At 33.3% G+C, this 72,089-nt stretch overlaps 3 protein-coding genes, 1 long non-coding RNA gene and 3 other non-coding genes across 13 annotated transcripts; 5 read left to right on the top strand and 2 right to left on the bottom strand.

Moving 5' to 3' along the window:
* Nucleotides 1-3,138: 3,138 nt before the first annotated feature.
* On the bottom strand, nucleotides 3,139-6,390 carry LOC131618447 (uncharacterized). 7 transcript variants are annotated; one of them, XR_009288854.1, is made up of 6 exons: nucleotides 6,077-6,390; nucleotides 5,538-5,669; nucleotides 4,916-5,372; nucleotides 4,722-4,825; nucleotides 4,043-4,091; nucleotides 3,139-3,555 (listed from the first exon to the last, which is right to left on the bottom strand). XR_009288854.1 is itself a non-coding variant. In XM_058889671.1 (2 exons), the coding sequence occupies exons 1-2, from the start codon at nucleotides 6,211-6,213 to the stop codon at nucleotides 5,504-5,506; spliced, it is 303 nt and encodes a 100-aa protein (XP_058745654.1). In that variant the 5' UTR covers nucleotides 6,214-6,390; the 3' UTR covers nucleotides 5,379-5,503. The 7 variants fall into 7 exon arrangements, 1 of the variants encoding a protein (XP_058745654.1); XR_009288856.1 differs by lacking the exon at nucleotides 4,043-4,091; XR_009288858.1 differs by lacking the exon at nucleotides 4,043-4,091 and having other exon boundaries at nucleotides 4,991-5,372.
* Nucleotides 6,391-17,001: 10,611 nt separating this feature from the next.
* Nucleotides 17,002-17,791, top strand: LOC131618437 (zinc finger BED domain-containing protein DAYSLEEPER-like). Its single transcript, XM_058889659.1, has 3 exons — nucleotides 17,002-17,197; nucleotides 17,267-17,669; nucleotides 17,773-17,791. The coding sequence occupies exons 1-3, from the start codon at nucleotides 17,002-17,004 to the stop codon at nucleotides 17,789-17,791; spliced, it is 618 nt and encodes a 205-aa protein (XP_058745642.1).
* Nucleotides 17,792-24,072: 6,281 nt separating this feature from the next.
* Nucleotides 24,073-24,267, top strand: LOC131645285 (U2 spliceosomal RNA). The gene has a single exon (XR_009296918.1). It is a non-coding gene; the product is annotated as a U2 spliceosomal RNA (small nuclear RNA).
* Nucleotides 24,268-37,217: 12,950 nt separating this feature from the next.
* Nucleotides 37,218-37,884, top strand: LOC131618429 (uncharacterized). The gene is made up of 4 exons (XR_009288843.1): nucleotides 37,218-37,308; nucleotides 37,389-37,441; nucleotides 37,527-37,611; nucleotides 37,707-37,884. It is a non-coding gene; the product is annotated as an uncharacterized LOC131618429 (long non-coding RNA).
* Nucleotides 37,885-42,754: 4,870 nt separating this feature from the next.
* Nucleotides 42,755-50,511, top strand: LOC131655956 (uncharacterized). The gene is made up of 3 exons (XM_058925757.1): nucleotides 42,755-42,817; nucleotides 49,996-50,081; nucleotides 50,175-50,511. Exons 1-3 carry the CDS (start codon nucleotides 42,755-42,757, stop codon nucleotides 50,509-50,511), a joined length of 486 nt encoding a protein of 161 aa, XP_058781740.1.
* On the top strand, nucleotides 43,128-43,322 carry LOC131645284 (U2 spliceosomal RNA). The gene has a single exon (XR_009296917.1). It is a non-coding gene; the product is annotated as a U2 spliceosomal RNA (small nuclear RNA).
* A 4,278-nt stretch (nucleotides 50,512-54,789) lies between the features above and the next one.
* LOC131645283 (U2 spliceosomal RNA) lies at nucleotides 54,790-54,984 on the bottom strand. The gene has a single exon (XR_009296916.1). It is a non-coding gene; the product is annotated as a U2 spliceosomal RNA (small nuclear RNA).
* Between the last annotated feature and the right edge of the window lie 17,105 nt (nucleotides 54,985-72,089).

Here is a 72,089-nt window from a genome sequence, read left to right as displayed (position 1 = left end):
TTATACTACCTACTTTTTTAAAAATATTTTAAACCATAATCCAAATTTTAATAAATACAACATTAAACGTAATTCTTTTATACCATTATCTTTTTAGACTTTTTAAGTAAAATTATGTTTCTACTGATTTTCAAATAACTTTAATTTTAGATATTTATTTGTCTCATTTATTAAACTTTATAAATCCTTCTATCAATTCTAATTTTTATTTTCACAGTTGTTTTTTTACAAATTATGTGATTAATAGTTTTTCTTAACCATATAAATTTTTAAAAATTTATACAATGATCCCGTAGTCTATTTTTTTCTTCTTTTTTTAATAATTTTTTATTTTTTTAATTTGTTTAAATTTTCATAATAAATTCGTGACATATCCGCGGTCGACACTAGAATCCGTGCAGACGCACGGGTTTTCCACTAGTTTGGATTGAAAATTCGTGTAACGCTTAATAGTTTATTTATGCAATAATAATTATTGATTGGAATGTGTTTGAGGCGGGTGTTCAAGCATTATTTTGAGGAATTGGAAGAGGAATCTCTTAGGGAATTGGAAGAGGTATCTATGAATTTAATTTTTTATTATTTGTATTAATTTATTTAGGTAAAATGTTGAATTACTTTTTATTAGTTGCATTAATTCATTTGGGTTAAATGTTGAATTATTTATTTGACTGGCCGTATGAACTTGATTCTCATTTGAAATATCATAAAATAAATATATTTCTGCAACTGTTAGTTTATTCAATGCATTATGGCTTATATAAACCGCATAAGACACTTGTGTTATATCTATATGTTTTTAGAATTTATGTATACTTTTATTCTCTAATTCAATTATTTAAATTGTGTATAGAACCTCTCCTTTATTCATTTTCTTATGACATCCTTCAATTGCAATCATGGCAAGAACCTTCTTTTTTTTTCCGGCGCAACATTATCTATAACGGTAAACCATTAAATGACCTTTCGTTAACAACTTTCCTAGACAATTATTTACAATTTATTGCAAGGGGTCTAGAATTGAAGATGATGATTCTGCAACTATTTTTTGGTAATGTGAGTTTCATGAAGATACAATTCACGAGATGTTACACTCCAGTTCCACAAAGTTATATTTGTAAAGAGATGTTAATAAAAATATGACACCACAATGAATATATTTCTCAGGAATTATGAACATGGTGGAAATCCTTTGTGGTTGTCTTAATTTTCAATGGTTAGTGTTTGTCATATATTTGGAGAGTTATCAATATTTTAGTATTTCCACTTTTAATATAGATTCTTGTCTGTTGTGCAATTCAAATTTTGATGGTTGATTGAATACATTCTCATATGATGATTGAATTGAAGACATTTTCATATGATGATTGAATAATAATTTTGTTGCTAATTAAATTTTGTTGCTAACCAAATTTTGTTGATATATTGAATACCTTCGGGAATGGTACTGAATTTTTTGAACTACATTCTCATATGTAGATTAAATACTAAAGAGTGAACCACATTTTTTAACTAGATTTTCATTAAACTTAGGAACACATAATCTCACTAATTTATTACTAATATATATCTTCAAATGTATCTTTCAAGAAATTTTATTACTTAAATTTACATCTTTTATTTTATCTCATAAGTTATTTATAAAAATTAAAGAGAGAATATATAGATTAATATTCCACCAAAAAATTAGATTAATATTTAACATTAAAATACCAAATAAAAGTATTACATTTTAATAGTATGTGTTGGTCCGCTTTGGATTACTTGGAATGAGTTTTTTACTTCATTTCTTCTTATAATTTTCTATGGCTAGGTGTATGTCATGTCCAATCCAATCATGCAGCTGTGTAGAAATTTTAACAATACAATACTAACACTTAATTCATTAAATTTAATGACTGTCATTGGCATTAGATTGTGATTTGTTTGTGACCATGCAAGTGTGATCATTTTCTGTAGGCTCACTTCTTGATGCAGAGCATATTATATCTTTGCCACATAAATAAATGGAGTTGAAAAAAGTGGAATTTTCACGGGAGGAACGTGATTTCTATTCCAAGCTAGAGGCTTATTCAAGTGCCCAGTTTCAAGTACAGTCTATCTTTAACTATTTAAAACTAGACATAATTTCAACTAAGCTACCTTCAGTTTTTTATTTGGTTGGTCTCTTATTAAGATTTAAGAATTGTTTAACATACTTATAAAGTTTAATGCATAAAACTTTGCTTTTGTTAATTAGATGGAATATTGAATCTTACAATTCACTTGCATTTGTTCTCAACATCATAATACATTTGGATTCCTCACATCAAATTATGGTAGAAAAATATAAACTATATTGTTACTTTTTTATTTGATCTTATATTAATATTGTTCTTCTTCATGTAGGAAAACTTCACCAAACTCCCATATGTCTTTCACTAATAGTTTTATAAAAGGATTATTAGACTATATATATTATGTTTAATATTGTAAGTATGACTAACCTATTTTTCGAGTATTAAGAGGATTGCCATCTTGGTTAAAACTTTATAGTTTTATAAGTTGTTCAAAGTATGTATGAAACTCATATTTTATATACCAGTCAAACAAGAAATTGTTCTAAATAGCATTTTCAAGCTACATGATGTTGTCAAGATTGGTTTATCTTATGCTTTATGATGTTGAAAACAGAGTGAAGACATCAATTATTTAACTGATCTACAATTCACACATGGACTATACTTAATGTGCTTTGGTTCAATAGTTTTGTATTCACAATTTCAAAGAACAATTAATTAACTATAAGTTGATTAGTTATTTCACTACTAGAAATACTCAAATTTCCTGTGGATTTACCTGCGGATTTTAGCTAAATTTCCGCAGGAAACACGTTTCCTGCAGATTTTCCTGCGGTTTTATGTCCCCAGCTAAAACCTTCGTGGGTAATATTTTCGGCAGCAAGTTCCGCAGGTAAATCCGCAGGAAATTTTCAGCAAGTAAATCCGCAGGAAATTTCCGCAGGTAAATCCACAGGAAACTAAAATCTGCAGGTAAATCCGCAGGTAATTTCTATCTCAAATTAAAAAAAATTTATGAACTTTTGAAACATTATAAAAATCTAAAATATTTTTATAATGTGACTATATAACCATAATATAAAAATAAAATTATAATTTAAAATATTTTGAATTATAATGCAAATTTATAGAACAAGTTACTATAAAATCTGCTACAAAGTTAAATCAGAGGACGCCTCAGCAGTTTTATTCATCATTTCAATCTCACGATTTCTCTCCCTATCTGTTTGAAACATTGCCATATTAACAAATAACTCTAGGTTGTATTCCATCACTTGCCATGTTAACGCTAGTTTTTCATTTTTCCTTGACTTCATTCCAACCTTCAATGTATTTCCTATTAAATCAATGGGAAGTGGCTGCAGCGGAACCTGAACCATTGGTGGTTCATTGTTATCTTTGTTCTCTATTACTTCATCATCAACAATACCACTTGATTCTCCAGCATTTTCTTGTTCAAAATCACTTTCTTCCACATAACTACTCAAAATTTGTCCTACATAAAAACCAGTGTTTAATTTTTTTTCCAGACCAACATAGAATGAAATCACCAAATAAATGATGCATTGAGTCATAAACACTTCAATATCATCATATAATAATAAGAGTGTTAGACACAGTATTTTAACAGTCATAATAATAATGATATTCAGAAAAGTAAATACACACATACATTTAATAAAAGCAATGAGTTTTCTCTAATATTAATTTTGTAACAGACAGAATATGGTTCAATTCAAGAAATCAAGAACAACAGCAGAAACCACTATACTAGCTACTACTGTAACATTCTTTTTCCATCTAAATGAGAAACAGTTTCGTTTAATGGAAAGAAAAGTGTAGAAGGTTGAAAAGATTCAAGAAGTGAACAAGAAAAGGGTATGAATGAATATGTCGCATAAATTGACTTCCTAGACAAGGGACATATGGCCGAATGAAGAATCAATAATAGTAAAATAGAATAATTGGTATCACATTGAAACCTGTTGTATTTGGCAGTGGCACACCTCCCCTCAATTGTTTTCAGGCCATCTGCAGGCAATAACATCATAAGACATGGTAGATGTTAAATTCTAGTTAGAGGGAGAATACCACACCCAAAGCCATTATTATAATGATTGTTACTAGTATGCGGTTATTCGTTTCATTCTCTCTATTCGATTTCAACCCAGTAACACCAGTTATACAAAAATGTATATTTTTTTTGTAGCTGTGGTTATACAATAATTAACCAAATTATATTATTTTTACCATCTCACTATCCAATTTCTACAACAAATATTCAATAAATAAAATTAAAAAAAAGAAAAGAAAAAAAAAGTATAAACGCATGTATATACCAATGAACAAAACCACTCAATTGTTAAACCCTTACTAGTTCTACTGCATGAATCTCCACATCAAAAACTACATAAATAAAAACCAACTCAGATCCATAATATCAATGAAATTTCAACATAAACTCATTCTATCAATTCACTTTAACATGCGTTTATACTAACTCATTCAATCAATCCATAATTTTATTTTTGTCATTCAAACAAGTCAATTGACAAAAATAAAATTATTGTTAGCCTTGAGACACAACAAATACAAGCACTGATGCTGAATATAAAGTGTACCACCCCAGGTATCTCAAGAACTTCTAGTTTAGGAACATACCTAGTCGGCTTGTCAAGTTCCAAATCAAACTCTCCAGTTTCCTACAGCATCAAAAATCCACAAAACCCCAAATGAATTAAACTCCAAAAGCCAAAACCTCGGCCCTGTTGGGACAAAGAATTTAAAATTCAGTGCTTACAACATAGTAACAAACACTTATCATATAAGTGCTTATATATAATCAATTTTTATACCAAAAAGTCAAATAGTCTTCACATAGAGATTCTCATAGTGATCCTTATGAAAAGAAGTATCCGAATAACGGTTACCAATCCAAAGATTAACAGCTTCAGGCTCCGAACCAAACGCTTCGGTAGCCCAACCAATATGATCATCACAGTCTTTAGCAAGAGAAGAATACAGAACGAAAACAATGATTCTGCTGCTACGCGTACGCAACACATTTCGACGAGTCAGAGGAATTGATGAGGCGAAGTGCGTCTGGGAACGAGACACTTTTGTTCTGCTGTAACTGTGGCAGAGACCAAGCTGTACCTTTTCCAAATCTCCTGGCTACAAAATTCAAAAGAAACGAAGCCTAACACCTCTTGAAATTTCTGAGCTCATGAAGTTATGTTAACAATTTTACCACCTTTGGAAATTTCAACTCTTTTCTCCAACTCTTCAAGCTGATCTTTAACATCTTCTAATCTGTCACCAAGCCAACAACTATTTATGTTTGTATTGGGAAAACTGACTAGAGTTTGCTCCCAAAAATATGTAGATACAGAATAACCATAAAAGTTTATCAAAACCAAATTTCACAAAAAATGGGATAAGCGCTAAGCACAAGTGTTACAAAAGTGTGAGGCATACCTATTGATGAAAACCAATATCTTGAGTGAGTATAGTTGGAGGGATACAAAAATGCTACTACTGCAATAGCTAAAGGAAGCATTAACTGGAACGTCAATCAGAGCCGAATATCCCCGTAAACTCTGCAACCAACTAAAACATATCATGATTCAGCATAAAAGTTAGCTGCAACTTCAACACTTCAAAGTATATAAAATTTAGGAGAGAATAAGCATGAGACTATTATTTAGAGGAGGAAAAAAGAGTACCAACCGTTCATAAAATTAAGCTAACAATAAGCAGTTATTGCAATTTTTAAAACCTTGATAAACAACATGAACACTAGTCAAAAGAAGCCATTCTTCACACCAAAAACATAGGATTACTAGTTTCAATTCCTTCATAAACACTAAAGAAAATAGAGTCTTCAGAATATCCAAAAAATAAAAAACATCAAATCACTACTAGAGCCATTGAAATTCTTTCACATTCATCTAATCTCAGATCACCAAAAACGAATCAAAATAACTGAAATCATACAGATCGAAGAGCATAAATACCTGAGATTATGAGGTTGATCTGGAAACGCTGAGGAAGAAGAAGATCCTGGATCTATGGAAGACATCTGAAGTACATCACGATCGTTACCCAACACGAGACGATACTTGCGGCCAATCAGAGAACCAAAAACTGTCATCTCCGCCGCCACTGCCTTCAATTTCACTACCTCCGATTTTGCGGCTGAATAGGAAGCTCTTGAATTGGAGAGTAAGAACCTTTGAACGATTTGGTGTCACAGCGAGCGGCTCTGTAACAGTGAAGATAGCTTAGGGTTTCCGAGGAAAAAGCTAACGGTGGAGAGAGAGAGAGAGAGAGAGAGAGAGAGAGAGAGAGAGAGAGAGAGAGAGAGAGAGAGAGAGAGAGCCTCGGTTAATTTTTCACAATTTCTTATTAATATCAAAAATCAAAAATAAATTTAAGAACTAAATACAGAATTAGCAGATAAGTGATTAAAATTGTTTTGAGAAACTTTCTATAAATATGGTAGTATCAATTTTGTTTTTGGTATGAACAAGACTCAGCCTAGCAGTCATTATTCTAGAGATGATTTTGTAAACAGTGGTGCACAAAGATATAGGTCTGAAATCCCTAATGCACTTAGCTGACTTACTTTTTGGGAGCAGGGAGACTAAGGTACAATTAAAGGCCTTATATAAATTACCTCTTTCAAAAAATTCCTTAACAGCAGCAATGACATCCCCTTTGATAATGTCCCAACTTGCTTTAAAGAATTTGGCTGTGTAACCATCCAGGCTAGGAGTAGAGTTATCATCAATTCCCTTTAGGGCAGCATAAATTTCTTCATCAGAGATAGGTTGCACCAGGCTGTATTTTTGCATACCTTGAAGTTGAGCACATTTCCTCAATGCTTCCAGATTGACCTGATCAAGATTCTGTTCCCTGTGACCCATAAGGCCACCATAGAAGTTCAAGATTTCTCCTTCTATGTCCTCTTGAGAGGTCAGCAAATGGCCATTTTCAGTCTCCAACATATTCAGGGATTTAGATGCTTGCTTAGCTTTCACAGTTGCATGAAAGTAGGAGTTGTTGCCATCACCATCTTTTAGCCACTTAATCTTAGCTCTTTGGTGCAGAATATGCCCTTCAATCTCATTCCATTTAAGCAAATTCTCAATACAGAGCTTAACCCTAGCAATCTTCTCTTGATTCATTCTATCAGCAGATAGATCACATTGAGCCTGAGTCAGATCTTCTCTAGCTTGCACAACATGTTGCCTGGCCATGAGCAGAGTCTTATTCATCTTATATAGATCAGATTGCAGTCTCCTAAGCTTATGCCAAAGGACATAGCTAGGTCTCCCTGCAATAGGAACTTCCCAGTTAACTTGAACAGTTTGCTGGTAATTATCACACTCAGTGATGCAGTTAAGTAACCTGAATCTCTTATGCCTCCTGAGATTTAGGTGCTGATCATACATGTATAGAAGAGAGTGATCAGAGACATTAGGGGGCAGAATCCTGAGAGAGCTTATTATTATTATTATTATTATTATTATTATTATTGAATTATTGAATTATAATACTATAAAAATAAAAAATAATTTAACTATTTATTCCAAAATATTATAATACAAATAATTAATTAATATTAGAAATTTTAAAAGATTGACACGTCAGCATTAGTGTTATATTAGAATGACACATCATTTTTAGGTCTAGGGTTGTTGCAAAAGTTGTCATCATGACAACCTTGCATTTAGATTAAGTAGATAATATTAATAGGATTGATATATGAATCATTTTTGTCTTTCATTATATATTTTTTGTATTAAGTTCATAACTTTTTCTTTCCATTAATATTAAAATTTCAATTTTATAAATTATTTTTTTCAAAAACAAAATCACCAACTAAATGCCATAAGCAAGATTATCACAGTACCAAAACTTAAATAACCAAACAACAGTTTGAACGTATCTAAAATTTTAAAAATTGGTGGAAAGGTCATAGAAAAATGGCAAAATACCCTTTTTCATCCTTTAACTTTATCTCGGGGTTCATTTTAGTCCTTTAATTTTTAAAAAGGCCATTTTAATCCCTTAACTCTGCAAACTGGACCTCGTTAGTCCTTTCCGTCCAAATGCCAATAACGGCGTTAACTTTTGCTGATGTGGCTGGTGACATGTAACATTCAACTTTTGTGACCGATTTAGCGACGGAAAAACCAATCACTAAAGGATAATTTCTGAATTTTAATACATTCTTCATCTTCTTCAAAAGTAATTTTTCACTTTTTATTTTTTTTTTGGTGCACGTGTAGCTGGTGAGTTAAAAAAATTGTTGTTGCAATGAAACAATCCCCAAAACATGTTTATATTGCATCTACCTAAACAATAAACTTTCAAAACAAAAAAGCTTCTTCTTCTATTTTTCCCAGAACAATCTTTTTCTTCATATCTTACCACAACCCTATTGAAACTAAAACTGACCTACCATTTAAAATTGATTCAAAAGTTGAATCACTTCATAAAAAATGAAACTTTAACATTCATTTCAACTTTGTAACACTTAGAAATTGAAGATACAATCAAATCCATAGAAACCCAATAATTAAAATTAAAAAACTCATAAATCCAGATGCTTAATGGTTGCACCTTCATGACTGCACCTTCAAAATGGCATGTAAACTATCAAGAACCAATTTTTATAAATACCCAAAACAAAAGTAGAGGAGTGACATCAAGGACAAAGCGTAAATTAACAAACCCCATTCTTGAGATCCGATTCTCTGTTTTCTCTTTCTCGGGCCACCACACCTTTCATTTTTATTCAAAACAGATCTGTTTTTTTTGTTGGATTTGGAGAAGAAGATGAAGGGAAATAATCGAAACCCATAAATTAGTTTTTGTTGGGTTTGCACCTTTTATTTTTCTTTTGTTTTTATGTTTGAATCTGAGAGAGATGAAAATAAGAGTTCATGTTGTTTTTGCGTTAAGAGAGGAAAAAGTTTTTCTTTCTGTTTCATGAAAAAATAGATGAAATGAAAAGTTGTTGTGGTTTTATGTTATGAAAGAGATGGTGATGATTATCCAATGAAGTAAAATTGTGGTTTACTTGAAAATAAAATAAAGTTTCATCTTTTCAATGTTGAAGAATGAGATGAATTTCTAAAGAAAAACCTGGGTTTAGGATGAATGCAGAGAGAGAAATGATAGGTGTGAAGGATTTTCCGTCGCTAAAATTGGTTTATGCCACGTGTCTTTCCACATCAGTGACACGTAGATTTATTAACTCACTTTGACTAACGGAATGAACGGAAAGGACTAACGTGGTCCAGTTTGCAGAGTTAAGGGATCAAAATGGTCTTTTTAAAAATTGAAGGACCGAAATGGACCCCGAGATAAAGTTTAAGGACGAAAAAGGGTATTTTGCCTAGAAAAATCTACATAGCATTTATGAAATTACATAATTTTTTATTACAAACTTATTTCAATTTAAGATATTATCCTAATGGTAGATTTTTTGGCCAAATAAAGATACATAGTATGTTTCATTCCTACTATAAAAAAAATTCTAATATTATATAAAAGTGTTTAAATAGGTGGTAGTTTATATGTGTAATAATTAACTATAATTTTAATTTGTAGTAAAATAATGATAGTTAATCTTACCTTTGTTTTTAGGCTCTGTTTGGTAAGACCTGTTTTCGAGCTTATAGCTTATGTCTTATGTCTTATAAGCTCATATGATAATTTAGACCCGTTGGGTAACGGTCTTTTCATCACGAGCTTATAGCTTATTTTACTAACTTATAGTTTATTTTTCAGACGCTATTTCAAATAGCGTTTTAGCTTATGTCTTATAGCTTATTACTTTTTCTTCCTTTTTTATCCTTATTATTTTAATTAAAATCCATTTTTAACCCTTATAATTTATTTTAATTTAAAATAAAATAATTATATATTAAATATCTTTTATGTCATTTTACATTTATAAGTTAATTAAACCGTTAATTTTACCAAACACTTCAATGAGCTTATAAGCTATCAGTCTCAACCATCCGCTATAAGCTATAAGTCATCAGTCATCAGCCATCAGTCATAAGCTATAAGCTACCAGCTAACTAATCAGTCAATCGCTATTTTTATCAAACAGACCCTTAGTGTTGGTCCAATATGAGATAGAGAGTAAGTTCAATTTCTAGGTAGAAATTTTATCAGATTTTTTTTTAAATTTTAGAGAAAAAGGATTGACAATGTAAAATTATCAATCACGACCATGTATCATGCTAAATCAATCTTTAATTTTTAAATATTTTATAAGACATGGTTAAATGATATATTGTGCATAACCATTTAACTCAAAATTTTACTATGCGTTTTTTTAATTTTATTTTTCATACCTCTTATTATAATACAAAACAAAGAATTATATTAATTTAAAAAAAAACTACTATTATTTTTAAAAGATACTTAAATTAATATATATATTTGGCAGGAAACATAGTTGTCATTGGTTATTGAGGTAATATTTTTGAAATATGAGTTACTAATGTAATTTTCAAAAAAAATTAGTTATTATAAAAAAATCTTCGATATCCATTCTCAAAATTTTTGATACCTTTTATTAATTTAATTTTTTAAATTAAAAAATTAAGATGAAAATTTAACAATAACACAATTCACATTAAAACATTAATTAATATAAAATATTAAATAATTAACCATTAAATATAATGATTAATTTTTAAAAAATTTTAGACAAAAATTAATATTATTTTAAGAAAATAGTTAAATTTGCAGCAAATTCCGCAGGAAACTTTCCTGCGGAATTACCTGCGGATTTTGTAAAAAAGTTTGGTTTTAAAATAATAAGAATCCGCAGCAAAATACGCAGGAAACTTTTCTGCGGATTTACCTGCGGATTTTGCATTATAGTTTCATTTTCTGTTTGAAATATATTAACCGCAGAAAAATCCGCAGGTATTCCTGCGAAATTTTCTGCCATTTCTGAATCCGCAGGAAAATTTAGTTTATTTAAGAATGTCCCAGGGAATCCGCAGGTAAACCTGCAGAATATTTTCCGCAGGAAATTCCGCAGATAATACGTGTATTTCTATTAGTGTTTGAGCTTTATTTAGTAAATACTATTCAAAATAACTAGACCAACAAAACTCACTTCCATTTGACTAATTCTCATGATTTATTAACTTTGCCTCCTATAATATTTGAAAACAATTTATACGGAATTCATTTAATGTGATCATTGTGTATTACTTTGATAAAAAAAAATATTATTGTGTATTATACAATTAAATTTATCATTTCATACTTATAAGTACTTTTAATAAATTATATTTCAACTAAAATTAATAGACTCGTGCAGACGCACATATCTTTTACTGGTATATCTTTTACTAGTTTGTGAAGAAAACGGAAAATGAAAACATAATTGGAATTTTATTTAAAATAGTAGGTTCTACTTTAGACATTATTTAAATTCTTATTAAGGAGAGCTATACTTTAAATTTGGGAAAAAATTAATTTAATTTTAAAGAGGATTGCATAAAATTTAAGTTATAACTTTACGTTCAGAATATTTAAAATTTTAAAAAATATTATGTGTTTTCATTTATAAAATGTATTTTATTTTCAAAAATTTTAATATTTAAACAAATATGTTTGTTTTATTTCTTATTTTCATATTTTAATACAAATATTTTAAATACATTTGATTTGACAAATTTTTGTCATGACGAGTTTTTTTAATTATTATTTATAAAATGTTTTTAGATATAATTTAGATTATTTAATAGGTAAAATAAATAAAACCTTTTTTTTCTACTAATACGTGGTTAGGCATGGTAAGGAGTAGGTCGACGAAAGTTTTTACATCCCCAAATCCAAACTCGTATCTTCAAACAACCTCGTTCTTTGTTTTAAATCTCAATGAAGATGGAGAATTAAAATCCAAATTCATTTCAAACGGGTTCGAATTGAGTTCGGGTACTCCCGCCCCACCACCATCCATTTAGTAAAGTCAAATTTTTCGAATAAAAATATTTATTTTTTCCAAAATCAAATTGCCTAGTAAAATAAAATAATTTCATTCAAACATTTCAAATATTTTAAAGAATAAATACAAATCAAATATTAAAACATTGACCACATATTTAATATTCTAAATTATCAAAACTAAATATAAAAAGTAAATAATGAAATAAACTACACAGATTCAGGGGCGGGTTCGGGGTGAATGCTAGTGTCTCTATTACCCGATCCATCCCCATATTTTATAATATAGGAAAATCCAAATCTGAACCCAACTAAAGCGGATTTTCCCTGTCAAATTTGGGACGGATTCGGGTAAATGCCCACAGATATGGGTAATGTTGCCATGCATATACGTGGTATAAAATTTTTGTTTCTACCTACAAACCTTACTTCAATTGAGAATTATCATAATGAATGGGAATAATGTGCTATGAAATGGATCACACTCTATCTAATAATGAACTAGATCATTATCATGTAACTAGCATGAGAGTAAACCACACTATGGATCCGCTTTAGAGACATTAAATAAAGATTGATACATCAATCAGAGTAATATGATGAAGGTTACATCATAATTAGTTTATTAACGTCTAGTAAAAGAGCTGTCTGTTATGGTTTGGGGTTTATACAACCTTGTTTATTCCTTCACTACATAAGCTAACTTATGACTTTAGTCCACATAGACTAGTCTTAATCCTAAAAACGTCATACCCATAATGTTTACTTTCTTGATCTTTGGATTGTTTGAAAGTACATTATCTCCTCTGTTGGAGCTATTGATTAATTGTCATCGTGTCCAATCACTCTCAGAATATAGATCTTAGGTATGATAAGGATCACAAGGGATTTCGAGTATAACAGGAAGCTCAAACTACTTATAGATTTCATGATCCAGTTGTCGCGGCGGGAAAAATTGAGATTAAGTTATTAATTAACTTAAATAAAAAAGTAAGAGTCGTCATCAAACTTTATTATTTCTAAAGGAAAGGAAAAATATCGATAAAACCCAACTCGAAAATAATACAAAAGAGAGATCTGAATACAGGGGTTGGTTATGCAAAGGGGAATGTATTATCACTCATCACATCTATGGTACTCCATAGGAACCTCTTAAAAATCTAAGTTATGACAAAAAACGGGTTGTTTATAAAAAGATTGGAGTGATTAGAAAAAAATTATTTTATTAGTTTTGGCTCGCCAAGACTTCAAGAGTCATGTGCCGACGTATCCTCCATGTGCAATGAAGAAGTCAGAGCCTTGTAATTCGTGGTAAAATAACCACGAAAGTTTGTTGGTTGATTTTAAATTGAAAAGACATTTAATCGTATTTGAGTGGAAAATATAACTTGCTACCCACGAGTATGAGGAAGTGAGCATTTGTATCATCTTGATATGGAGAACCTTTACTTGGACTTTTTCACAAGTACATCTCTACATTCAAGTGGACAATGTCAATCACTTTGCAACATCTTGTAGAAGCATAGTAATTTGCATCACTTCAAGAGTAAACTAATATCCAATTTTTAAAAAAAGATTTTAAAAGAAAAGTGCACAAAGGCACAAAAAGAAATTTGATGAGATTTGTCTTTTTTACTTCAACATACGAACCATACTTGAATCCAATTTAAAAACATGTACCAAACTTGAACTTCTCTTGATCAAATAAAGTTGAATGAAGTTTGATATGAATATGACCTAAGATTATAGGTCATGCCTTGAAGTAAAAGCTCTTGTGGACCACTTGTTGACCAAACTTTGACTTTATGGACCAAAACCCTAATTTAGAAACTAAGCTTGATCTTTTGATATCACAAACCAAGTAACTTTGAATCTCCAATCATTCTTGATCATTGAGTAATATCTTATTGGACATTAAACACTCTATATGTTAGGTCTTGCTCATACAAAACCTTATATGCTTCACAATGCCATGTCTTTAATGACCATAACGAATTTCAAGTATGTCTTTCAAGTGTGTGTGTGTATCTGAACTGACCATATCAAACCTCAGACATATCTGGACCAACCACATTAACCCTGGCCAACCACCAAGAATAAGTATCACTCCTTCTAGAATATTCTCAGTACACAAAGATTATTGTCTTAATATTCATAAGAGATCTCAACTACAAATGCATCCAACGGTTTTCCGCAAATCACAACTAACAAATACTAATACGTTATTTTCCTTTCTATCTATATATATAGTAAATACTAAATCAAAGTGACATGTTTCAAATACAGTTTTATTTCACTCTTATTTCTCATATACTGACTTGAGCATTGAAGTGCTAACCTTGCAGGTACCCCCGCTCCACCGCATCAGAAGCTAAAATCCACCATCACCGTCATTCACCTTCTCATTTTTGGTTCTAGAAAGGAACAGTGACGTCGTTTGTGTGAATCGACTTCTGATCCCTATAATTTCCACGAATTCAAGTTCTCTCTCAAACGAAACGAACCATGGCATCTTGATTCATTAAGGCGTAATCTTGATCCTAATCTCCTCAAATTTCTAAATCTTCAGTTCTTATAATATTTGGTGATGGTTAGATCTAAAGCTACCAGATTCAATGATGCGCATAAAGTTATTGTTGCTACTCTAGCAACAAGCAATCCACCATATTTTCCTCTACTGTTAAACGCCATAGGTATTAAAACAATTCTTCTGTTGCATCTAGATTTGATTCTAACTTTGCAATTGGGCAAATCTATTCAAGTAAATTCGATAGAGATTCTTATTCTACTTTTGATTACATAATTTGAATCTTTGCCTGGGCTCCACACTCTTCAAGGAAACCTCGGTATGCAAGGTGCTAACGAACTATTGGATAACATGTTAAACATCATTCGACAACAAAATTCACACACCTTTAAAGTAAGGCTTAAGTACCTAGAAGAAATCCTTCACAACACTCACTCACACGAAAATACAGTTCAAGTAGTTGCTTCAAGAAAAACTCGTGTTGACATCCCGGGACCATCAAGGATAAAGAGAGACAAGGCTCATTATTTGAAGGATCAGCGTAAAAGCATGAAGCACCAGAATCCTCCTCCTAACCCCATTGGAGATCAGGGTAGTCATGCTTCTTGCCTAACTCAAGCATAAACTCACTCGTCAAAAGTACAATCAAAACTCTTGTTGTCAGTAAGAATCTCGGAGAGCAAAATCCCGAAGTCTTTGGAGAAAAGTTGGGCGATTATGACACAAAAGGAGGTCCCGACGAACATGTGTAACTCGTGAATGACCGAGTGAGATACTTCAATGCTGATTTATGTGTCAAAGTGCAAACTATTTACGTTGACCCTTGTTGGCCCAACTTGATTATCGTTCAGTGGCATGCCTGACAGAAGTATCAATTCTTGTGCGGAGTTTTGAGAAAGGTTTTTGGCGTAATTTAGAACTCAAAAGAGACGGCATATAACTGAAGCTTCCCTAAGAGTGATCATGCAGGGTAAGAAAGAAAGCTTGTGGTTGTATATAGACTGATTCAAGCAAGTCTTTATAGAGGTAGAAGGGACTTATGAAGGTTTGTAGTGTCAGATCTTTGAGAATGGTCTGTTAATAGACCATATTTTTAGATAGAAGTTAAGTAAATGGATATGGGTGCGGGCACGGACACGGACACGGACACTCTAGTACCCAGCCCGCCCCAGCCCGCAAGTATATATATTTATAATTTTATTCAATATTATAATTATAATCATATATTAAAATGTAAACTATTGTTATAAATATTAAAACCTAAACCTAAAAGTTTCTTTAAGACATATATTTTTTTCTACGGAATCCTGCCGACTCAATATTGTCGTCATATTTTCAATCACTGTCTGCCTACTAACACAAGTAACAAGCTTTTGATTTGGGTCTTTATCATGATATATATCTTTTTACTGTTGTAGTTGTTTTGCTTTTCTTTTGATAATATACAATTGTTTTATTTCCTTTACTTTGAGAATCTATAGTTTCTTTCACTTACCGTCAATTCATGCACCACTAGTCTGCTACTAATTTATAGTAGCAATGCTTATTCTTGTTTCTTTATGTGAAATAATATATCCATGTGAAATAATATATCCATGTGCCTTACTGTAAAAAAAAAACAATTCACTTTATAGGATATATTTAAGAATGTCAAACTAGTTGAAAGCTAACAAGAAATGGCTTATTTTAGTAATTGTTTTCAATAATTTTTTACAAACTACATAAGATGCCAAAACACACATATACACCATTTTAATTTCTTGTTTAGAACATGGTTCACTTTAATTTCTAGTATGCATTATTTTAATTTTAATTTTAATGTGTATTAGTATTCAGTTTGTTATTATTTTTTGGCTTAAATACACTTTTCATCCCTGTAAGTTAGCGTGTTTTTGATTTTCGTCCCTGTAAGTTGTTTTTTTTGGGTTTTAGTCCTTATATTTCAGTTTCGCGTTCGTTTTAGTCCCTAAAATCAAAATCCGTAGGAAATTTCACAAGAAAATCCGCAGGTAACCTGCAGATTTTCCTGCGGATTTTGGCTTTAGGGACTAAACCTCAAGCAAAAAGTAAGTTATAGGGACTAAAACCCAAAACAATAACTTACAGGGACGAAAATCAAAAACACGCTAACTTACAGGGATGAAAAGTATATTTAAGCCTTATTTTTTTAAGAAAAAAACTATTTAAATTGCACAGCAAGAATTTGTCTATTTAATAAGTTATTTTCAAAAAAAAAATTATAGGTAAACTACATTTTTTAGTTTTGCTCTTAATAAATATATTTTTGTTTATATGTGAGCCAAAACATAATATCAATTACTAATAATGGTTTATTTTTAGATGGAAAATTCTTTGGATATCATCCAATCAAGAGAATTTGAAAATAGATCTTCCATACAACCTGAAAACACTCCTATTAATAGTATGGGCAATTCTGAAAAAGATCAATCTCAACCCGCATCTGATAGTGTTCTTTCTATTACTGGTGATGTTGATGCTTATGAATTGACAAAAGATGGTAAAAGAAAATTGACGTCGTTTGTTTGGAACCACTTCAAAAGAAAAATAATTAATGGAGAAGAAAAAGCTGTTTGTAATTATTGCAACAAAGCTTCGACGGGTAGAAGAAATGATGGAACTAAGCATTTGAGTAGACATTTTAATTCTTGTAAAAGAAGGCCATACAAAGATATTAGACAACCTATCTTGGTGAGAGAACAAAAAAAGGTAGATGGGTCATCTAGTTATCTAAGTAACTACCATTTTTATCCTGAGAAATCAAGAAAAGATCTTGCTTCTATGATAATAATTCATGAGTATCCACTTTCAATAGTTGATCATTTGGGGTTTAAAGCATATTCAGAGGGTCTTCAACCTTTGTTCAAAGTTCCTAGTCGAAACACGATTAAAAGTGATATTATCAAAATATATGAAATTGAAAAGTTCAAAACTATGGGACTTTTAGACAAGATTGAGAGTAAAATTGCTTTAACATCAGATATGTGGACTGCTAGTAACCAAAAGAAAGGGTATATGACCATTACAGCTCACTACATTGATGATGACTGGGTTATGCAAAGTCGTATTTTAAGGTATGATATTTATAAGATTTTTGTTAACTTTACCTTACATGTAGAATTTTAGATTGAATTAATATCTAACAAATTATATTGCATAATAGGTTTGTGTATGTAGAATGTCCACATACAACTGAAACTATTTCAAACAAGTTTTTTGAATGTGTAATGGCTTGGAATATTGATAGAAAGTTGTCAACCATCACTTTGGATAATTGTAACACTAATGACTGTGTTGTTGGTATGTTGCTAAACAAGCTTGATAGTTATACTCTTATGCTTGATGGTCAGTTATTTCATATGAGATGTTGCGCCCATATTTTAAATTTAATTGCTCAAGATGGTTTAAGTGTTCTTGGAGATGGCATAGAGAAGGTTAGAAATAGTGTGGCTTTTTGGACAGCCACGCCTAAGAGAGAACAAAATTTTAGAGAAGCAGCATGCCAAATCAAAGTTTCAATCACAAAGAAATTAATTCTTGATTGCAAAACTAGGTGGAATTCTACTTATCACATGCTTGTTGTTGCATTGGCTTATAAAGATGTTTTTATTCGTTTGAAAACAAGAGAGAATTTGTATAGAACTTTGCCTACAACAAGTGAGTGGGAAACTGCAAAAGAAATTTGTAACAGATTAGAAGTCTTTAATCGTGTAACTGAGATGTTTTTCTGGTACAAAATATCCCACAACAAACATATTTTTTCCTTTAGTTTGTGAAATAAAACTATCTTTGAAGAAGTGGGAGACTTGCTCTATTGAGGCAATTAAAAATATGCCTTCAAAAATGATAGGTAAGTTTAATAAATATTGGTTGGTTATTCATGGAATTATGGGCATTGCAATTATTTTGGATCCAAGATATAAAATGAAGTTATTAGAGTACTTCTTTCCTTTACTTTATGGAAGTACATCTTCAACTGAAATTAACAACATCAAACAGTTATGCTGCTCATTGTTTAAAGAATATCAAGCCAAAATCAACAGGATGGTTGAAACTTCAACAGAAAAGTCAAATGACAATGATTCATATTTAGATAATATTTCTAATAACAATTATCTTAGTGGTTATGACTCATTTGTCAACGATACTAGTGATATACAATTAAAGTCTGAATTAGATATCTACTTGGAAGAGAAGGTATTGCCTAGGAGTGTTACATTTGATATACTTGGATGGTGGAAAATAAATGGGATTAAGTATCCAACTTTGAAAAAAATTGCTAAGGATATTCTGGCCATCCCAATTTCAACGGTTACTTCAGAATCTGCTTTTAGCACAGGTGTCAGGTTATTGTGTCCTCATCGTTCTAAGCTTCATGAAGATACTTTGGAAGCACTTATGTGTTCACAAAGTTGGATGAAGAATGAAAAGAAAGGTAAAAAAATTTACATTTATATATTTCTTCAATGAAACTTTTATTTAGTTTTTTTTTTGTTTGTTTCAGCTTCTATTGGTATGATTGGACCAAAGCAATATTTGCATGTGAAAGACAAGCGATTGCATTCTTTTCAAGATTCTGATTCTGAAGAAGAGGTAAAATAATTATATATATATATATATATATATATATATATATATATATATTATGACTATAATGTTTCATTATTAACTACAACCTTTTCATATAAAGTATTTTATTTTTTCAGGATATGGAGAATACAAGTCAAAGAGTCACAAATTAATGAATATATTTTGTTTTTTATTATATAATTCTATTACGTTTCATATTTGCAGCATACACTTTTATTTATATATTTGGCATGAGTTTTATTGTTCTAAATATTATGGTTTGTAATATTTTATGAGTTGATTTGAAGGATTTTGAATCACAATTAAATTTAGTTGTAATGTTTTTATTTATTTATATATTGTTTTTTTGTTCAAGTGCGGGTAATGGGTACGGGTACGGGCACTAAGATGCCCAAAGGGCATGGGGACGGACTTTAAAATTGTTGCCCATGAGGGTATGAACTCGGGTACGGACGCTTTTTAAAAATGTGGGTATGGGGACGGGCACTATAGTACCCTGTCCAAAGTGTACCCATTGCCATCCCTAACTAGGAAGGAGTCTTATCGGCGTCGAGATGATTCTAATTGGGTAATATTGGAAAAGTACGACAGGTACATTCCCATTGAAAAATGTTATCACTTTCACAAAAGCCGAAACCATAAAACTAATGATTGCATCCAATTGAAAAATGCCATCAAAAAACTGATAAAGAGGGGTTGACTAGTTGAATATGTCAAGGGGGCAGGCGGGATAGAAAGGAGTCGACTAAAGGTAAATCTCCCTCGAAGATCGCGACGGTGGGGCAAATGGAGAAAGCAAAGGAGGCAAGTAAAGGCAAACACCCAAAAAATCATCGTCATAATTAGAGGAGCATATTAGTCAAACCTCCAATCCGAAGATACTACGAAGAGGAAGTTCGCATAGATGATGGTTGTCTATCATAAGGAAGAAAGCACGTTGGTAAAAATCCCCGACCGTCCTATGTTAGGATTTCAGGACTCAGAGAAAGTCGGAGGCATTTCCAACATTTTTTTACCTTGTGATCATTACTACAAGGTGTGTGAGTGTTGCAAGTATGTGCTTACATGGCTAATCAATTCCATTTGTGGGCATGTGCCCCCACTTAACTTTTATTTCTATGTAATACTCCTACTCCTGTATGTTTCAATTTGAAGTTATATGCAACCCGTATAGAGTAATAAAGCAAAACATATATGAGTGTAATAAAGCAAAACTGTAACATATATGCACCATTAAAGTCACATGCATATCTCCAACTTTTTTTGTTTTTATTCATTTAACTATTCGACTAAACATACCACTAATAAGTAATAACATACATTTTTCTAGTTTATTTTTTAAAGCATATATGTACAACTTTTTGCACCTAAATTTTGCATATTTATGTATTATTTTTAAATATTAAGTACATTATTCTAATTATTAAATTATTTTAAAATTTTATTTTATTTTTTTAATTTGAAAATAAAAAATAAAAAATTTATAAATGATATTGCCCCCACTACTCTAATTTTCTAGCTCCGTCCGACATCTTCACTTCATCAATTTGAAATTGAAATTTAGTCTCACCAGCAAGCAGGGGCGGAGGGAGAGTATATTCAGGGGATGCAAATGAATCCCCTCAACTTTTCATTTTGAGGCTAATAATATGTGCTTTTTAATTTTTGAACCCCCTGACATTTGTTGATTGCACCTCACTTGAACCATGCACCTCTCTTGAACCAATTTCATATAATATTCTGCCCATTATGGGCTCCACCATATTTTCTCTCACAAAACCGGTCCCTGATTTACAAATAGAACACAATCTTTAACAATTAAGATAGAAAACAGAATGATAATTGTTTGCTTATAATTTTAAATATACACATGCATCACGAATTAAATATTCAGTAATGAACTTTTTTTTTACTAAATGTATAATAAAATAATTATAAACTATGTAACTTTTTATTTATAATAATTATAAATTATATATAAACTATGAATTATATACGGATCATCGTGTTAACCAGTGCTCCGGAGCACAGGTTAAGAATTTTAAATAAAGAAAATATTATATATTTAATACATTGAATACTTATAATATTTTTTTTAAAAAGTTGATTATTCATGTTTTCATTAAATATATATATATTTTTAAAAAAATATTTTTCCAATCTTTTAAATAGTGTTCAACTTAGTTTTTTAATCTCTTAACCAGTATTTCGGAGACATTCGTTAGCATTTTCCATTATATATATATATATATATATATATATATATATATATATGTATTTGTATATAAAAATATAATAATAATTTTTATTTATTTATATTAATAAAAAATATTATTTACAATATTTTGCACCCCCTGAGCCAGGGTCTTGGCTCCGCCACCGCCAGCAAGTGCATTTCCACATCCTACCATTTGGATTGACACTGATTTCTTCTTAACCCATATTGGACCATGAGAAAGGATACAAATACATCAAACATATATTCTTTTGATGATCATACTTCACTGTTTCTTAATAATATAGTTGAAATCCAATATGTTATAGTGTTGTTCTTTGATTACACTGATTAATATTTTTACAGAAGTCATAGTTAAACACACCTAAGCATCAATGCTTGAAGAAACCATTGTATTCAGTCAGGGAGAAAAAACTATACCACTAATGTACTTTTGATGACCCTTCAATAATGATGTAAGCTAAAAGACAAAGTGGTTTAAATTATTTTATATATGTTTATTGAAGGATCATTTTAAATGATTATTGAAGAGATTTAAAACATAGTTTAACGTTTGGATATGAAAATGACAAGTCGTTAACACTACCATCATGAGCATCAATATGTATCAATGAAACAAAGACACCATTGAACATGAATTACAAATAAATAGATTCATATAATAACATAGTGAAAATTCTAGTAATTTTTGTAATACATTAAATTTTTGTTAAGAGTATTCATTGAAGACACATGCATGGTCTATATGCAATTATAAAGTCAAATAATTCAAAATAAACCAAAAATTTGACCGAACAATTAGAAATGTTCCATATTTTGAAACTTTGATATCTATCGGCCTCTCTTTCAAACTTGCTTCATAAAGTGAAACTTCACCATTTGCATTACCAACAGTTTCAATAAAATTATCTAGATCAGTTGAAAGATTAATTAATTAAGTCTCTGCGAAATAAAGTTCAAGCCATTGAATTAGCATCGACTGCTTCTTAAAGCTCTTGTCGTGTAAAACTATCTTACATCGACACAGTGTATTTGTAATAAACTTTATGCGGCAAAGTTTTCCAAGGATCAGAGTTTAAAAAATTTCACCCCATTTTGTTTTCACCTCGATTAAGTATTCAACCGATGTGAAAATTCGTTATGAATTGTAGCGATTTAAAACTAAAAGATAGTTCAATTTTTTAAGAAAATAATATTTTATATCTTTAGTTAGTGGATAGTAAAAAATTGAAACTAAATTTGCAATATTATTTTGTTTAGTTGTCCCTTGGATTCAATATTATTATTTATGATTCTCTTATGTTAATAAATAGAATTGTATTAGCATAAATTAGTAAAATGTTAAACTAATAATAAGTTATATTAAATGAAAATGAATAGCATTGAGAATTAAATTTGAAATGAGTTGTCGAATAAATATTTGTTGGGAGAGAGGCATTGACATATATATTGTTTTACCAAGGAGACAAAGCTTTGAATAAAAGGACATGGATGGTTTAAAATTGAAGACTTAAACTAAAGTTAGTGTACCGTATACACATGTTTCTTCTTCATTTCGTTTGTCCAATCACTCCTCACACCATATATATATATATAGAAAGACATAGATGGTTTAAAAAAAGAAGGGTTTGGAAAAACAAGTATGATAAAGAATGTGGAAGCAAGCAAGTATATAAGTTGAAGAGTGATGTAGTCAAGTGTAATTGTTGTTAGCTTCCTGAATGATAAAGAATGGTGCTGCATTAGAAAGAAAACATATGTAGGAGACATTAGTTGCTGCATAAGAATGAAGAAAGTTGAACTGTTGTTGCATGGTGCATATATAAGATGAAGAATGTTGAATTGTTGTTACATGCATGGTGCATATATAAGATGAAGAATGTTGAATTGTTGTTACATGCATGGTGCATATATAAGATGAAGAATGTTGAATTGTTGTTACATGCATGGTGCATATATAAGATGAAGAATGTTGAATTGTTGTTACATGCATGGTGCATATATAAGATGAAGAATGTTGAATTGTTGTTACATGCATGGTGCATATATAAGATGAAGAATGTTGAATTGTTGTTACATGCATGGTGCATATATAAGATGAAGAATGTTGTTTTATTCTACCATATAATAAATAACATGTGAGAGAAGATAATATTAAGTAAATTTGAAATACAGGAGGAGTTATAACATAATATGTGGGAGAGTAAATAAAGAAAGCATAAAGGCATAAATAAAATCCAAGCAGTAAAGTAAAGATAGAATAAGGTTATTTTGATGCATGGTTATAGGAGGAAGAAATGAAGCAGGGGATGATGTTAGAGGAATTGAAAGAAAGAAAAAGGTGAGTTAGTTTGAGGAATAAGAGAAGTGTTGGTAATATACTTGGGACTTCCTCAATGATAATGAAGCACAGTTAGATTGATGAGGAAGAAGTGAAGCACGGTAAAGATTGCTGAAGCAGTAACAAATTCAAAGAAAAAGGTGAAGAGAAGTGTGTTGTTGTCGTAATAAGAGAAAAGGAACAAGTGATTTACAAAATGGAAGGAAGCCAGGCAAGTTTTGTGCAGTGCTGTAAGTCCCACATCTGGCAAGCCAGAATGAAACAGAGTAAACGTGTAATATAAAAAAAAAAGCCAGAGAGAGGAATAAGCATACCTTTCTCGGCCTTTTGGCTAAGATCAAGTGTAGTATCTGTTCTTATCAGTTTAATATCTGATATGTGGGTCAATGGTCCACACGATATTAAATTTATTTCTTGAGGGGGAGAGTCCACCACAATAGCTTGCTATTGGGCCTCTCGCGTGTCGCTCTTGCGTTGCACTATAGCAATTGCTGGCGCACCCCACCAATTCAAGTTCAATAATTTCTTATATTACAATTATTTGTTGGTTTGTTAATTTCTCCCTCTGTTCCATTTTATTCTCTTGATTATACAAAAATTATATTCTCATTAACCAACTCGTTATTCACTTACTAAATGCAAATTACACAATTATGATAATTTCATTGAATGTGTTCGATGTGGGACTTTAATACTAAGGTAGTTCCTTGCAAAATCTAATTACACAATTCTGATTTTTTCATTGAAAGTGTTCGATGTGGACTCTAATACTAGGGTTGTTCTTTGTGTAGGTATATCTCCCTCCTACAAGAGCTCTGATGGATGTTTGGTGGTATTGGAACAAGATCTTATAAGATATAACTTTAAAGCACTAATGATAGCCCTCTTTCTTTCTTGTTCACATTTTACATCATCTCTAAATATTTATCAACTTTAAAGCACTAATGATATTTCTCTTTCTTTCTTGTTCACATTTTACATTATCTCTAAATATTCTCTTTCTTTCTTTCTTGTTCACATTTTACATTATCTCTAAATATTTATCAACTTTAAAGCACTAATGATAGCTTTTCCAATATAAATTTCTTTAGTTTTTTCGAATATTTATTTTGAACTTTAACTATACCAAAGATTATAATCGAAAACTGCCAAAGATCGAGTTTGGACGACAAATACACAACTCACATTTCCTATTGTGTTCATGACAATGATGTAATAAACTTTTCACATAAATTCTTTAATTTTTTTTCCGCTTGTTAAATGGGCAATTTAGATATTTTCCTATAACACTTGACATGCTTTCAAACTCTTATAGTAATGGTAGTGCTCTGCTGCCAATTGAAGTATAATTATAGTCACATGAAAACTTATGGTTTTCCATTTTTTTTGTAAATAATATTTTAAGGAACAAGTTTCATGTCTCTCGGAACTTCCTTATCTTCAAATATGCAAACATAAAAAATCCAATCAACAATGATCTCATTAAATAATATTGTGGAAAATCATTAATCATAAATGAGCAATATAAATTGTTACTTTTGTAGAAAATGATATTGACTTTCTAGTTTCCCTAAAATCTTATGTTCTCTCTATTTTTCATTGTCAGGCTTTAGAACAAACACCTTTTTCCCGTCATGTGTCGTGAACAACCACTACCTAGGTAACCATGACTATGGTTTTAACCCTTTTTCTAAGCATATTTACAATATCGACAATTTTATCTTTAGGTACCCATATGTTTTAGGTTGTCTGAAGTTATTTTTGGGAGGTTTGATATCTTTCCGTGTTTTTAGCATACGCCAAGAGTTATGATTATGGTATATTTTTAGATAATAAAGTCGTAGAGCACTAAAATCATGAGATTTTGTGATTGGCTCACCAACGTATCTTTTGTCACTCCCGTTGTTCCCAGTAACCCCCAAAAATCATGGAATTCATCTTGAATTTGTCTATGTTCTTAGTTAAAAATTCTTGAAATGCATCTTCGTTCTTATCATAATTACGTTCACATAGACCTACATGAATGTGATGCTTGTTTTTTTATTTTTTAAAATAACATTCTCCTTGGCCAAGCTTTCATGAAGTTATAATAAATATTATAGATATTTTTAAGACCTTTATATTTATTAAACATTTTCTTTATTTTTCAATTAGTTTGTTTAAAGACTTAATATTCATCACTTGACGAATGCGAGAATATCTCATTGTCATAATTATTGTTTTTTGAGTCATCAAGACAGACGCTAGAGAATATTTTATTATAAATATATTCCTTCTTTTTCTATAAATGGCTCGAGATCCACAACCTCTTTCTATATCCCTTATCTCTATCTTTTTATCTCAGAATTTAGTTTAAACATTTTTTCAAATTCTTTATATTATTTATTTCAATTTCGTATGGTCTCAACTTAATCCCCGTCCCCTTTTTCTTGCATCTGAGCACTACCTCTAAAGGTTTGAAAACCTAACAAGTGTTACGGGAAAATATTCAAAGTGCCCCTTTACAAATCGTCACCATTTTCACATCCAAGATTGATAGTTAGAGAGATGGCATATTTTGCTTCAAATAATGAGAAATCGGTATTTTGTCGCCGTTGTGAAAGTTAGAGAGCCATAAAGGTGATTTTTACAATCCTTAACTCCTTTCGGTGTTTGTAATTAGATATCTTAAAACAAGTATAATTTCCTTGAAAGAAACACTTTTAAACAAACATGAGTGGAAATCTGTAAAACAAGAAGAAAAGAAAAAGTTGAGAGTGTAATTTGAACATGGCTAACATTACCCAAAACTTTGTTAATATAACAAAAGTAAGTACTTGTTTGTATGGTCTCCACATCGAGTGGTGTGATTATCAAAATACATTCAATAATTTATATGATTCTAAGTAAAGTTGTTTGAACAGTTTGATTGTTTGGTAATTAAGTTAAAAATAACAGCAAATAAAGATAACATTTAACAGATGAAATTGAGATTGTTATGGTTAGATTTCATTATCCTATTTTCAGGCATTTTGTTTATCATTTGTGTATATTATTATCCATCAATTAATATAAACACCATCACTATACAACTGTTGTTTATGTTTAAACAACAACGTGAAATGAGTAATATTACCTAACTGGCGATTTTTCAGTCTATTAACCAATACGGCCACATTAAGATTCGAAAGTATAAGTGAATGTTAAACCTATATTCGTGTCCAAAGTTTAGAATCTAACAGATGGAAATCTTTGATCTAGTAGAGAAAAGTATTTCTCAATATCGTTTCAAAATAATTATAAAAATTTATAAGTAGCTAATTCACAACAAGCATTAAGAACGAAGATAATCATCAATAAATGTGACACCTTTTTTTAAAATATAAAATAAATTGCATTTCACCTCGATATGACATCTGACAGAGGGGAAAAGTTGAACTAATCAAGGGCTTGACTCTCACCGCCATTAATTTTGTGTTTTATTTAATCTAAAAGTGGCAACTTCATTTTTTAATATTTAAATAAAAAATAAATTACGTTTCACCTTGATTGGATATCCAACCGAGGGGAAGGGGTGGCAAAGCGGGTGGCCCACCTCGCCCCATCATATGCCTGCCAAACAAAAAAAAAAGGGAAATGGGCATAAAAACCTAGCCTGCCGTGCCAAGGTGGCGGGCGGCAGGTTTGTCCGCCTATTTTTTTCATTTTTTAATAGATTAATCGACTTTTTATTTTTTTTACATTTTAATTAGATTTTTCAGATAGTTTTTAGAACAATTTTTTATAAATCATTTTTTAAACAAATTTTACTTAAAAATATTACATATATTCATAAATGAATATAAAATAAAACCATCAAGAATTAGAATAAGTATAATTAACTAAAAAAGAGCGGATTTTAACGGAGCGGCGGACTTTGGCGGGGCAGGCTATGGTCGGCGGCAGGTTTTGGCGGGGCGAACTTAGGTGAACGATGGGCCTAAAATCTTAATCCGCCATTTTTTGGCGGGTGAGCGGGCCGGCCCGACGGGCCACGACCCATTTTGCTACCCCTACCAAGGAGAAAATGGGCACTTATTATGGGTTCGACAACTAACCTCGACAATTATGTGCTTTAGAACAAACACCTTTTTTCCGTCATGTGTCGTGAACAACCACTACCTAGGTAACCATGACTATGGTTTTAACCCTTTTTCTAAGCATATTTACAATATCGACAATTTTATCTTTAGGTACCCATATGTTTTAGGTTGTCTGAAGTTATTTTTGGGAGGTTTGTTATCTTTCCGTGTTTTTAGCATACGCCAAGAGTTATAATTATGGTATATTTTTAGATAATAAAGTCGTAGAGCACTAAAATCATGAGATTTTGTGATTGGCTCACCAACGTATCTTTTGTCACTCCCGTTGTTCCCACTAACCCCCAAAAATCATGGAATTCATCTTGAATTTGTCTATGTTCTTAGTTAAAAATTCTTGAAATGCATCTTCGTTCTTATCATAATTACGTTCACATAGCCCTACATGAATATGATGCTTGTTTTTTTATTTTTTAAAATAACAAAAGTAAGTACTTGTTTGTATGGTCTCCACATCGAGTGGTGTGATTATCAAAATACATTCTATAATTTATATGATTCTAAGTAAAGTTGTTTGAACAGTTTGATTGTTTCGTAATTAAGTTGAAAATAACAACAAATAAAGATAACATTTAACAGATGAAATTGAGATTGTTATGGTTAGATTTCATTATCCTATTTTCGGGCATTTTGTTTATCATTTATGTATATTATTATCCATCAATTAATATAAACACCATCACTCTACAACTGTAGTTTATGTCTAAACAACAACGTGAAATGAGTAATATTACCTAATTGACGATTTTTCAGTCTATTAACCAATACGACCACATTAAGATTCAAAAGTATAAGTGAATGTTAAACCTATATTCGTGTCCAAAGTTTAGAATCTAACCGATGGAAATCTTTGATCTAGTAGAGAAAAGTATTTCTCAATATCGTTTCAAAATAATTACAACAAGTTATAAGTAGCTAATTCACAACAAGCATTAAGAACGAAGATAATCATCAATAAATGTGACACTTTTTTTTAAATATAAAATAAATTGCATTTCACCTCGATATGACATCTGACAGAGGGGAAAATTGGAACTAATAAAGGGCTTGACTCTCACCGCCATTAATTGTGTTTTATTTATTCTAAAAGTGGCAACTTCATTTTTAATATTTAAATAAAAAATAAATTACGTTTCACCTTGATTGGATATCCAACCGAGGGGAAGGGGTGGCAAAGCGGGCGGCCCGCCCCGCCCCATTATATGTCTGCCAAATAAAAGTAAAGCGGGGCGGGCTAGCCCGATAAATTGAAATGGGCATAAAAACCTAGTCCGCCATGCCAAGGTGGCGGGCGGACGGAAGGTTTCTCCGTCTATATTTTATTTTTTTAATAGTTTAATCGACTTTTTTTTTTTAATTTTAATTAGATTTTTCACATAGTTTTTAGAATAATTTTTTATAAAACAATTTTTAAACAAATTTTACTCAAATATTGCATATATTCACCGATAAATGTATTAAATAAAACCCTAAAGAATTAGAATTAGTAGAACTAACTAAAAAAGAGCGGATTTTGATGGAGTAGCGGACTTTGGCGGGTCGGGCTATGGCAGGCGGCAAGTTTTGGCCGGGCGAGCTTAGGTGAACGACGAGCCTAAAATCTCAACCCAACCCGCCATTTTTTGGCGGGTGAGAGGGTCGGCCCGACCGTCCACGACCCGTTTTGCCAAAAGCATCCTAACCCAGCATATTATGTGGTATTTTAAAATGGAAATTATTATGAGGGGGAAGGAGATGACTTGCACAGAAGAAACAGAAGAAAAGCGAAATTGCAATTTTGAGCAAATATGTATCGCACAAAATAATGAGTGTGCTGCGATTTAGAGCATATAAAAACAATTCAACATTTGCAATATTGTATAGCTTCAGGCATTGTGCTTTTGTGTTGTAATATGTCTCAATAGAGGGGAGTGTATATTGATTTAGAAGGAGATTAATAGTTCCCACACCATAACGAAAATTCTCTGGTGGAACGTTCAACCGTTTGGATGAGACCTACATGGTTGTACTTGTCGGGGGACAATTTTGTACGCCAAAAAAGGATATATCAATGAAGTATAGGACGGGGAAACCATATTGTTGACTCTACGTATCTGAGGGCTTCCCTAATTAAGATGTCAATGTTTCTTCTGAGTAGAGCATCCAAATCTTTTTCCTCGACTTTTGTCACGAAAGTGCCCAGTTTGGTGGTGTGGAATTTTTTGGGCCCGATCTGAACCTCTTTCAGATCTTCAATAGGTGTGAGCGAGATCCTATCCTTCCCAAACTCTTTCGAGGGGTCCAAATCTAAAAAGTTAGCCTCTATTATGGATCTTCCTCTGATTTCTCCGTAGGCTTAGTGGGCGAGTCTTCTACCAGCATGACTTGGCCTACTTATCTCCTACATGAGGAGCTAGATTCCCCTTCCTTGAAATACCCTCCAACTATAGTTACATCTAAGCATGTTCTGTGTGTTCTAGTTATTTAGTATTATTGATGAGTTATCCAAATACTCATGTATTCATTATGGAGTTATGTGTGTTCTATTTATTTATTAATATTGATGATTATCTTATTTTTTAATGCTTGTGATGAATTAACTACTTTTTTTTACAGGATGAAATTAGCTACGCATAAATTTTTATAATGGTTTTGAAATGATATTGAAAATACCTTTCTTAATTGGATCAAAGATTTTCATTTGTTAGATGCTAAACTCTGGACACAGACTTAGGTTTAAAATTCACATATACTTTTGAATCTTAATATTGTTGTATTGGTTAATCGGCTAAGAAATCATCTTTTAGGCAATACGACCGATTTCACACTGTTGTTTAGGCAAAAAGAACATACACAAAGAAATAGTTGATTATATTAATTGATGGATAAGAATACACATAATTGATCAAGAAAATGTCTGAGGATAGGATAATGAAATCTAACCCCAACAATCTCGATTCCATCTGTTAAATGTTATTTTCGTTCGCTGTTATTATTAACTTAGTTACCAAATAATCAAACTTTTCAAACAAGAGAAATGGTAGATAATTAAAATGACAACCATAACTAGAATCATGCCAATAATGCTGCTAGTGGCATGCCCTGCCACAATAGTCCCATAAGGATGACTCACAGAGTGGCATGCAAGCTAAAAGGAGATATGGTTTACTAAAAAATTTGTATGCTAATCCTTTTGCATTTCTGGACCACGAGGATCCATACACACATCTCATCAAATTCTATGAATTTTTTCGAAACTCTTGGAACGGTTGAAAAAGAAAAGGAAACGGGTATTCATGCGGTCATTTCCTCACTCATTGATTGAAAAAGCCAAAGAATGGATCTTGGATCGATCCATGTAGGTAATGAACAATTGTAATATTGTCGAGGAAAAATTCTTAACAGGTTTTTCCCACACAATAAGTTTATGGAAGAAAATACTACCATTGTCGTGTTATCTCAAGGATCAACAGAGACATTTGAGTTGAATGCAAATGATGCAATTTTGGCTCAAAACAAGTTATTAACCCAAACCTTGGATGAACTTGCAAAGAAATTTTCAAAACTCTCTCCAAAACTCTAAGAAATGCACAAAATTCTAAAACATCAACAAATTTCTTATTGTAAATTGTGCAACAAAGATCACCCAACATGCTTCTTCCCACCATCAAATGAAGAAGTCAAATTCGTAGGGAATAAACAAAGGCAATGGAAATAGCATAATAACAACTTTCAAAGAGGAAATAACTATAACCAAGTTTGGAGACCAATGTTCGACCTATCAAATAGATAACAACCATATCAAAGTTACAATAGGCTCCTTAATAACAAGGCATAACATCAAAGTTGGAGGAAACCCTATACCAATTGATGTCGTTGTCCATGGGGAATCAGAAATATACAAAATCTTCAATTGAAAATCTTGAAACACAAATTGGTTAGACTGCCCACCAGATAGCAGATCAATAGTCTGAAGCATTCAATGTAAATACTCAGACAAACCCAAAGGAACATTGCATCGCAATCACAACCATAAGCAGAAAAGTTAGTGACATTGAGGAAACAAAATAAATTATTCTTGAAAGCATAAAAGAAGAAACATAAGGACAACCAGAATAAGGAAATAAGCTTGAAGATCAAGCAATAAACGAGGACCAACTTATTCAAAATCTACCTCATCTCCAAGACCCAAGTCTAAGCAAAAACGAAAAGGGAATGCTAAAGATTAGTTAACATTTTAAAGACATTTTAGGTAAATACAACATTATCTGAAGCCTTGAAGAAAATTCCTACCTTTTCTAAGAAGGCGTTGACAAAGAACATGTATACTGGTGGAACCAGGATATAATCCCATACCACAAAAAGAAGAATATCTTGGTGGATATACATTACCTATCAAAATAGGTGATGTAAAAATTTGAAAATGAACTCATTGATCTGGGTGCTAGTATAAACTTGATACCTTTATCAATATTAAGAAGATTGGTGGTCTTAACTTGACAGCAACAGAGATGATCGTACAGCTAGCAGATAAGTCTGTCAAAAGTCCAAAATGAATAGAAAAAAATATTCAGATCAAAATGGATAAGTTACGCTACCGGTGAATTCATCTTGACACAAGCTGCAGTGCAATCATACAACAAACACTTCCACAAAACGAAAAAGATCCTGGAAGAGTTACGCTACCGGTGACTATTGGAAATGTAAATGTTGGAAAAGCTTTAATCGATCTTGGCTCAAGTATCAATCTTATTCCACTCTCCGTGATAAAAAGAATTGGTGACTTGGATATTAAGAATACAAGGATGACGTTGCAGCTAGCCGACAAATCAGTTACAAATCCATGCGGTATTGCCGAAGATGTTCTGGTCAAGGTAGACAAATTTCTTTTTCTGATTGATTTTGTTGTCATGGACATTGAAGAGGATGATGACGTGCCACTGATTTTGGGGCGTCCTTCATGAAAACTTCCTGTATGATGATCGATATTGATGACGGTTTAGTGAAAGTGCGTGTTCAAGATGAAGAAGTCAGCTTCAATCTCTTTGACGCAATGAAACATTCTAAAGACAAGAGAGCTTATTTTAGAATTGACACAATTGATGAGGAAATTATGAAAGTACAAGAACAAGCACACTTAACAACACCATTGGAGAAAGCCCTCATGGATGTTTGTGAAATCCTCAATCCTAAAGAAGAAAAAAATCCAGCAATGCTTAACCAATCTGGAATCAACCAGGGAAATACCACCAAAAGAAGAAAAAATTGAAAATTTGGAAGAGGATGCCGTGAGAAAAGACACCAAAGTGGAATTAAAGTTATTGGAGGACCATTTGAAATATGTGTTGCTCGACGAGGAAGGTTCAAAACCAATGATAATCAGCAAATTTCTGACCATCCCGGAAGAAAAGAGTTGGTTCAAGTCCTAAAGAAAAATCAGAACGCAATTGGTTGGGTGATGTTTGACTTGAATGGAATCAGTCCGTCGTATTGTATGCATAGCATTATGATGGAAGAAAATTTCAAACCAATTGCCCAACCACAACGACGTTTAAATCCAACAATGAAAGAGGTTGTATGCAAAGAGGTTGTCAAGCTTCTCGAGGCAGGTATGATTTATCCAATTTTTGATAATGCTTGGATATATCCTGTGCAGGTCGTACCAAAGAAAAGAGGTATAACGCTAATAACCAATGAAAAAAATGAGTTGATTCTAACTCGAACGGTGACTGGATGGCGTATGTGCATTGATTACCGTAGACTCAATCAAGCAACAAGGAAAAATCATTTCCCGCTCCTATTTATGGATCAAATGTTGGAGAGATTATCCGGACATCAATTCTATTGTTTCTTAGATGGTTACTCTGGATACAATCAGATCACTGTGAATCCCGAAGACCATGAGAAAACAGCCTTTACCTGTCCATTCGGTGTTTTCGCATACCGAATAGTGCCTTTCGGATTGTGCAATGCATGAGCAACATTTCAAAGATGTATGCAAGCCATTTTTCCAAATTTGATTGAAAAATGCACTGAGGTATTCATGGACGACTTCTCGGTATTTGGAGAATCATTTGACTTGTGCTTGGAAAATTTGGACACCGTACTGAAACGGTGTGTCAAAACGAAACTTGTGTTGAACTGGGAAAAATGCAATTTCATGGTAACCGAAGGCATAGTTCTTGGCCATGAAATTTCAGCGAAAGGAATTGAAGTAGATAAGGCTAAGGTAGATGTCATCAAAAAGATGCCACCACCAACAAACGTCAAGGGTATCCGAAGCTTTCTTGGTCATGTCGAGTTTTACCGGCGTTTCATCAAAGATTTTTCAAAGATCGCAAAGTCATTAAGAAATCTTCTCAACAAGGATAGTTCATTTACCTTTGATAAAGATTATTTAATTGCTTTCGAAAATTTAACAAGAAAAATGGAGCACAACATCCTAAATCACTGCACCCGATTGGAAAATAAATTTTGAACTCATGTGCGATGCAAGTAATTACGCGGTTGGAGTTGTTTTAGGACAGAGAAAAACCAGAATTTTTCATGCTATACACTATGCGAGCAAAGTGCTAAATGATGCACAAATTAACTACGCAACCATTGAAAAAGAGTTGCTCGCAATAGTTTACGCATTGGAAAATTTTTGGTCGTATCTCATAGGATCCAAGATTGTATGTTATACTGATTATGCAACCACCAAGTATTTAATCAATAAAGAGGATTCAAAACCAAGGATGATCTGTTGGATGCTCCTCTTACAAGAGTTTGATTTATAAATCCATGACAAGAAAGGAACCGAAAATCTAGTCGCGAATCCTCTATCAAGATTGGTGAATCCAAAAATCACAAAAGTAGAAAGGGAAGTTCTTGAATAATTCCTTAATGAAAAAATGCTCATGATTGAGGAAAGGACATGGTTTGCGGATCTTGCAAATTTTGAAGCATCCAGACTTATCCCCGAAGATCTCAATTGGCAACAAAGAAGAAATTTTTGCATGATGCTACTCAATATGTATGGGATGATCCTTATTTATTTAAAATTGGAGCAGATAGATTATTTAGAAGATGTGTAACCAAAGAGGAAGCAAGGAGCATCACATGGCATTGCCATAATTCACCTTATGTCGGTCAATATAATGGAGAACGAACAGCCGCCAAAGTATTACAATCTGAATTCTATTGGCCCATTCTATTTAGGGGGGGCAAAGCGGGCGGCCCGCCCCGCCCTGCGCCGTCATCTGCCCGCCAAAAAAAAGAGCGGGGCGGGCAAGCCTGCAAATTGAAATGGGCATAAAAACCTAACCTGCTATAAATTATAAGAGATACATAGGAGAGAGAATCGGAGAATCGAGCCGGATTCACATCAACGATCGAGGAATCGTCATTGATGTTCATTCATCTCCACTTCTTCCTTTTTTTGCAAGTTACCATGAGAATGGATAACTGAACTCTCTCTTGCTAGGGATTGGAATACTCTACTGAAATAGTATGTATGTTTACCGATTATCTTTCTAATATAAGCATGTTATTATGATTATCGATTTTATCTTGATTTTAATTTATAGATTTTATGAATTGGAATGTTAATGAAAATTGCATTCAAATTCCTAATTTAAAGATAATCAATCACTCAAATACTAACGGCTAGACATAGAATTAGGTTTGATATCCATATTGAATACTTGAATTTCATCACCGTCAGGTTGTTTAATCGATTGAGACATCATCAATTAAATAGACTGACGAAATTCGTAAAACTTTATATAGACATACACGTTACTTTTGAAAAGTATATGGAGATCTGAATAATAACATGGTTATACACAATTAATCGGTATGGTACATACAAAAACAGTAGAGGAAAACCAATCCCTGCAAGATTTTCCTAATTCTAAAACCTTCATTTGCATTATTACGCTTAAATTTCATTTCATTCAAGTACCATTTCATCAAACCAATTCTGTTTTTAGAAATCATAACCTGAAAAGATTTCAATCATCGAATCGGTGATAATATCACTCCAGTCTCTATGGATACGATATAAAAATTCTTTCTTTTGATTTAGTCAACATCACTACACCAAGCTAAAATCCTCCCTTTTTTTCCTCAGTTAGACTTACAGTCAAGGTGAAAAAACCCCCACTTTCTTCTTGGTTAGTTCTATTATCCCAAGTGATAGGTGTTAGGGGAAGGGTTTTTACCTCGATTGGTAGTTCTAACAGAGGGAAAATCTTTTGTTTTTTTAAAAGATAAATTTTTTTAATTGTACATAATTTTTTATTTAACCTGTATTTTTTTAAACAAAATCTAAAATTTACATTTTGTAAAACACAACTAAATGGCACTTTTGTGGAATAAAACTATAAATACTTTATGTACCAAAATGACACATATTTTGTACCAAAACTATACATTATTTACATTAAAATTAAAATGGAAGAAATATTCTTTTTTACAACAAAACTAAAACATATACAAATGGTTAACCAACAAGGCAACAACCAACAAAAATCAATGTACTTCTGAATCAATACACTCATGGAAGCAAGTTGTCCAACATGAATAGATGTCCTTTAAGTCTTCTTTTATGAATGGTGTCAGGTCTTTAAACACCATTAATTTGAGAAATATATGAAAACAATTAGGATAACACAATAACAACAATATAAAACCTTCAATAAAAATAACAACATTAAACGTTCAATGTCAACAACAACATTAAACCTTTTACTAACGAAAATAATAACTTTGCTTAAAATAACAACAACTTTAAACCTTTTGCTAACACAACAACAACAACAAAAAATCAACTAAATTGTTAAACAGTCAATCTCAACAACAACATAACAACATCAACAATACCACCAGCAACAGCAACATCACCACCACCAACAACAATAACAATAACAATAACAACAATATCATTAACAACAACAACATTAAACATTTTACTTAACACAACATCATCAATAACAACAACTAACATAAATAGTTACATGCATGGATAAAATGATTGCATGCTTTCATGAATCAACAATATTTACAAAGACCATGTTCAACATGTGTTTCAACACATAATATCCACAATCGTATCCTCTTGGTTGTATCCTCGTCTATAAATAAATTTTCTATTGTGATTAATTCACATGAAAGTACAAGTTATTATAGATACAAGGGTTAAATGCAATTCACCCCCCTGCCATTAGGGCGAGATTCGGTTTTGCCCCCCTGAAGTTTTTTTTTTACGAAAGCCCCCTTATAAAAGTTATAAGCAAGTTTTACCACACCCTTTTACTTCAAATGCTGACTGGATTTTGACCAATTGGCTTATGTGGCATTAGCATTGATTTTGTAGGACCCGGAACCTGATCACATGGGGCCTAATAGACTTCGCCCACGATTTGATTATGTAGATCCATCCAAATTTCACGAAACTCGATACCATGGTCTAAATTTTACTTCCTTTTTCTTTCCTACTTATCAATTGTTTGGTAGTATATTCTTGATAACACTTTTTGATATATAGGTTTTGCTGGGGCTGGCAGCAGGCAGTACCCACATGACTATTATAGTTCTCATGTGAGTGAATATTTTTGAGCTTATTTTTATCTCTCACATTATATAATTTTATTATTAATGATGTGTTATGATATTCATGTTACAGCATGGCAGAGGTCCATACTCATCTTTCTATGGGGGCGATGGCCAACATGAAGACAGGTACTATTATTAGCGCGAAGAACCTTTTGGTGAGGATCTTTTTCATGAATTTAAATTTATATTTAAATTTGCTGCAGTATATTATTTTTTTCTTAATGTTTTGTTGCACTTCAATCATGTTTAGGTGGATCTGGAACAGACAGATCAGCGTCTTCAATTATGAGCATGCGGCCTCTCGATTATACAATTTTAAAGTTGCATTTTTAATTTTATATGCATTTCTACCTTATTCCTAGTCCATCTGTTTTGTTTCTATTTATCTATTAGATCATATAGGTGGTATAGACTAAGGTATTTAACTGTGTGGGATAGGTTGTCTCTCGGGTCTTGGGAGAGAAGTATATTTACAAGATTTATATGGATTGGACTAGATTTCCTCACGGACTTAGGTATGATATGATCTGGGACTTGATTATGAGGATGCTTTATTAATGTACAATATACTTTATGATCAATGGAGTACAATTTTGATGATTGGAAACTGGAGAGTTTATAGGACTACCATAAGCAAAATCTTTCAGGTGATAGATTTATTTTTGAAGTGATAGGTAAGGTGTGATAATTGAATATTCATATGGTGAGGCTCTTGCAGTTCTTATGAAGGTTCTGGAGAATTTGCTTACAACTCTTGCCATACCATATATTTGGAGTCCTTTTGATTGGGTAGGATCCTTTTGAATAGTTTTTGCCCATACCCAAGCATCCTTTTTTATGGAAAACTTTATTTATTGAATTTCTGTCAGATAAGGTTGGCCTTCAATGGAATGATGTTCATGGATGCTGTTTTAGTTATGGAGAAAACAATATACTTGATTGATTTAGTTCCATATAACGCCAAGTAATGGTTAATTTGTGTTTACCTGAGGAAATCTTTTTTTTTTTACTCTGATATAACCATTGGCATTGATTAAAAATGAAATCACTTGGTGTGGAGTGAGAACGTCTGTTGGTGTAGGCATCTAAGGGTGTATGGACCTTACTGTTTTAATTGTCATTGGAATTGCCACATAAGCCAATTGGCCAAAATCCAGTCAGCATTTGAAGTAAAAGGGTGTGGTAAAACTTGCTTATAACTTTTATAAGGGGGCTTTCGTAAAAAAAAAACTTCAGGGGGGCAAAACCGAATCTCGCCCTAATGGCAGGGGGTGAATTGTATTTAACCCTAGATACAAATGAGTGTCACAAACAATACCACATACTTTAGTATTATAAATATATATTACTGAAATTCTGTTCCTTAGGGGATAGATGTGTAACACAATGTCCTGGCAGCTGGCTCGATATGTTAAACAAGAATCACCATAATTAACATGGTCTAAATAGTATAAGATGATGAAACATATATAAAAGCAATAAATAACACAACTAATTGGTAACCAAGTTTGATGCAAACAACACCTACATCTGGAGGATTGGCTTCCAACCAAGAAAGGAAATTCACTTATTAGTAGTTTAGTACAATTTATTTTATAAGCAACAATAAACCCTATGTTGATCAATGTCTCTTCCTAAAACTACTCAATGATTTTCTATTTAGGACTCCCCTAAATATGAGACACCCTTTCACTCTCTTTTTTCTCAAACACTAACCCCTTAGTATTTTCAATCACTAAACCCTAGTGATTAACTTTAGTTAACAATATGAATGATGTGGAATTTACAACTATGCCAAGTTACTGAAACATAGTGTGGTGTAAATAAAGTAATAAGGACTCTTGTAAACCTAAAATCTTCAATGTGAATGCTTGCTTTCCAATGTAGGTTTTGAGCTCCTTATTCATAATGATTATGGGTTTTTCTTCACACACACACACACACACACACACACACACATATATATATATATATATATATATATATATATATATATATATATATATATATAATTTGAATTCGTCCAAAAATAATGCAGAATTTGTTGGATATTATTTGTTCCATAAGTCTCTCCAACAAGACATAATTTTTTATAATTCAAATTCAAATTCAAATTTAAATATCCATTTAAATCTAAATTTATCTTCCTCTAACTGTCAAGCAAATCACCAAATCATATTTCTAAATCAATAGCAATAAAATCTGATCCAATATTTGACCATAAACTCTTGCAAAATACAACAACATTAACCTGTTGCGCAAGGCCCAAATATCGTATTAGCATGCTAAGACATCGTGTCCATCATGTGCTCCTTATGCACCTCTATACAGCTTAAGCAAGCTAGATTAATCTTGAACACTGTGAACACTTCACCATGTTATTATTTTGCAAAATACAGCCAATCGAAAGAGCCAATCCAAAAGGAACTACAATTACTAAGTCACATAAAATATTTACTTGTTAGTTTTATCATATCCCTTCATAATGATCATAACAATATGCACATCATCTAAATCATTTTTTCATATGAGGTAAGCACATGTGTTCCAAACAAATGGGTCTCAAAAATATCAAGAGTTAAATCTTGATTTTCATCACTAGTAGGAATGTGTTTTCCTTGTATAACAATTGATGATCTATTGTTAGAAGGATCAGTGACATGAAACACTTGTTTTGCTTGGTATGCCATGATCTATCTTTTGAAGGTTAACTCATGTGAGTCCTAATTCATCGACTTGTACACCAATGTTACTATCAATCCACTTGTATTTAAATAATGTCACTTTAAATATAACATAATAAATCATCCAGATCTATTCAATGGCACCAAAGTATGTTCTAGATTCCATTACATGATTCTTATCTTTGGAATTAGAGAAGTACACTTATTCAACCTCAACCATAACCCCACTATTTTTCATGGTACTACTATCATTCTTGATTTTATAGAGAATGGAAATTTACTAATGTCGTATGCAGTCCAAGTTATTACATTAAATTTAGGCATATGTGATATCCATTTAACTGCCTCATATGCACTCCTATCTTTAGAAACCCTTTTATTAAACCAATGTATGAAACTCTTGTTATGCTCTATCATCAACCTTTTTTCATTCATCCAAATAAAATTTTCTTGATACGCCTTTTGTGAGAGTATAAGTTAGGTTGAACTTCATCAACAACATTCAATATATACAAATGTTCTTAAAGAACTACATCATGGGCTATTGACTTAACAGTTAAATCTCAAGTGCTTCTACCTTCTTATCTTCCATCATGACGAGACTGGAGAATTTCTCTAGAGTCTGCTCTGTAAGTATTATAGGAAATATAAGTCGGAGGGTGAATTGAATTTGATGGATTTTTCTTTTTTTATACAAAGTTTCTTTTCTTTTACTTTTGCCGGAAATGAATGGTTGTGTTTATCTTGAAATTGAATGTAAATGATAGAAAATAAGCCAAAAACGAAGGTCTTTATAGCACCGTCAAGACTCGAGGTATAAAGATAAATCGTAGCCGACAAAATTTGTGAAAGAATTCCGTTGGGATGGGCTCGATCTGATAAAAATTGAAAAAGTTATGCCATTTTGAATCTCGTCAGACAGTGCCCAAAAACATATTTCGATTGTAAAATCAGAATGCTTTTGCAATATTCTGAAATTTCAGGTGCATGTTTGCCTTAGGCTCCAACATACGAAATGTCGGGGGCAGCAAGACGGAATTCCTGAGTAAAATTATTGAAACTGAATAGCATAAATTCAGTTCTAAATGCTATTCATTTTAAATTAATATAACTTATTATTAGTTTAAGATTTACTAATTTATTAACATTGTCCTGAATAAAATTATTGAAACTGAATAGCATAAATTTTACTAATTTATGCTAATACAATTCTATTTGCATTACCAACAGTTTCAATAAAATTATCTAGATCAATTGAAAGACTAATTAATTAATTTTCTGCGAAATAAAGTTCAAGCCATTGTATTAGCATCGACTGCTTCTTAAAGCTCTTGTCGTGTAAAACTATCTTACATCGACACAGTGTATTTGTAATAAACTTTATGCGGCAAAGTTTTCCAAGGATCAGAGTTTAAAAAATTTCACCCCATTTTGTTTTCACCTCGATTAAGTATTCAACCGATGTGAAAATTCGTTATGAATTGTAGCGATTTAAAACTAAAAGATAGTTCAATTTTTTAAGAAAATAATATTTTATATCTTTAGTTAGTGGATAGTAAAAAATTGAAACTAAATTTGCAATATTATTTTGTTTAGTTGTCCCTTGGATTCAATATTATTATTTATGATTCTCTTATGTTAATAAATAGAATTGTATTAGCATAAATTAGTAAAATGTTAAACTAATAATAAGTTATATTAAATGAAAATGAATAGCATTGAGAATTAAATTTGAAATGAGTTGTCGAATAAATATTTGTTGGGAGAGAGGCATTGACATATATATTGTTTTACCAAGGAGACAAAGCTTTGAATAAAAGGACATGGATGGTTTAAAATTGAAGACTTAAACTAAAGTTAGTGTACCGTATACACATGTTTCTTCTTCATTTCGTTTGTCCAATCACTCCTCACACCATATATATATATATAGAAAGACATAGATGGTTTAAAAAAAGAAGGGTTTGGAAAAACAAGTATGATAAAGAATGTGGAAGCAAGCAAGTATATAAGTTGAAGAGTGATGTAGTCAAGTGTAATTGTTGTTAGCTTCCTGAATGATAAAGAATGGTGCTGCATTAGAAAGAAAACATATGTAGGAGACATTAGTTGCTGCATAAGAATGAAGAAAGTTGAACTGTTGTTGCATGGTGCATATATAAGATGAAGAATGTTGAATTGTTGTTACATGCATGGTGCATATATAAGATGAAGAATGTTGAATTGTTGTTACATGCATGGTGCATATATAAGATGAAGAATGTTGAATTGTTGTTACATGCATGGTGCATATATAAGATGAAGAATGTTGAATTGTTGTTACATGCATGGTGCATATATAAGATGAAGAATGTTGAATTGTTGTTACATGCATGGTGCATATATAAGATGAAGAATGTTGAATTGTTGTTACATGCATGGTGCATATATAAGATGAAGAATGTTGTTTTATTCTACCATATAATAAATAACATGTGAGAGAAGATAATATTAAGTAAATTTGAAATACAGGAGGAGTTATAACATAATATGTGGGAGAGTAAATAAAGAAAGCATAAAGGCATAAATAAAATCCAAGCAGTAAAGTAAAGATAGAATAAGGTTATTTTGATGCATGGTTATAGGAGGAAGAAATGAAGCAGGGGATGATGTTAGAGGAATTGAAAGAAAGAAAAAGGTGAGTTAGTTTGAGGAATAAGAGAAGTGTTGGTAATATACTTGGGACTTCCTCAATGATAATGAAGCACAGTTAGATTGATGAGGAAGAAGTGAAGCACGGTAAAGATTGCTGAAGCAGTAACAAATTCAAAGAAAAAGGTGAAGAGAAGTGTGTTGTTGTCGTAATAAGAGAAAAGGAACAAGTGATTTACAAAATGGAAGGAAGCCAGGCAAGTTTTGTGCAGTGCTGTAAGTCCCACATCTGGCAAGCCAGAATGAAACAGAGTAAACGTGTAATATAAAAAAAAAAGCCAGAGAGAGGAATAAGCATACCTTTCTCGGCCTTTTGGCTAAGATCAAGTGTAGTATCTGTTCTTATCAGTTTAATATCTGATATGTGGGTCAATGGTCCACACGATATTAAATTTATTTCTTGAGGGGGAGAGTCCACCACAATAGCTTGCTATTGGGCCTCTCGCGTGTCGCTCTTGCGTTGCACTATAGCAATTGCTGGCGCACCCCACCAATTCAAGTTCAATAATTTCTTATATTACAATTATTTGTTGGTTTGTTAATTTCTCCCTCTGTTCCATTTTATTCTCTTGATTATACAAAAATTATATTCTCATTAACCAACTCGTTATTCACTTACTAAATGCAAATTACACAATTATGATAATTTCATTGAATGTGTTCGATGTGGGACTTTAATACTAAGGTAGTTCCTTGCAAAATCTAATTACACAATTCTGATTTTTTCATTGAAAGTGTTCGATGTGGACTCTAATACTAGGGTTGTTCTTTGTGTAGGTATATCTCCCTCCTACAAGAGCTCTGATGGATGTTTGGTGGTATTGGAACAAGATCTTATAAGATATAACTTTAAAGCACTAATGATAGCCCTCTTTCTTTCTTGTTCACATTTTACATCATCTCTAAATATTTATCAACTTTAAAGCACTAATGATATTTCTCTTTCTTTCTTGTTCACATTTTACATTATCTCTAAATATTCTCTTTCTTTCTTTCTTGTTCACATTTTACATTATCTCTAAATATTTATCAACTTTAAAGCACTAATGATAGCTTTTCCAATATAAATTTCTTTAGTTTTTTCGAATATTTATTTTGAACTTTAACTATACCAAAGATTATAATCGAAAACTGCCAAAGATCGAGTTTGGACGACAAATACACAACTCACATTTCCTATTGTGTTCATGACAATGATGTAATAAACTTTTCACATAAATTCTTTAATTTTTTTTCCGCTTGTTAAATGGGCAATTTAGATATTTTCCTATAACACTTGACATGCTTTCAAACTCTTATAGTAATGGTAGTGCTCTGCTGCCAATTGAAGTATAATTATAGTCACATGAAAACTTATGGTTTTCCATTTTTTTTGTAAATAATATTTTAAGGAACAAGTTTCATGTCTCTCGGAACTTCCTTATCTTCAAATATGCAAACATAAAAAATCCAATCAACAATGATCTCATTAAATAATATTGTGGAAAATCAATAATCATAAATGAGCAATATAAATTGTTACTTTTGTAGAAAATGATATTGACTTTCTAGTTTCCCTAAAATCTTATGTTCTCTCTATTCTTCATTGTCAGGCTTTAGAACAAACTCCTTTTTCCCGTCATGTGTCGTGAACAACCACTACCTAGGTAACCATGACTATGGTTTTAACCCTTTTTCTAAGCATATTTACAATATCGACAATTTTACCTTTAGGTACCCATATGTTTTAGGTTGTCTGAAGTTATTTTTGGGAGGTTTGATATCTTTCCGTGTTTTTAGCATACGCCAAGAGTTATGATTATGGTATATTTTTAGATAATAAAGTCGTAGAGCACTAAAATCATGAGATTTTGTGATTGGCTCACCAACGTATCTTTTGTCACTCCCGTTGTTCCCAGTAACCCCCAAAAATCATGGAATTCATCTTGAATTTGTCTATGTTCTTAGTTAAAAATTCTTGAAATGCATCTTCGTTCTTATCATAATTACGTTCACATAGACCTACATGAATGTAATCAAGGGCTTGACTCTCACCGCCATTAATTTTGTGTTTTATTTAATCTAAAAGTGGCAACTTCATTTTTTAATATTTAAATAAAAAATAAATTACGTTTCACCTTGATTGGATATCCAACCGAGGGGAAGGGGTGGCAAAGCGGGTGGCCCACCTCGCCCCATCATATGCCTGCCAAACAAACAAAAAAAGGGGCGGGCAAGCCCGCCAAATTGAAATGGGCATAAAAACCTAGCCTGCCGTGCCAAGGTGGCGGGCGGCAGTTTTGTCCGCCTATTTTTTTCATTTTTTAATAGATTAATCGACTTTTTATTTTTTTTACATTTTAATTAGATTTTTCAGATAGTTTTTAGAACAATTTTTTATAAATCATTTTTTAAACAAATTTTACTTAAAAATATTACATATATTCATAAATGAATATAAAATAAAACCATCAAGAATTAGAATAAGTATAATTAACTAAAAAAGAGCGGATTTTGACGGAGCGGCGGACTTTGGCGGGGCAGGCTATGGTCGGCGACAGGTTTTGGCGGGGCGAACTTAGGTGAACGATGGGCCTAAAATCTTAATCCGCCATTTTTTGGCAGGTGAACGGGCCGGCCCGACGGACCACGACCCATTTTGTCACCCCTACCAAGGAGAAAATGGGCACTTATTATGGGTTCAACAACTAACCTCGACAATTATGTGCTTTAGAACAAACACCTTTTTTCCGTCATGTGTCGTGAACAACCACTACCTAGGTAACCATGACTATGGTTTTAACCCTTTTTCTAAGCATATTTACAATATCGACAATTTTATCTTTAGGTACCCATATGTTTTAGGTTGTCTGAAGTTATTTTTGGGAGGTTTGTTATCTTTCCGTGTTTTTAGCATACGCCAAGAGTTATAATTATGGTATATTTTTAGATAATAAAGTCGTAGAGCACTAAAATCATGAGATTTTGTGATTGGCTCACCAACGTATCTTTTGTCACTCCCGTTGTTCCCACTAACCCCCAAAAATCATGGAATTCATCTTGAATTTGTCTATGTTCTTAGTTAAAAATTCTTGAAATGCATCTTCGTTCTTATCATAATTACGTTCACATAGCCCTACATGAATGTGATGCTTGTTTTTTTATTTTTTAAAATAACAAAAGTAAGTACTTGTTTGTATGGTCTCCACATCGAGTGGTGTGATTATCAAAATACATTCTATAATTTATATGATTCTAAGTAAAGTTGTTTGAACAGTTTGATTGTTTCGTAATTAAGTTGAAAATAACAACAAATAAAGATAACATTTAACAGATGAAATTGAGATTGTTATGGTTAGATTTCATTATCCTATTTTCGGGCATTTTGTTTATCATTTGTGTATATTATTATCCATCAATTAATATAAACACCATCACTCTACAACTGTTGTTTATGTCTAAACAACAACGTGAAATGAGTAATATTACCTAACTGACGATTTTTCAGTCTATAACCAATACGACCACATTAAGATTCAAAAGTATAAGTGCATGTTAAACCTATATTCGTGTCCAAAGTTTAGAATCTAACCGATGGAAATCTTTGATCTAGTAGAGAAAAGTATTTCTCAGTATCGTTTCAAAATAATTACAACAAGTTATAAGTAGCTAATTCACAACAAGCATTAAGAACGAAGATAATCATCAATAAATGTGACACTTTTTTTTTAAATATAAAATAAATTGCATTTCACCTCTATATGACATCTGACAGAGGGGAAAATTGAAACTAATAAAGGGCTTGACTCTCACCGCCATTAATTTTGTGTTTTATTTATTCTAAAAGTGGCAACTTCATTTTTTAATATTTAAATAAAAAATAAATTACGTTTCACCTTGATTGGATATCCAACCGAGGGGAAGGGGTGGCAAAGCGGGCGGCCCGCCCCGCCCCATCATATGCCTGCGAAACAAAAGTAAAGCGGGGCGGGCTAGCCCGATAAATTGAAATGGGCATAGAAACCTAGTCCGCCATGCCAAGGTGGCGAGCGGACGGAAGGTTTCTCCGTCTATTTTTTATTTTTTCAATAGTTTAATCGACTTTTTTTTTAAAATTTTAATTATATTTTTCACATAGTTTTTAGAACAATTTTTTATACAACAATTTTTTAACAAATTTTACTCAAATATTGCATATATTCACCGATAAATGTATTAAATAAAACCATAAAGAATTAGAATTAGTAGAACTAACTAAAAAAGAGCGGATTTTGATGGAGTAGCGGACTTTGGCGGGTCGGGCTATGGCAGGCAGCAAGTTTTGGCCGGGCGAGCTTAGGTGAACGACGAGCCTAAAATCTCAACCCAACCCGCCATTTTTTGGCGGGTGAGAGGGTCGGCCCGACCGTCCACGACCCGTTTTGCCAAAAGCATCCTAACCCAGCATACTATGTGGTATTTTAAAATGGAAATTATTATGAGGGGGAAGGAGATGACTTGCACAGAAGAAACAGAAGAAAAGCGAAATTGCAATTTTGAGCAAATATGTATCGCACAAAATAATGAGTGTGCTGCGATTTAGAGCATATAAAAACAATTCAACATTTGCAATATTGTATAGCTTCAGGCATTGTGCTTTTGTGTTGTAATATGTCTCAATAGAGGGGAGTGTATATTGATTTAGAAGGAGATTAATAGTTCCCACACCATAACGAAAATTCTCTGGTGGAACGTTCAACCGTTTGGATGAGACCTACATGGTTGTACTTGTCGGGGGACAATTTTGTACGCCAAAAAAGGATATATCAATGAAGTATAGGACGGGGAAACCATATTGTTGACTCTACGTATCTGAGGGCTTCCCTAATTAAGATGTCAATGTTTCTTCTGAGTAGAGCATCCAAATCTTTTTCCTCGACTTTTGTCACGAAAGTGCCCAGTTTGGTGGTGTGGAATTTTTTGGGCCCGATCTGAACCTCTTTCAGATCTTCAATAGGTGTGAGTGAGATCCTATCCTTCCCAAACTCTTTCGAGGGGTCCAAATCTAAAAAGTTAGCCTCTATTATGGATCTTCCTCTGATTTCTCCGTAGGCTTAGTGGGCGAGTCTTCTACCAGCATGACTTGGCCTACTTATCTCCTACATGAGGAGCTAGATTCCCCTTCCTTGAAATACCCTCCAACTATAGTTACATCTAAGCATGTTCTGTGTGTTCTAGTTATTTAGTATTATTGATGAGTTATCCAAATACTCATGTATTCATTATGGAGTTATGTGTGTTCTATTTATTTATTAATATTGATGATTATCTTATTTTTTAATGCTTGTGATGAATTAACTACTTTTTTATACAGGATGAAATTAGCTACGCATAAATTTTTATAATGGTTTTGAAATGATATTGAAAATACCTTTCTTAATTGGATCAAAGATTTTCATTTGTTAGATGCTAAACTCTGGACACAGACTTAGGTTTAAAATTCACATATACTTTTGAATCTTAATATTGTTGTATTGGTTAATCGGATAAGAAATCATCTTTTAGGCAATACGACCGATTTCACATTGTTGTTTAGGCAAAAAGAACATACACAAAGAAATAGTTGATTATATTAATTGATGGATAAGAATACACATAATTGATCAAGAAAATGTCTGAGGATAGGATAATGAAATCTAACCCCAACAATCTCGATTCCATCTGTTAAATGTTATTTTCGTTCGCTGTTATTATTAACTTAGTTACCAAATAATCAAACTTTTCAAACAAGAGAAATGGTAGATAATTAAAATGACAACAATAACTAGAATCATGCCAATAATGCTGCTAGTGGCATGCCCTGCCACAATAGTCCCATAAGGATGACTCACATAGTGGCATGCAAGCTAAAAGGAGATATGGTTTACTAAAAAATTTGTATGCTAATCCTTTTGCATTTCTGGACCACGAGGATCCATACACACATCTCATCAAATTCTATGAATTTTTTCGAAACTCTTGGAACGGTTGAAAAAGAAAAGGAAACGGGTATTCATGCGGTCATTTCCTCACTCATTGATTGAAAAAGCCAAAGAATGGATCTTGGATCGATCCATGTAGGTAATGAACAATTGTAATATTGTCGAGGAAAAATTCTTAACAGGTTTTTCCCACACAATAAGTTTATGGAAGAAAATACTACCATTGTCGTGTTATCTCAAGGATCAACAGAGACATTTGAGTTGAATGCAAATGATGCAATTTTGGCTCAAAACAAGTTATTAACCCAAACCTTGGATGAACTTGCAAAGAAATTTTCAAAACTCTCTCCAAAACTCTAAGAAATGCACAAAATTCTAAAACATCAACAAATTTCTTATTGTAAATTGTGCAACAAAGATCACCCAACATGCTTCTTCCCACCATCAAATGAAGAAGTCAAATTCGTAGGGAATAAACAAAGGCAATGGAAATAGCATAATAACAACTTTCAAAGAGGAAATAACTATAACCAAGTTTGGAGACCAATGTTCGACCTATCAAATAGATAACAACCATATCAAAGTTACAATAGGCTCCTTAATAACAAGGCATAACATCAAAGTTGGAGGAAACCCTATACCAATTGATGTCGTTGTCCATGGGGAATCAGAAATATACAAAATCTTCAATTGAAAATCTTGAAACACAAGTTGGTTAGACTGCCCACCAGATAGCAGATCAATAGTCTGAAGCATTCAATGTAAATACTCAGACAAACCCAAAGGAACATTGCATCGCAATCACAACCATAAGCAGAAAAGTTAGTGACATTGAGGAAACAAAATAAATTATTCTTGAAAGCATAAAAGAAGAAACATAAGGACAACCAGAATAAGAAAATAAGCTTGAAGATCAAGCAATAAACGAGGACCAACTTATTCAAAATCTACCTCATCTCCAAGACCCAAGTCTAAGCAAAAACGAAAAGGGAATACTCAAGATTAGTTAACATTTTAAAGACATTTTAGGTAAATACAACATTATCTGAAGCCTTGAAGAAAATTCCTACCTTTTCTAAGAAGGCGTTGACAAAGAACATGTATACTGGTGGAACCAGGATATCATCCCATACCACAAAAAGAAGAATATCTTGGTGGATATACATTACCTATCAAAATAGGTGATGTAAAAATTTGAAAATGAACTCATTGATTTGGGTGCTAGTATAAACTTGATACCTTTATCAATATTAAGAAGATTGGTGGTCTTAACTTGACAGCAACAGAGATGATCGTACAGCTAGCAGATAAGTCTGTCAAAAGTCCAAAATGAATAGAAAAAAATATTCAGATCAAAATGGATAAGTTACGCTACCGGTGAATTCATCTTGACACAAACTGCAGTGCAATCATACAACAAACACTTCCACAAAAGGAAAAAGATCCTGGAAGAGTTACGCTACCGGTGACTATTGGAAATGTAAATGTTGGAAAAGCTTTAATCGATCTTGGCTCAAGTATCAATATTATTCCACTCCCCGTGATAAAAAGAATTGGTGACTTGGATATTAAGAATACAAGGATGACGTTGCAGCTAGCCGACAAATCAGTTACAAATCCATGTGGTATTGCCGAAGATGTTCTGGTCAAGGTAGACAAATTTCTTTTTCTGATTGATTTTGTTGTCATGGACATTGAAGAGGATGATAACGTGCCACTGATTTTGGGGCGTCCTTCATGAAAACTTCCTGTATGATGATCGATATTGATGACAGTTTAGTGAAAATGCGTGTTCAAGATGAAGAAGTCAGCTTCAATCTCTTTGACGCAATGAAACATTCTAAAGACAAGAGAGCTTATTTTATAATTGACACAATTGATGAGGAAATTATGAAAGTACAAGAACAAGCACACTTGACAACACCATTGGAGAAAACCCTCATGGATGTTTGTGAAATCCTCAATCCTAAAGAAGAAAAAAAAATCCAGCAATGCTTAACCAATCTGGAATCAGCCAGAGAAATACCACCAAAAGAAGAAAAAATTGAAAATTTGGAAGAGGATGCCGTGAGAAAAGACACCAAAGTGGAATTAAAGTTATTGGAGGACCATTTGAAATATGTGTTGCTCGACGAGGAAGGTTCAAAACCAATGATAATCAGCAAATTTCTGACCATCCCGGAAGAAAAGAGTTGGTTCAAGTCCTAAAGAAAAATCAGAACGCAATTGGTTGGGTGATGTTCGACTTGAATGGAATCAGTCCGTCGTATTATATGCATAGCATTATGATGGAAGAAAATTTCAAACCAATTGCCCAACCACAACGACGTTTAAGTGAATGTTAAACCTATATTCGTGTCTAGTAGAGAAAAATAATATTTGTATACAGAAAAATATCTACTATTTACGAAAAATGGTAATTATGACCCAAATATTTTTTATTCAAAAATGGTATACGGGAAAGAAATCTATTATTGATCTAAATATTTTTATATACGAAATTTACTATTGATCCAAATATTTTTCTAAATGATACCTAAACAAAAATGAAGTGTGTATACAGAAAAAAATTATTATTGATCTAAATATTTTTATATGCGAGAAATGATATTTATGATCAAATATTTTTGATCCAAAAATGGTATACGAGAAAAAAAATCTGTTACTGATCTAAATATTTTTATATACAAATGATGTTTCTAAATGCGTGTAACCTAACAGAACCCGTGCATATCCACGGGTTTGTTACTAGTGCTTTATAAAAAATTATTCTAAAAACTTTGTGAAAAATCTAATTAAAATGTAAAAAAATAAAAAAGTCTATTAATCTATTAAAAAAATAAAAAATAGACGGAAAAACCTGTCGTCCGCCCGCCACCTTGGCATGGAGGGCTAGGTTTTTATGCCCATTTCAATTTGGCAGGCTTGCCCGCCCCGCTTTACTTTTTTTGGCAGGCATATGATGGAGCGGGGAGGGTCACCCGCTTTGTCACCCCTACCCGTCGGTTGAATATCCAATCAAGGTGAAATGTAGTTTATTTTTTATTTAAATATTAAAAAATGATGTTGCCACTTTTAGAATAAATAAAACACAAAATTAATGGCGCTGAAAGTCAAGCCCTTGATTAGTTCCACTTTTCCCTTCTGTCAGATGTCTTATCGAGATGAAATGCAATTTATTTTATGTTTAAAAAAAAGGTGTCACATTTATTGATGATTATCTTCGTTCTTAATGCTTGTTGTGAATTAGCTACTTATAACTTGTTATAATTATTTTGAAACGATATTGAGAAATACTTTTCTCTACTAAATCAAAGATTTCCATCGATTAGATTCTATACTTTGGACACGAATATAGGTTTAACATTCACTTATACTTTTGAATCTTAATGTGGCCGTATTGGTTAATAGACTGAAAAATTGTCAGTTAGGTAATATTACTCATTTCACGTTGTTGTTTAGACATAAACAACAGTTGTATAGTGATGGTGTTTATATTAATTGATGGATAATAATATACACAAATGATAAACAAAATGTTATCTTTATTTGTTGTTATTTTCAACTTAATTACCAAACAATCAAACTGTTCAAACAACTTTACTTAGAATCATATAAATTATTGAATGTATTTTGATAATCACACCACTCGATGTGGAGACCATACAAACAAGTACTTACTTTTGTTATATTAACAAAGTTTTGGGTAATGTTAGCCATGTTCAAATTACACTCTCAACTTTTTCTTTTCTTCTTGTTTTACAGATCTCCACTCATGTTTGTTTAAAGGTGTTTTTTTCAAGGAAATTATACTTGTTTTAAGATATCTAATTACGAACACCGAAAGGATTTAAGGACTGTAAAAATCACCTTTATGGCTCTCTAACTTTCAAGACGGCGACAAAATACCGATTTCTCATTATTTGAAGCAAAATATGCCATCTCTCTAACTATTAATCTTTGATGTGAAAATGGTGCCGATTTGTAAAGGGGTACTTTGAATATTTTCCCGTAACACTTGTTAGGTTTTAAAACCTTTAGAGGTAGTGCTCAGATGCAAGAAAAAGGGGATGGGGATTAAGGTGAGACTATACGAAATTGAAATAAACAATATAAAGAATTTGAAAAAATGTTTAAACTAAATTCTGAGATAAAAAGATAAAGAGATAAGTGGGATAATAGAGATAAGGGATATATAAAGAGGTTGTGGATCTCGAGCCATTTATAGAAAAAGAAGGAATATATTTATAATTTTTCTCTAATGGCCAAGATATCCTCTAGCGTCTGTCTTGATGACTCAAAAAACAATAATTATGACAATGAGATACTCTCGCATTCGTCAAGTGATGAATATTAAGTCTTTAAACAAACTAATTGAAAAATAAAGAAAATGTTTAATAAATATAAAGGTCTTAAAAATATCTATAATATTTATTATAACTTCATGAAAGCTTGGACAGGGAGAATGTTATTTTAAAAAATAAAAAAACAAGCATCGCATTCATGTAGGGCTATGTGAACGTAATTATGATAAGAACGAAGATGCATTTCAAGAATTTTTAACTAAGAACATAGACAAATTCAAGATGAATTCCATGATTTTTGGGGGTTACTGGGAACAACGGGAGTGACAAAAGATACGTTGGTGAGCCAATCACAAAATCTCATGATTTTAGTGCTCTACGACTTTATTATCTAAAAATATACCATAATCATAACTCTTGGCGTATGCTAAAAACACGGAAAGATATCAAACCTCCCAAAAATAACTTCAGACAAACTAAAACATATGGGTACCTAAAGATAAAATTGTCGATATTGTAAATATGCTTAGAAAAAGGGTTAAAACCATAGTCATGGTTACCTAGGTAGTGGTTGTTCACGACACATGACGGGAAAAAGGTGTTTGTTCTAAAGCCTGACAATGAAAAATAGAGAGAACATAAGATTTTAGGGAAACTAGAAAGTCAATATCATTTTCTACAAAAGTAACAATTTATATTGCTCATTTATGATTAATGATTTTCCACAATATTATTTAATGAGATCATTGTTGATTGGATTTTTTATGTTTGCATATTTGAAGATAAGGAAGTTCCGAGAGACATGAAACTTGTTCCTTAAAATATTATTTACAAAAAAAATGGAAAACCATAAGTTTTCATGTGACTATAATTATACTTCAATTGGCAGCAGAGCACTACCATTACTATAAGAGTTTGAAAGCATGTCAAGTGTTATAGGAAAATATCTAAATTGCCCATTTAACAAGCGGAAAAAAAATTAAAGAATTTATGTGAAAAGTTTATTACATCATTGTCATGAACACAATAGGAAATGTGAGTTGTGTATTTGTCGTCCAAACTCGATCTTTGGCAGTTTTCGATTATAATCTTTGGTATAGTTAAAGTTCAAAATAAATATTCGAAAAAACTAAAGAAATTTATATTGGAAAAGCTATCATTAGTGCTTTAAAGTTGATAAATATTTAGAGATAATGTAAAATGTGAACAAGAAAGAAAGAAAGAGAATATTTAGAGATAATGTAAAATGTGAACAAGAAAGAAAGAGAAATATCATTAGTGCTTTAAAGTTGATAAATATTTAGAGATGATGTAAAATGTGAACAAGAAAGAAAGAGGGCTATCATTAGTGCTTTAAAGTTATATCTTATAAGATCTTGTTCCAATACCACCAAACATCCATCAGAGCTCTTGTAGGAGGGAGATATACCTACACAAAGAACAACCCTAGTATTAGAGTCCACATCGAACAATTTCAATGAAAAAATCAGAATTGTGTAATTAGATTTTGCAAGGAACTACCTTAGTATTAAAGTCCCACATCGAACACATTCAATGAAATTATCATAATTGTGTAATTTGCATTTAGTAAGTGAATAACGAGTTGGTTAATGAGAATATAATTTTTGTATAATCAAGAGAATAAAATGGAACAGAGGGAGAAATTAACAAACCAACAAATAATTGTAATATAAGAAATTATTGAACTTGAATTGGTGGGGTGCGCCAGCAATTGCTATAGTGCAACGCAAGAGCGACACGCGAGAGGCCCAATAGCAAGCTATTGTGGTGGACTCTCCCCCTCAAGAAATAAATTTAATATCGTGTGGACCATTGACCCACATATCAGATATTAAACTGATAAGAACAGATACTACACTTGATCTTAGCCAAAAGGCCGAGAAAGGTATGCTTATTCCTCTCTCTGGCTTTTTTTTTTATATTACACGTTTACTCTGTTTCATTCTGGCTTGCCAGATGTGGGACTTACAGCACTGCACAAAACTTGCCTGGCTTCCTTCCATTTTGTAAATCACTTGTTCCTTTTCTCTTATTACGACAACAACACACTTCTCTTCACCTTTTTCTTTGAATTTGTTACTGCTTCAGCAATCTTTACCGTGCTTCACTTCTTCCTCATCAATCTAACTGTGCTTCATTATCATTGAGGAAGTCCCAAGTATATTACCAACACTTCTCTTATTCCTCAAACTAACTCACCTTTTTCTTTCTTTCAATTCCTCTAACATCATCCCCTGCTTCATTTCTTCCTCCTATAACCATGCATCAAAATAACCTTATTCTATCTTTACTTTACTGCTTGGATTTTATTTATGCCTTTATGCTTTCTTTATTTACTCTCCCACATATTATGTTATAACTCCTCCTGTATTTCAAATTTACTTAATATTATCTTCTCTCACATGTTATTTATTATATGGTAGAATAAAACAACATTCTTCATCTTATATATGCACCATGCATGTAACAACAATTCAACATTCTTCATCTTATATATGCACCATGCATGTAACAACAATTCAACATTCTTCATCTTATATATGCACCATGCAACAACAGTTCAACTTTCTTCATTCTTATGCAGCAACTAATGTCTCCTACATATGTTTTCTTTCTAATGCAGCACCATTCTTTATCATTCAGGAAGCTAACAACAATTACACTTGACTACATCACTCTTCAACTTATATACTTGCTTGCTTCCACATTCTTTATCATACTTGTTTTTCCAAACCCTTCTTTTTTTAAACCATCTATGTCTTTCTATATATATATATGGTGTGAGGAGTGATTGGACAAACGAAATGAAGAAGAAACATGTGTATACGGTACACTAACTTTAGTTTAAGTCTTCAATTTTAAACCATCCATGTCCTTTTATTCAAAGCTTTGTCTCCTTGGTAAAACAATATATATGTCAATGCCTCTCTCCCAACAAATATTTATTCGACAACTCATTTCAAATTTAATTCTCAATGCTATTCATTTTCATTTAATATAACTTATTATTAGTTTAACATTTTACTAATTTATGCTAATACAATTCTATTTATTAACATAAGAGAATCATAAATAATAATATTGAATCCAAGGGACAACTAAACAAAATAATATTGCAAATTTAGTTTCAATTTTTTACTATCCACTAACTAAAGATATAAAATATTATTTTCTTAAAAAATTGAACTATCTTTTAGTTTTAAATCGCTACAATTCATAACGAATTTTCACATCGGTTGAATACTTAATCGAGGTGAAAACAAAATGGCGGGATAATTTTTTAAACTCTGATCCTTGGAAAACTTTGCCGCATAAAGTTTATTACAAATACACTGTGTCGATGTAAGATAGTTTTACACGACAAGAGCTTTAAGAAGCAGTCGATGCTAATTCAATGGCTTGAACTTTATTTCGCAGAGACTTAATTAATTAATCTTTCAACTGATCTAGATAATTTTATTGAAACTGTTGGTAATGCAAATGGTGAAGTTTCACTTTATGAAGCAAGTTTGAAAGAGAGGCCGATAGATATCAAAGTTTCAAAATATGGAACATTTCTAATTGTTCGGTCAAATTTTTGGTTTATTTTGAATTATTTGACTTTATAATTGCATATAGACCATGCATGTGTCTTCAATGAATACTCTTAACAAAAATTTAATGTATTACAAAAATTACTAGAATTTTCACTATGTTATTATATGAATCTATTTATTTGTAATTCATGTTCAATGGTGTCTTTGTTTCATTGATACATATTGATGCTCATGATGGTAGTGTTAACGACTTGTCATTTTCATATCCAAACGTTAAACTATGTTTTAAATCTCTTCAATAATCATTTAAAATGATCCTTCAATAAACATATATAAAATAATTTAAACCACTTTGTCTTTTAGCTTACATCATTATTGAAGGGTCATCAAAAGTACATTAGTGGTATAGTTTTTTCTCCCTGACTGAATACAATGGTTTCTTCAAGCATTGATGCTTAGGTGTGTTTAACTATGACTTCTGTAAAAATATTAATCAGTGTAATCAAAGAACAACACTATAACATATTGGATTTCAACTATATTATTAAGAAAACTGTGAAGTATGATCATCAAAAGAATATATGTTTGATGTATTTGTAGCCTTTCTCATGGTCCAATATGGGTTAAGAAGAAATCAGTGTCAATCCAAACGGTAGGATGTGGAAATGCACTTGCTGGTGAGACTAAAGTTCAATTTCAAATTGATGAAGTGAAGATGTCGGTATTCCATGAGAGCCAGATAGCAATATATGATGCTTCACAAATGGAATTGATTTGCCATGTAAGCACATACTTACAACACTCACACACCTTGTAGCAATGTTCACAAGGTAAAAAAAATATGTTGGAAATGCCTCCGACTTTCTCTGAGTCCCGAAATCCTGACATCGGACGTTCGGGGATTTTAATCGACGTACTTTCTTCCTTATGATATACAACCATCATCTATGCGATCTTCCTCTTCTTAGTATCTTTGGAATGAAGGTTTGCCCAAGGTGCTCCTCCGATTATGACGATGGTATGTGGGTGTTTGCCTTTACTTGCCTCCTTGCTTTCTCCACTTAACCCACCATCGCGATCTTCGAGGAGATGTACCTTTAGTCGACTCCTCTCTATCTCACCTGCCCCCTTAACATATTCAACTAGTCAACCCCTCTTTAACAGTTTTTTGATGGCATTTTTCAATTGGATGCAATCACCAGTTTTATGGTTTTGGCTTTTGTGAAAGTGATAATATTTTGATTTATCTGTCTGAGATATTTCTCGGATGGGTAAGTGGTTTAATTTCCGGTTTTTCAAGATTTGGAAATATGAGGAGTTTAGGATCGAGATTACGCCTGGATGAATCAAGATGCTATGGTTCCTTACGTTTGTTCGTGAACTCGCTCGTTTCTGTGATCAAAGGAAGTTGTAGACTAAGAAGTTTGAGAGAGAACTTGAATTCGTGGAAATGATAAGGATCATAAATTGAATCACACAGACGATATACTGTTAGATAGAAAGGAAAATAACGAAGTAGTATTTGTCAATTATGATTCACGGTGATTGGTCAATGAGCTTATGCAAATTAGGGTTTTGTGGCTCACAAGGTGGCTCAAGATTTCTCATATGCTCAAATGATTTCCCTCATCTATATCCAAGCCCAAGTGTGGTTCAAATCAAGATCAACAACTTTCAAATTCATTTGGCACACAATTAGGGTTTTTGACCTAATTCTCTAGAAAGTTGACTTTTGGTCAAAGCAATGTCTTATGGCTCAAGGAATGATTCAAGGATCTCCAATGACTCATCATAATCCAATCATAATATTCATTTATCTAGAAGAGCTTGATTCAATTGATACTTGGAAGAAGGCAATTCAATTGGAAAAAGTCAACTGTCCAAGATCACCTTTGACTTTTGGGAAATTTGGTCAACCATGGACTTTTGAAGATCAAATCGTGAATATAAGATTATTGAAATCATTTGATCAAGAAAAATCAACCAAGGAATCAAAAGTCAAATTTAGGGTTTTGACTTTATAATAAAGAAATCACATGTTTTATGCTTAACTTTGAAAGTTCATAACTTCTTCAATAAGTAACCATTTTTTGTGCTCCAAAGCCTGAATTGAAGAGGAAGTCATTATCTACAACTTTGTCTGTGTGAAGATTTTTCCAAAAATGAAAGGACTTCAAGTTATGAATGTTGCACCCCAAAATTTGCCCTCTTATCTGTGCTATAAGTTATGTGATACGTTTATTCCGTCACTCGAAAATTAGGAAAAATAATAAAGTGTTTGCGGTTCAAGACGGTTTGGTGTGAAAGTCTATTTTTACGGTGCAAGGGCAAAATTCATAACTTCCGACTGGAAGGTTATACGGGCTCAGTTCCCGCGACATTAGGACTATTTCGACATTTTCTACATCTTTTTTGTTTGATCCGGAGGTCAATTCATCAAGGAAAATGGCGGGAATTAAACATTTGAAGATTCATAACTTATGATCGGGGTATTGTTTCAAAGCGAGCCATATGCCAAACGTTCCGTGTCGAGGTCTACTATATTCCATGTGTTGGGGTCGACAATTGTTTCTTTGAGGAAGGTCCCCAGATTAGCAATTTACCTGAGTTTTACGCTAAAAAAATGTGTAAAACTGTTGTCTTCTAGATGCTAAAAAATTCATAACTCTCACACTGATAATCCGATTAGGCTGAAATTTTAACAGGAATTCCATCTTGATGTCCTCGACATTTTGTATGTTGGAGCTTAAGGCCAAACATGCACCAGAAATTCCAGAATATTGCAAAAGCATTATGATTTTACAATCGAAATACGTTTTTGGGCACTGTCTGACGGGATTTAAAATGGCATAACTTCTTCAATTTTTATCAGATCGAGATCATCCCTGCAGAATTCTTTCACAAATTTTGTCGGCTATGATTTATCTTCAGGCCTCGAGTCCGAACAGTGCTATGAAGACCTTCGTTTTTTGTTTATTTTCTATCATTTACATTCAATTTCAAGATAAACACAACCATTCATTTCCAGCAAAAGTACAAGAAAAGAAATTTTGCGTAAAAAAAGAAAAATCCATCAGGTTTAATTCACCCTCCGACTTAGATTTCCTATAATACTTATAGTGTAGACTCTACATAAATTCCATAGTCTTGTCATGATGAAAGATAAGAAGGTATGGACACTTGAGGTTTAACTGATGTAGTTCTTTAAGAACATTTGTATATATTGAAGGTATGGACACTTGAGGTTTAACTGATGTAGTTCTTTAAAAACATTTGTATATATATTAAAATTTATATAATAAAATCTATAAAATAAAATTTATATAATAAAATCTATAAAATATAATTTATATAATAAAATTTTATAAAATAAATTCATATAATAAACTTTATATAATAAATTCAATTAAATAAAACTAAAAATTTAAAACTAATATTTTAATGAATTAAAATGTAGAATAAGTTACATAAATATAAATTAAAAACAAATAAAATACAAAATGTTTTTAAGAGGCATCATCATCCGGAAAATAATTATCCGGATTAAAATCATCACCCACTCCGTCATCCTCCCGCTCTTGAGGAGGAACATTACTGTAATTTCCACCTCCTTGTATAAATCGTCTCATCTGCTCCTCCATCTCAGCTTGCTTCTTTAGAATGCCCTCTATCTGCCGCGCATGCTGCTCCTCCATATCAGATTGCTTCTTCCGCATCATCTCCATCTGGGCCTCATTTCCGCGTCTCGCCAATTGCCTTATTAATTCAGTTTGTTCCTGTGTCAGATTTGGTTGACGCGATCCACCCTCTCCATCCTGAACTCTTTGAAACAGATTGCGATCACCAGCTCTATAGTTGGACGCCAAATTTCCAACCCTAAAAAGCAACCATTAGGCCTTTTTTCTTTAATAACCTCACACCAAATATAGTGATCAACATCCGCGTTAAGCGGCTCCCCTTCTGCTGGCATGTATTGAGGATTATTTTCCAGAAAAATGGCAAGCAATCTATCATATTCTTCCTGCACACATATTCAATAAAAAAAATTTAAGTTAAATATTTACATGCATATTTAATTATACTAAATAAATATGTACATACTATAAATTAAAATATATTAAAAAGTTGCCACGTGATTTTCACGCCACAACTTATGATTTGCCACGTTTTTCACGTGGCAATTTATCAATTGCCACATGAAATTCACGTCACAAATTTTTTATTAATTTAAAAAAAATAAACAACGTAAATCTCACTTACAAGATACATCCTCGTGTGCTCGTCGACAAAATCTCCCGATCTCCTTGTCCGGGTCCTCGAAATCAGCTCAGGCATCAATGGTCTTCTCCCCAACTCCTTAGCCTAAATAATATAATTAAAAATAATTAGTAAAATATATTATGAATAAAGATGTAACTTAAAAATTTTAAAATTTTTACCAATCGTCGGGCATGCTCCGCGGTGCTAATACTTTCAACTGTATTGACACAACCGCCCTTTTCAGATGCCCTAATCTTCTTAAAAGTTTCTGATTTAGCCTGGAATTCTAGAGTCCTCCAATATATTACAAGCTCCTGAAAAACCTCCTCGCCTATCCAGCTAGGACGGATGTCGTGAAGCTCATAATTCTCCCTTACTCGCCGCAGCATATCAGACATTCTTTTAGAGCATCTGGTATTGAAAACTTTCTGAACCATTTTTTCACTCAATGGATCCCACACACATTTCTCCTGCAATGTTGTATGACATTAAAATAAAATGTTAAGTAATTATAATGAGAATTTCATTTGAATAACTATAACTAAAAAAATAAATTAAATGCACAACTTAAATAAATAACAATACCTTAAACATTCTAAACCATCCATCTTTATTTTTGACATCCCCATAGCTCTTAAAAGCTGATTTATACATCTGCTGAATTATATAGTTAACAATCCTAGCGGCAGTCCGACTCGGCGCAAAACTGAAACAAAAAATGAAAATGTTAGATATAAATTTATACAAAAAATGAAAATGTATACATACTATAAAAGTTTTTAAATAGGAAACTTACTTGCTTCCTTCGGGCTGAATCCAAAATCTACCATCAACGACATGAATCTCATCGGGATCATCCCTCCCACGAAGATCAGCTCCATCTATCTCATCAACTGCCTCATCAACCTCACGTGCTGGTACATGTGTGGGATGTGGGGTGCGTGAGCCTCCAGCATGTGTGGGGCGTGGACTGGGAGATCGTCCAGCCTGTGTTGGACGTGGACGGGGAGATCGTCCAGCCTGTGTGGGGCGTGGACTAGGAGATTGTCCAGCCTGTGACGGACGTGTACTGCTGGATCCTCCCGTCTGCTGGAAGGATGAAGTCATCTGGATGGGATATGAAAAACCGGATCCTCTAGTCTGCTGGAATGATGAAGGCATGCCAGTATGGGCGAATGGAAAGCTGGGCGAGGGCACACCAGTAGGTGTGAATGGAAAGCTAGGTCCTCCCGCCTGCTGGAAGGACGAGGGCACACCAGTATGCTGGAAGGATGGCGGTACCGCTGAGTACTAGAAAGATGCAGGTACCCTAGACGGGAATGTGTGGGAGGAGAGTAATGGGGTAAAAGCCTGAGTACTGGCTAAAGACATAGGATCAACATGACTCTGAGGGCGGGGACACACGGCCGAGTGAGGTGCGTCACATACTACTATCCTCGGACGTTGGGACTTCTTACCACTATCTTTACTCTTAGGTGGCATTTTACCTATTTTATTATTCATCAACAAAGATAATAAATTCATTAAGATCAATATATATTCATTAACAAATAAATAGATATTCATTAACACACAAATAGATATTTAATAGATATTCATTAACACATAAATAGATATTCATTAACACATAAATATATATTTAATAGATATTCATTAACACATAAATAGATATTTAATAGATATTACATTCAATGTTTAGTTATTCTTCATCTTCGTTATCCATATCATTCACTTCATCATTCTCTTCGTCATTCTCTTCATTATTGTCATCGATTTCAAAATCTTCATCATTCTCTTTGTCATTCTCTTCATTATTATCGGATTCAAACTCTTCATCATTCTCTTCATCCACATCATTTTCAACCAACAATATAGATGCATCAACTTGATGTCCCTCAACAGTTGTATCAGACAAACTTGTAATGTCTTCAGTTGCAACCACTTTATTAATTTGATCAACATCAACAACTTGATAGGCAACATCTTCTACTTGATCGCCATTTTCAATATGACCTTGCGGTTTTGTTTTTATTACAACACACCATCCTCTTTTACGTGTTACAAATGAAGGATAAGGTACATAATAAACTTGCCTAACAATATTTAACATTATGAAAGGGTCATACTCTTTGTATTTCCGGTTCATCTGAATCTCAACAGTACCATATGACTTGTCTATTTTTGTGCCTCTACTTGGATCATACCACTCACAATAAAACAAGACAACTTTATTTTCTGAATCCAAGTAATGGTATACCAACTCGTAGATATGTTTAATAACTCCGTAAAAGTCGTCTTCACCGTCATCTGTAACTCCTTTTACAAATACACTGTTTATGGTTTTTTTCCCTTCGGTCCATGCCTCAGTGTGAAACTTATATCCGTTCACGAAGTATGTGTGCCAATCATTTGCGCTTTGGATAGGGCCTTCTGCCTAGTTTCTCAAATGGAGTATTTCTGGAGTTGGTGGAAACACGCTAGACAATCTTTGCTTGAACCATAAGGGAAATTGAGCATGAATGACGTCGGATGTTGACTGTACACCGGTACTATGAAAATAGGCATTGTTAAATTCCCTACAAAACATACACCATAAGTTTAATAAGTTTGGTATACAGACATTGTCAACAAAGGTAAAAAAATTTGGGTAAACTTACTCAAGATTTTGTTTAACTTCAACGCAGTTGATCAAGACATGGACATGTGCGGATTGCATTTCTTTCTGGGTCAACCAATGCACACTCTTCTTTCCAGAAGGTTGACCTGAAAGACAGAATACTGATAAGGTGAATTGACTCCTCTGATTGACATTTACTGGATTTTGTATGGTTCTAGGAGTTAACATCAAGTGATTGAAATAATGACTGCAAAAATGTGATGTTTCTCGATGCAGGTAATGTGCACATATAGAACCTTCAACTCTTGCTTTATTATTCACTGATCGCTTTGAATCACCCATGAACCTTTCAAACGGATACATCCATTTATATTGAACTGGTCCACCAAGAAAAGCTTCATATGCAAGATGTGTCGCTACCGCGAAAATTAACAGAGTCGCCACTAACATATTTATCCTGAAAAGGAAGGGAATGCCAGCAAACCACAAAACAAAACAACGGTCTCACGACCAGAGAAAAAGGGTAAGGGAGTCGGTTACGCGAGGGGAAGGTGTTAGCACCCCTCGCGCCCATCGTACTCGATGGTATCCACGCTTGTGTCTAAAACTATAGGTGTGTAAGTAAACTGCGCTAATCTGGACTAAAATGAATGCAGAATGTAGGGAAAAGAAAGAGTTATACTCGCACGGGCCCTACCCCGCTGCCTACGTATCCTTTTTGAGGAATCAGAGGTACCGTAGCTCGACTAACTAATTTCTGTTTGTTTTGTGTTTTTTAGGTGAACGAGTTACATTCGCACTCCGATGCTCGACCTTTGGAGACTTATGCTTGGGACTGGAGCGGAAATAACAAGCTCTTAAGAAAAGAAAATCAAAGAGTGTGGTTTGTGTTTTAAAGAATGCATGAGGAAAACCTAAACTATGGGGGAAAGCTTGCTACCTAATGTTATCATACAAAGGGTACAAGTCTAAACTAGCCTATCAACCTACGAAGGAGGGGGAAAGCAAACAAGAGTATCACACAAACGAGCTCCGCTCGTAAAGAAAACAAAACTACTAGCACTGGCCAAGTAGTAGAAAAGCGGTCCCGCCATAGCCAAGGGGAGCAGCTCACCCAAGTCAACCAAGCATTAGACCTCGCGAAAATGATCGGGCCATAGACAAGAAGAGCGATTCCCTCTCAGCAACCAAGTCGTTACGGATCGTAAAGGAAAACGGTGCGTGCGTACACCGAGCATCAACGTCGAGCGATGCGAGCTATAGGAAATGCGGGGGTCCGGTTGCATGAACCCTTTTCCTGACATACTCGATAACAAGATCTTGTGTAGGTTCAGAAGCGAGTGACGCATAGCGTGCGCATACTGAACGGAATCGATGAGACTAGGTGGGGGTTGATTGCTAACCCTTTCCGCATGCCTTCCATGAGGACTTAACGGAGTGCCATATAGGACTTATTACACCGTGACTCCCTGCCGCAAAGCACAAATGTAAACACACCAACAAAAACAGAGCCTCTTTCGAGGACTTGGCTAGATGAATGTCTAGGTCCTACTTCTCATGTTAAAGGATGATGCGAGAAAGCGATAAAGTGCGAGAAAAATAAAATGAAACAGGATCAATACCAAACGGATGATGATCCGTAAACTATAGCGACGAGAGCAAGGAAACTAAGGATCCCGCGAGCGAGCTAGCAAAGCAAAAGCAAATGGTCAGCACACCGATTAGCCATGAAAGCACACAAAGTTCGAAATGCGCGTCGAGCATAATCACAATACACCTGCAAGAGGAACAAGCAAACCAAACAAGCAGATATAAAGTAATAGGAACGTGTCTCCAAGATGAGAACACGAAGCGAGTGAATGAAATTGTGTCCCGCAAATGAAGCGGAACACTCAAGTGATAAGCGTCGATCAGTGACTATCCAAATTCCTTGCACACTAGCACACAAGTTAGAGATAACAAACATCGCAATCGGAATTGCGTTATTGCATTATAAGCTAAGAGAAAATGAACGATTAACACAAATACGAAATGGAAAACAAATGTTAAAGGGAAAACCAATAATGAATAAAATAAAATCAATCAATATCAATCATCTCATGAGATAGCATATTTCACAAGCTTTCCAACGATATAAAGAACGTGCAAATCGGAGTTACGAGTGAAAAGATATGAAAGATTGAAGTTAGGAAGCAAAACAAGCAAAAACACAGCTATGCGTCGACCTGCAGATAGCATGCGTCGACCTGAACAGGGAATGCGTCGACCTACTGGGTCGGCGTGCGCATACCCGAGACAGGCAAGAAGGCTATGCGTCGACCTGCAGAAAGCATGCGCCGACCTACAGGAAACTATGCGTCGACCTGCAGAAAGCATGCGTCGACCTGAACAGGGCTTAAGTCGACCTACAGGGTCAGCGTGCGCATACCCGAGGGTCACACGAAGGAAATAGGTCGACCTACTAGGGCCATAGGTCGACCTACACAGGCAAAAACAGCAAAAAAAAACCAAATTCGCGTCCGAGCAATCGGAGTACAAACCACCACAAACGACCGTCATGCGAGCAATGATAAAAGATACAATTAAGGGCCAAAATCCTTCACTTTGTGCAACGAATGAGATTCAATTCATGCATGAAAATTAACATCAAATGATACACAAACAATCGACGCGTCGGTGTCGCACCAAGAGCATGAATTAGCAAGTATGAGCATCGAAAGCAAGATCAAGCATTCACGATTAACGATGACTTCACATATCAATGAGTGCACAATTTAAACACCTTGTTAACAAACATTTCATGCTTTGGCAAATGTAAACAAAAGCAACGAGTCGACATGCGACATACTACAAGACATGAACAAGTATGGTGCAAGTGATGAAGAGAGATTTCAACCGATTCCGGACTTGATCATTATCAACAAGTAGCAAAAAATAAGGCTCAATAACCACAATGCTCCATGAATTCTCACTCAAAGATCTCAATTAAGCATTTCAACAAACACTTATCATGCAAAAAAAAACTCAAAATTAAGCACATATGCTTCAAACACTCAAATAATTAAACACTTAGCATGCGATTTCTTGCATCATAAGCAACATGTATGTATCATCAACGATAATTCACCGATAAATCTCGAATTCAATCAAATAATCAAGATCAACACAAATCATTCAATCAACAAGCAATTATCATCATCAATTATCATAGATCTATCATCCATAATCAAAAATCATCATGATCAAGGTCGAATTAAGCAACAAAATCGATGATCTAGCAAGGCTTGTAATGAATTTACCAGATCTAACGAAGAGAATGAGATCAGTTGAACACGAACGCGAACACGACGCGAACACGAACGAAATCCGAGAGATGTGAGGGAGAGAGTGTGGCGCAAGGCACTAGGAGAGGGAGAGAGATGCACGGTACTTCAATCGGAGGAGAAGATCTTGATTCGTGCTTCGATCTTCATTTGTTCTTGAGATTTGATCTTGAATTGATGAAGATTGATGAAGGTTTTGTGAGTTTTTGTGATTTTGATCCAAAAAAATTGAGAGAGGATTGAGAGAAAGCGTTTTTGATCTTTTGGGTGAAATTGAAGTTATGAGAGTTTGTGAAGAAAAATGACTTATATAGTGGAGGTAGCGAAATGTCCAAAACGCCCGTAATTATCTCTTTTTTGCTCGTTTTCGAGGAAACGCGAACCGGTGCGAATTTTGAGAGCGAGACCACCGTCAACTCGAAGATGACTAAAAAAGTGGATCGTAGCCGCGAGAATCGTCTCAATCGGATAAGCGACGAAGAAATTACGCGTGTTTGAATGACGAGAAACGTCGATTCATCTGGCGCGACTGTGCAGAATTTTGTGCGTACCGCTCAAAGAACTCAATAAAACTCCATCTTCGGCTCAAAATCTGAACAAGCATGTGTGACGAAGAATCGAAGCGAACGAAATTTCCGAAAGAATGCCGCCAGAATGGGATTCATACGATAAAAATCGAAGAAGTTGTGAATTTTCAAACTCGGCGCGACATACTCGAAAACACACTTTTTACCGAAAGAACATGATGATCCTTAAAATGCAGGGAATTTTCGGTGCACAATCAGTCGACGGTCCGAACATATGAAATCTTGGTAATAATGGTACGGAGCTCCAGTTAAATTTTCAAGTGAATCCGACTAGCAGATTAGGAGATATGAATTTTTTGAGATCCGAAACTCTACATCCAGCACTCTTTTCTTTATAAAAATCCAAGTAATTTTCCAATTTCGACCACTTTCCTCAAAGAACTGGCTTCCGAGCCGAACACAAAAGTCGTAGATATCGTCGAAATGGTCTGGACTACGCGTGAATTCAGCTCATATCACTTTCCGAACAAGACTTGTGAATTTTCTTGTAATTACACTGTTTAAACCATCTTTTACATCGCATCTCTTTAAAACCACAAGAACTCCTTATTGTTATTTTTTCCACTTTTCGAACGACGAAATAAACGTCTCTAATAACTTATAGCTCAAATTAAGAGGGCAAATTTTGGGGTGCAACAAGATGCACAGGTAAATGTTCCATGGAGTCAAAGAAACCAGGCGGAAATACTTGTTCCAACTTACAAAGAATGATTGCAATGTTTTGGTCCAACTTCATGATGTCTTCCACTTTTAAAGCTGACGCACAAATATCTCTAAAAAACTGACTAATTTCAGTTAGTGGATCAAGAACATGTTTGGGTTGCGAGCCAAATGCTATTGGTAACAATTGTTCCATAAAAATGTGACAATCGTGACTTTTCATTCCATGCAACTTCCTAGTGTTAGGGTCAACACACCTTGATGAATTCAATGAATACCCATCGGGCATTCTCAAATCTTTTAGCCATCGACAAACAGCTTTAGCTTCTTGGGAAGTCAGAGTGAAACAAGCCTTGGGTTTTAATAACTTTCCATTGGGTAGAGGCTTCAACTCCAACTCTCTTCTGTTACACCATTTTTCCATGTCTTGTCTGGCCTTTTCATTATCTTTTGTTTTGCCTTTCAAATCCATCACTGTGTTAAATACATTATCAAAAAAATTCTTCTCAATATGCATAACATCTAGATTGTGGCGCAACAAGTTATCTTTCCAATACGGGAGGTCCCAAAATATACTTCTTTTTGTCCAATTGTGCGTGACTCCATATCCTTTAATTCGGCATGCTTTGCCAGTATCTGTAAATTTTGGTAGCTCACTAACCTGTTCCCATATAGCCCATGGTGGCAATCGAGGCGGAGGCAAATCTTTCACTCGTACATCTTTTTTAAAGTTTGTCATGTTTCTTCTATAGGAGTGATTTCGTGGTAGGAATTTGCGGTGACAGTGAAACCACGAGCTTTTCCCACCTTTATCCAACGTGAACCCTTTGTTGTTTCCCATGCAATGCAGACAACCCATTTTGCCATGCGTACCCCAACCAGACAGCATGTCATATGCTGGAAAGTCGTTGATGGTCCACATCAAGGAAGCTCGCATTGTAAAGTTTTCTTTACATGATACATCATAAGTCCATTCTCCAATCCACAATCTCTTCAAATCATCAATTAAAGGTAGTAAATACACATCAATTCTTGCTTTTGGACTCGAAGGTCCTGGAATGACGCACGTCAAAAACATGTATGGTTTTGTCATGCACATCTCAGGAGGGAGGTTGTAAGGGGTTACAATAACTGGCCAACAAGAATACATACTTCCCGACGCTTGAACATAAGGAGTAAAACCATATGAGCATAATCCAAGCCTGACATTTCTAGGTTCTGCGGCAAAATCAGGATGTATTCGATCAAAATGCTTCCATGCCTCGCCATCAGATGGATGCCGCATAGTGCCTGGACTTGTTTTATTTGTGTGATGCCATGTCATTTGACTTGCACTGTGCATTGAAGCAAACATTCTTTTTAATCTTGGTATTATCGGAAGATAAAACATGGACTTTACTGCTACACGGTCTTGATTAGTGTTAACGACTCTACTGCGAACTTTATATCTTGGACTCATACAAAACTTACATTCCTCCAATAACCCATCTTGAGTACCAAACTCATTGTCGTAAAACAACATACAACCATTAATGCAACAATCAATCTTTCTTACTCTTAAGCTCAACTTCGACACCAACTTCTTTGCTTCATAAAATGTTGTAGGCAAGTTGTCTTTCATTGCAGTTGAGTCCAACATCATGTTTATGAAGAATTCCAAACACTGATCAGGAACATTCTAATTTGACTTGGCGGCCAACAATCTCACACACATTGATAACTTTGAGTCAGACGATCCATCAAACAACGACATATTCATCTCATTCAGCAACTGATAAAATTTCTGCGCTTCCTCATTCGGCAACTCTTCCCCACCAAAATCTTCAGGTTCATCATAGGTCACGTTCACACCAAAAGCATCCTCAACCATGTTGTAACACCCTTCTAAACCCCGCGGAAATTAAATAAAATGATTCAGAGTAAACATGAAAACAAGGGTGCCACAATTCAAATTAAAACAAATTATCATAAATCAATTGTCATGCTTCACTTAGGAACGAATCATCCATTAACAAAATCATGTTTCTACACAGCGGAACATTAAACAACGGATAAGCATAACATCATCTATGCAACATCTCACAAAATTAATCCGATAACAACACAACAGAGTATCATCTTAGACTCTAACTAGCGTTCCCCAGTGTTACAATATCAGAGCATGACACCGACGCTATACTTAAACAAACTGGCCTATGAGCTATCCTCACCAAAGCCAAAAGCTGCTATCTCCAAATCTGAAATGTCGACATATAAGGGTGAGTCTCATTCGAATTAATAAGTATTATACAGTCATAAGTAATAAACATCATGGCATTATCATTCACCCAATCACAACATGTATTCAGATTTATAACAACTGATCAAGCACCAAAAACAAACACATCACCAAGTATAATACACAATCGTTTGGTCATACAATATTATCATGCACATGAATGAACTGACACTATGCATGTGGTACCATACATGGGCTAAACCCATCCAACTGATCTTTTCCTCATCAAGATACAGTCCAACCGACACAAATTCCGCACAATGGGAACTATGTCCACCATTTGATCCACAACATCACCGGGATTCATCACCAAAATGCGTATGAATGAATGCACACATATGACATACTTACAACATCACCATCCGATGAATAACATCGTCTCACATAACTCCACATAGTTATCTCCAACAAGTATGTACATGTATTATGCATCATTCAAAACAAATCAATCATCATCATACGATCAAACAATCACCACATGTTCATGTTATACACACATTATCAACATTATAATCATGTTGTCACAACATCACCACTGGACCAAAGTGAACAATGTCATCATCAATAACTCACCAAAAGCAACACCGAATGATATATTCGATTTCAACACCATCCACAATTATATCACACATAATTATATCGACATGTATTCAATTCTATCATCATCATTATTCAATTACATCACATATATTCATGTCAAAACAACACCCAAATCAAAATGAAATCCAAGTGGCTACACCACCTCAACAACACATTGTTACATTCCCACATATATGTACACAATGCATTAGTCCATTCATTAAATTAAATAAACATTTAAAATAAAATAGGGCCACTGCCCATTTCATCAATTCATCACATAAAGCTTTAAATTAGCTTCGCAACGCTCAAAACGGCACTCAAAACGGATTTACGGTTTGAAAGTTATGCCCCTCAGAAAATTTCTCAAAAATTGGAAGCTATGCGTCGATGCAAAACCCCCTTCAGGTCGACGCATTGGATTTCCTGTCCCCCTCGGGTATGCGCATGCTGACCCTATAGGTCAACGCATGCTGTCACGCAGGTCGACGCAAAATGATACTTAGGTCGACGCATCTGACACTTAGGTCGACGCATTCTTCGCAGATGCAGCATTTTTCTGCGATTTTAACATGTTTCTTCTCCCATTCTCATCCAAATCGCACCAAAACAGTCTCATACCAAAAACTCATCAAATAACATATTATAATACAAGCATAACACATTTTAGAAGTCATATAACATCAAACCATTCATCAAATTCATCAATTGCATCAAATCAACATAAACAACCTAAATTCCCCAAAAACCCCAAAAACCAACACATGCCATCGAACCAAACAACAATCCTAATCAGTTCACTACCCTTGATTATATAATAATCACTAACCCGAAGAGTCCCCCCTTACCTTTGATTTGAATCTTTGAAGGTCCTCTTCTTCCTCTTCTTCTCCTTTTCACGTATCTTCTTTGTTTCTCAGACTTTGCCCTTTTTCACAATTCCTTTATTTTATGAAAACATAAAATAAATTAGTAATGGGCTCACTCACTTAGCACCCCCACATTACTAACACCACCATTTGGCCCAACGACTAACATTTTATAATTTCCCAATAATTCCAATAAAATACCAATAATCCAAGAATTAATTTAAACTCCAATTAAATTAATAAATGTAAAATATGGGGTGTTACAACTCTCCCCCACTAAAAGAG

This window comes from Vicia villosa, linkage group LG1 (genome assembly GCF_029867415.1).
Source record: "Vicia villosa cultivar HV-30 ecotype Madison, WI linkage group LG1, Vvil1.0, whole genome shotgun sequence".
In the NCBI taxonomy this organism is placed as follows: domain Eukaryota; kingdom Viridiplantae; phylum Streptophyta; class Magnoliopsida; order Fabales; family Fabaceae; genus Vicia; species Vicia villosa.
Note: the sequence above shows the minus strand (reverse complement) of the source record. Positions and strands in the feature narration are given on the sequence as shown.

Coding starts and splice junctions, on each gene's coding strand:
- LOC131618447 (XM_058889671.1), bottom strand. CDS start 6,213: ATGACAGTTTTTGGTTCTCTGATTGGCCGCAAGTATCGTCTCGTGTTG. Junction 5,670..6,076: donor GATCAACCTCATAATCTCAG/GTATTTATGCTC, acceptor GATATGTTTTAG/TTGGTTGCAGAGTTTACGGG.
- LOC131618437 (XM_058889659.1), top strand. CDS start 17,002: ATGGGCAATTCTGAAAAAGATCAATCTCAACCCGCATCTGATAGTGTT. Junction 17,198..17,266: donor TTGCAACAAAGCTTCGACGG/GTAGAAGAAATG, acceptor GGCCATACAAAG/ATATTAGACAACCTATCTTG.
- LOC131655956 (XM_058925757.1), top strand. CDS start 42,755: ATGGTTATAGGAGGAAGAAATGAAGCAGGGGATGATGTTAGAGGAATT. Junction 42,818..49,995: donor GAATTGAAAGAAAGAAAAAG/GTGAGTTAGTTT, acceptor TTTGGGTGCTAG/TATAAACTTGATACCTTTAT. Junction 50,082..50,174: donor ATCGTACAGCTAGCAGATAA/GTCTGTCAAAAG, acceptor CACAAACTGCAG/TGCAATCATACAACAAACAC.